The sequence below is a fragment of the Conger conger genome, chromosome 5, assembly GCF_963514075.1.
Source record: "Conger conger chromosome 5, fConCon1.1, whole genome shotgun sequence".
Lineage (NCBI taxonomy): Eukaryota > Metazoa > Chordata > Actinopteri > Anguilliformes > Congridae > Conger > Conger conger.
In genome coordinates, this window is record NC_083764.1 from 41,897,169 (window position 1) to 41,968,067 (window position 70,899).

Here is a 70,899-nt window from a genome sequence, read left to right on the forward strand (position 1 = left end):
AACCTTTTTTTAGTTAGTCAATTTAACAATCTTTTTATCTTTCTTTAGATACCATAATATTTTTCTAATGCTAACTGTTTCTGTACAATCTCTTTATATCTTTCTTTAGAAATTACGCGCAGTCGCGGTCGTAAAGGCGAACGATCGTAAGTTGCATAGGTCATAAGTCGACGACTACCTGTATGTAGTCTTCGCTTGGATAATAGGCAATAGTATACAGAGTTTCAGTGATAGCTTGTCACGAGTGCAATTTGGGCAGCTACACGCGAACAATCTGAATAAGCCCCCACGCCATTGGCTGTGGCAATGAGAACCATTTTTCAACCAATGAGCTTGAATTATACAGCCGTCAACTGTATATTTTGAAACCAGAATTTAGGACAATAAGCAGAGGTCAACATGTCAGCGAGCCCTTATCGATGATAGGAAAGGATTTACTGGTCTTGTCACAATGTTTTAACACAAAAATCTTACCTATTGTCCCTTTAAGTGTAAAAAAAACCCCGAACAAATTTGGCAGCGTTGTAGCCTACAAGACGCTGAAGGAAAATAAGTAATATAATTGCATTTCATTTACATACATGTTACGTTTATGTATTTCATAATAAACGTAACTTTTGACAGAATAAGTAGTGATTAATTTACTCTACATTCCCTTGAACAAATTAACATTTAACGTACATTTCAGATGGTTTATAGCCTGATATCGCTCCGGAAAATAGCAGTGTCAACAATTACCGTTAAGTGAACTCACCACAAGCGCTATAAAGATAACAGCGATCACCGCGACTGAACTGAACTGAGAAAAAAATGGCACAAAAATGGTCAAAAATGCTGTATCCGTGGCCCTTATAGCCCACACATTTCCCTAAACATTTATCAAACACCGTACTTTGCTACTCTTCTGCAATGGAGTTTCTTATAGCATTCTAGCTAGATGAAAATCAAATTTAACATAGCTTCTCGCTCTACATGGAATATTTCTTAAGACTTACAATTTCAGAAAATACCGAAACAAATTCGCCGCTATCAAGAATGCGAATACAAATTTCCAAAGGTTATAAAATCCACTGGGTTGTAGAATGACAAACGAGCTCCGTAAAGTAGGTTTATGATCTGGCCGACGTGAAAACCCTGTATTTATTAAAAAATTAACTTTCCACTGTGACGTTGTCCTACTCACTGAAAATACAGTGACGTGTTCATTTTAACAGAAAACTCCATGTAGAACCCTACCGGACATTGCCTTAATATATTAAGTTATATCAATAACGAAGAATTGTTTTTTAATTCTCCTAAGGAGAATGCAACATTTATTTCTTGCTCTTAACTCTGTCCAGCAGCACTGTTTTTATTCTTTTCTCCCTGTTTTTATTTCGTTTTCAGTGTTTTGTTACTTCCTAGTTGGTTGCTGGGAATGTCATATTCCCACAATCAGTCCTGTCCCACTCGAGGGAAGCACAGTAAATGCAATACGTATTGCTGGCAAATCAGTGTGTTTGTCTGTCTTTTTGGTGACCTCTTGAAGCACATAATAGATCATGGAAATATTGTGAGAAAAAAAGGTTTCTTTGGTTAGTTGATATGTGGAATAACAGTATATATTCCCACATTCAGTGTCGTCCCACTTGAGGGAGGCACAGGGGAAAGGCCCCAACGTGTTTGTCTTGGTCTTGTTTGTTGTTTGGATATATTTCCAAAATCAGTGTTTATTATTTTTACAATGTGTTGTCCTTGTAATTCTTTGTCATTGGCTTAATGTAAAGCACTTTGAGCTACATTTTATGTATGAAAGCTGCTATATAAATAAAGTGTATTATTATTATTATTATTATTATTATTATTATTATTATTATTATTATTATTATTATTATAAAACAGGCCATGTTCGTTAGTTTGATGTTATTTCAATGCAATTTTCTAATCAAACGTAATACGAACAGCTACTTACTGTAGCTCTGGTAGACGTTTTCAGTTACTCTAGAGGGGCGCCATCACGCAAGCTACGATGCACTTGAGGAGAGACATCTCATTTTGGCTTGGCTTGAGTACAGGACAGCCTGGAAGTACATTAGCGACAGGTAAGCCATTAGAAAGCCAAAATAATAATTTACGGTATGATATCTGTGACTTTTCAAAAAAATAAATATTACTATAACTTCAATCATTTGGCTAAGCTAGCAAGCTAGCAAACACTAGTAGCCTAACATTAGTTAATATAAACATGAGAGGGATACTTCTAGCTAAGTCACAAACAAGTGTTTATACATCTCAGTGAATCTAACTATATCGAAGTAGTTTGGTATGTTGTATGATTTGTCTAGCTCATATATGTTGGCCAGTAACAGGAGCAGCATTTAGCCAGCTAAGTTATAGCTGTTATTAGCTAGAGCTAGCTAGATGGCTAACGTTACTTCAATTTGATTCGCCTGCCTGTGTCCAGTATCACGCGAAGGGGGTTAGTGTTACAATCATAGTTACAATCCAGTTATACATATAGTGCAAATGAGAATATAAGAATCAAGGCCCAATAGCGAAACGTCAATTCGCTAGCTAGCTAAGTAGCTAACTTACCAAGCTAGTGACCGTTTTTTCAAATGGGATGAAGTGGAGAGGCGGGAAGAGCGAGGGGTTGCTAGCTAGCTCATATGGTGCCCAGTGCACTGTAGCATTCATTCATAAACTCATGCATCTTTTATGAAAGTAAGGGTTTTACATTCATTCAATTTGTTAATGTTATGTTAATAAAAAATAGTCAAATTGGAATTTTCTTGTGAATGGCCTTAACCTGCCTGATCCATTTGGAGATAAAGCAGATGTTTCAGGAACGACACTTCCGGGATACTGCTCCCTATTACAGTTTTTTATAATCACTTGAAGTCTCAGAAGTCTGTGCGCAATTTTCAAAATCATTGTGCATTCATATCTTTGAAGCAATCTTGCGCTTCCAAACTCATTGGTTCAAATTCCTCATTTATCATGAAATACTGTAGGAACATTTGTTCTGCTCGCCCTCACACAAGATACCTATAGCTTCACTGTTTTGTTGTTTTTGCAACACAGGAAAAAAGACTTTATACATGTTTCCATACGGTTCTTTTTGTGGTTCTAAATAAAGGGAATAGTGGAAAGTTACAATTACAACACATGTTTGTTTCACATTTGCTTTGCTAACAAGCTTTTTTTTTTGGATACCGAGTACCTTACACAGAGCACTGTATGTGGACCAAACTGAATTAGCTACTTTTTGACAAACAATGGCAAAAAAATAATTTCACCAAAAAACGATACATTTCACAGCCCAATTTGCAAATGACTGACAGAAAATAGTGCATCTACTATGATGCCACTTGTTTAGTGGTTTTTAGATCATTGTTCTATGATTGACAAAAAAAATCTTGCTAGAAGAAAACTAGTGCTGGTGTTTTGATAGAATGATTTTGCATGTTTGTAGTGTTTTGGTACTTTTGGTCCATTGTGTGGATGAAATGAACTATTGTGCCAAGCTGCTAAATCCTCAACTGTCCTCCCCCCTGCCCCCACCTCTAAGGCAAGGACCAAGGCCACCTCTCTGAGTGGTACCCTACTTGCTTCTGCCATTCCATTGGCCACTTCCTCCTCTTCTCACTGCTTGATACTCCAGTCTAACATGGATCATCTGTGATGAAGGATGGTGATAAAGATATATTACATCAAATGATAATGTGGTATAATTGATGTTCCAAAGTAATTGGTGTCAATCGATTTCTTTATCAGAAAACATTCATGATCTAAACATGGAATGCTGTCACAGTAACCATTTTCCATAAAACTATGCATTTGTAGTAGTGTTGCAATTTTGTATCATTTTAAGTAGTTGGATGCATTGGTAGTTAGATATGTAGGGACTACAACTTCCACATTCCCACAGGAAAATTCTGCGACGTCCACCACGAATGACGTCTAACTTGGTTCAGCCAATCCCGTAATGGCGGGAGCAATAAACGGTCCCGTATAAGAGCAAGACACGTTCTTGGGATCTCTCTTCTGTCTCTTCTGCTTCTTCTGCCTCTTCTGCTTCTTCTCTTGGACGCACCCTTTTTGGGCATTCGCTTCAGCTCATCTGCTCCGAGACTCGGACAGAGGCTGAATGCTGCACAGCGCACTACCAGGCCTACGGACACACCCAGTTACCTCGCGGTAACTTCGTGGCCTATAGCGAGTGGAAACTGGTGTACGCGGAACGCTACATCAGTTTACTCCTGCAAAGCTCACCATCGAACAACAGCAACAAACTTTTCCACCCGGAAAAAGGACAAGCGAACATCCTTCCAGCAACCGAGTGGACCAGACGATAGCGCGCGGCTAAGACGCCCCAGCCTGCGCATCTCTCCAGGACACGCATTCACAGCACCATCGCGGCTCCTATAAGGACAGCACGTCTTTTGGATCCAATGCGTATGGACTCAGTAAGAGAACAAACATTCAGGCATAGCCAGTGTTTAGTTTAGTCTTAACTGTTTTCGTGAATCTGTGTTTCTATATTTACCATCCAACCATTGTAATGTGTTTGGTTAGCTACATATATATGTACGTGAATTGATTCGCCGTCTTTTGCGCATATATAGAGTAAAACTACGCAAGTAGTCCCTTCTCACAGCTAACTCTAACTCATTACCACACCCAGAACTCTAGCGACACGCGCGCTTGCGCGCGCCACACACACGCACACACACATACCAAACTAAATTTCCTTACTAACTTCCCGTTAGTTTATCTGTTATGTGTTTGTATGTTTGTTTAATAAATATATTTTATTAAACCCCGGTGTCCGTTTTGGAATCGCATAGACATGAGAGCCGAGTTAAAGCAGTCTTTCGAAGAACTTCCAACCTTCAGGTTATCGGTATGTTCAATCATTAATATTGGTTATTTTAATTAATTGAAATACTATATTTGTGGTTGGATATTTCTGATAACAGTAATTTTATGAGACTGATTACTTTTCGCAGTTATACTGCAACACAACGTTTAACTGGCGCCCCGGTTTCGTAGAGAGTAAAATCCCTGCGTTATTTGGCGGCCCGTGCAAGGACCCTACATAATTTGGAGTCCCGTGCGAGGACCCCTACAGATACATTGTAATGAATGAAAATACAGTATTTTCAAATGTAATGTATATATTTAATTTTGAAATGTTAATACATTGGAAGTAAAGTTGTGTGATTGTGAATAAGATTTGGTTTAGGGAACAATTTTTTTTGGTTTATGTATATTGTAGCCAAGCAATTGAAAAAAGTGTTTGGAGTTTTGAAAAATGCATTTTGATTATTTGTTTTGAGTTTTGTGTCTACAGTTTTGAAAAATGACCTTAACGTTCTGTAGCCTAATTAGTGTCAAAGTGATTGAATTGTAAATAGAGCGGCGAAAGCTAAATATCAGCAATCTACGTAGCATTGAAGTCTGGATTCAAAGTGTGTTTTTTACGGATTAACTTACTTTATTTTGGAACATTATCAATTAAAATAAAATAAAAAAATTTAAAAGCCATACTGCTTTTTCATAAAGAACTGGCCTAAATAAAGAAAATATCAGGATATTCATTTAAATTCTCCATTGTATTAAAATTGGGGCAACTTGAGGAACAAACAGTCCTTGCAGGTGAGAGACCCATCATCATCAATCACGCAACTATCTTCAGCACAATGGCTGCAGACCGCACAGGACAGCCACTCTTCTGTTCCCATATGCATGATGAACATCTACAAAATACTGTGTGCATGTGAGAGAGAGAAAAAGCTCACGTATGGCAGTGATGAAGAGAAGAGTGTGAGTGTGTGTGTTTGTGTGTGTACAGAACCTTGTCTACTGACATTATGATTATAAACCTTGAATAACTATGTATTTAACTTGAGGACATCCATGGGACATCCATGCTAAACCTATAGTAAAAGCCCTGTTGAGTAGATTTTCTATCATTCAGATATGATTGAAAGAGGAGCTTTCTATCAAGAGGCTATGATAGAGGAGCTTCAGGTAATGTTCATGCCAACCATCAGAATTGGGAAACAGTGTGAACAAAGTGATTTTGACTGCGGTCAAACTGATATAGGATTAGATGCCATGCATTTATAACTATGGTGAGTGGTCTTTATTTTTTAAATATGAAAAATTCTACAGGTCTGTATCTGTAAAGATAGATGTCATCATGAACACCGGTACGTACCAAGATATTTATATAACAAAACAATGCACCTCCCTTACAAGATTACAAGATTTCCTTTTTGATTTAAAAAATGTTACTTTTGAATGGAATTCACTTATGATTATCTGCTTATATAAGTACACATATAACATTGTAACCCTGTTAATGACTAGGGTTCCATCAGTTAGCAGGGCATGTAAACTCTTCCCTATCTCTTTATAGCTATACCTTTTTTCACCACCAGGAGTCAGGAAGGGGGTGTGCTAGAGACAGGAAGGGGAGGGGCTAAGGAGAACAGAGGAAAAAATGTTTGGTGGAGTGAGAAAAATGGTTTGGGCTAGGGCCTAGTAGGACTGTTGGGGATCACTTTCAAAAACAAGGAAAAGGATTATCTTTGTTTTGTTTTGTTCTTGGTTTTTTTCCTATAGGGCAGGTTTGCTTTATTGGACTGATTGAACCATTGGGAAAAGGAAAGACAAATGCCCATTGGATTTAAAAGACTTTTCTTTTTCTCTGGATTACTGGATTATTACTCTCCTTCTCATTATTAGTAATATCCTTAATGGTTTTAGTCACAGGACAAAGCAACCGTTATAACATAATGAAATATTAAGTGTTTATAGATGTCATGATCTGTGTTTCTCTGTCTCTCTGAGTCCCCACCACCACTCTCACACAAGCCCTCCAGACCAACGCTCTAACAGGCGTCCCTCTGGTTGAAGTAAACACTGTCAGGTCTCCTGTCCATCTCCTGATCTCAGGGAACCACCAGGAAGAGGTCGCCTTTTACGTGCCGAAGTCACCCCTAATTCCACAAATTACAGTATTGGCGACTACAAACTCTTCGCTGTGAAGTTGGCTTTCGAAGAATGGCGCCACCTGCTGGAGGGCACACCTGTTCCGCTCATTGTCTGGTACAACCACCTCAACTTGGAATACCTGAGGTCGGCCAAGAGGCTGAATCCCCACCAGGCCGGTGGTCCCTGTTCTTTAACAGGTTCCACTTCAAGCTCACCTACCAGCTTGGCTCCAAGAACTTCAAGCCTAACACACTGTCCCAGTTGTACTCACCTCAACAGGTGGACAAGGAGCCAGAAACTGGACATCGTCAGCATGGTGGAGGAAGTCCTGAGGATCTGTCCAGCCCCTGACAACATGCCTGCTAACCGTCTGTTTGTGCCAGAGGCTGCCCAGTCCCAGGTCCTGGAGTGGGCTCACTCTTCCCCTCTCACTTGTCACCCTGGGGTCAGCGGCACGCTGACTCTTCTGGGCCACCATTTTTGGTGACCATCCTGCAAACAAGATGCAGCCAAGTTTGACGCCGCCTGTCCCAAGTGTGCTTGGGGACAGGCCAGCAACCAGTGGCCCCAGAGCCTCCTCCAGCTATTATCTGTCCCACGTGTCCCCCAATGGTCAGACTAAGCGTATGAATCAGGAGCTGGAAAAGACGCGGCATTGCCTGGTGGAGAAATCGCCGTCCTCCTCAGTTGACTTGCTCCTGTCAGTGGAGTATGCGCATAATTCGCTCCTCCAGGGACATTCACCTTTCGCCTGCTGCCAGGGCTGCAGGAGTGGAGCTTCTGAAGGTGACTACTCAGAAATGGTGAGAACAGGCGGAGCTTCTAAAGCAAATAATTCGGAAGAAGGATGAGGCAGAGCTTCAGAAGGAGGTGCTTAAAAAGACACAAAATTAGGTGGGGTCATTACAAAGGCAGAAAAAGAGGCGGGGCTCCATCCATCCATCATCTTAACCCGCTTATCCTGAACAGGGTCACAGGGGGGCTGGAGCCTATCCCAGCATACATTGGGCGAAAGGCAGGAATAAACCCTGGACAGGTCGCCAGTCCATCGCAGGGCACACACACCATTCACTCACACACTCATACCTATGGGCAATTTAGACTCTCCAATCAGCCTAACCTGCATGTCTTTGGACTGTGGGAGGAAACCGGAGTACCCGGAGGAAACCCACGCAGACACGGGGAGAACATGCAAACTCCACACAGAGAGGCCCCGGCCGACGGGGATTCGAACCCAGGACCTCCTTGCTGTGAGGCGGCAGTGCTACCCACTGCGCCATCCGTGCCGAGAGGCGGGGCTTAGGGAGATAATTAATCAGGAAAAAGTGACTGAGGTAGAGCTGAGGAAGACCCTGAACAACAGAAAGGACTTGGACTAAAGACGCATTTGATGAGAATGAAGAAGGAAAGCAATGCTAAAAGGAGGAGGAGCTTCAAAAGGAGATGGATAAGAAACTGGCAACAGGAGTGGAGCTTCTGAAGGAGACTACTCAGAAATGGCAAAAACATACAGAGCTTCTAAAGCACATGATTCGGGAGAAGACAGAGGTGGATGCAAAGGCAGAAAAAGGGGCAGAGCTGAAGGAGATGATTAATGAGCAAAAAGAAGCAGAGCTTCAGATGGTGCTTAAAAAGCCACAAAAAGAGGTGAGGCTTGAGAAGGAGGTCATTGCAATGGCAGAAATAAGGGCTGGCCTTATGAAGATGCTGGTTGCAAAACCACACAAAGAGATGCGGCTTAAGGAGATGACTCATGAGAAAAAAGAGGCGGGGCTTAAGAGGATGATGATTTATAAGAAAAACAAGGAGATGGAGGTGATTAAGAAAGCACAAAAAGAGTCAAGGATTCAGATGATGATTAAGGTGTGTATGTACATCAACTAAGAAAATGCAGTTACTAAGGAAGTGACAAAACTGCTTTCAGTGTCACTAATCATCGATGATGATTTTTCAGTTGATGAACTGAATGTGGGTGGCACGGATGGTGCAGTGGGTAGCATTGCGGCCTCACAGCAAGGAGGTCCTGGGTTCGAATCCCCGTCGGCCGGGGCTTCTCTGTGCGGAGTTGGCATGTTCTCCCCGTGTCTGCGTGGGTTTCCTCCGGGTACTCCAGTTTCCTCCCACAGTCCAAAGACATGCAGGTTAGGCTGATTGGAGAGTCTAAATTGCCCATAGGTATGAGTGTGTGAATGAATGGTGTGTGTGCCCTGCGATGGACTGGCGACCTGTCCAGGGTGTATTCCTGCCTTTCGCCCAATGTATGCTGGGATAGGCTCCAGCCCCCCTGCGACCCTGTTCAGGATAAGCGGGTTAAGGTAATGGATGGATGGATGGATGAACTGAATGTAAATTAGTTGTGTCACTGCAGCTCGCCCTGAGTGTGGGGAGCAAAAAGGAGGTGAGCTCCTCCTCTCTACATGTGAAGAACGTCACTCTGCACAAAGACCACAACGGGAACGAGTACATGGTGGAGTTCGACTTCCTGAGCAAAGACGTCATCTGCTCCTACAAGGAAATGCTCGTCATGAAGAGGGTGAGTGGAGGCACCAGGCCGAACGTTTCCTTAATATTTCATCAATGCTGCACTTAGGTTTCTTCACTATGAACAGTGCCTGTTTATGCAGAATGGTTGTCCTGTTGTTCTGTAATCTAGCTCTATAAAAACATTTATTGAATTTCATAGAGAACAAGGAGGCAGGAGACAAATTGTTCGACCTACTGACCGTGAGTCTCCAACCTGATTGTTTCTGTTCAGATAGAAAGTATATAGTTGAATAAATGTGTGTCTGTGTGCCAATAACACTCCCATTTTCTTGCTCCCTGGTTATCAGCTCTCTTATGCCCGGTCTGACGGGCGAAGTGTTTCGAACATACAACACCTCTGTAGCCCTGCAGATGAGCCTGAGAGAACTGAGTATCTGCACCTCTACTCTACTACAACTTCTCTCCAACTACTAATATACCCACCCTCTCGTCCTCCCCCTTTCTCCCTTGAGTACCAGCCACTGAAGCTGAACATTCAGGCCAGTGGCAGAGAGTAGGGTTGGCAGATCACCCTGAGCACTGTAGGGACCACATTTCCCACAATCCCACTGCACAATTCCATGACGTCTAGTTCGATTCAGCCAATCCCGTAATGGCGGGAGCAATAAACTTTTTTCCTGAACCGAACAGCCCACAGGAACAGCCCAGCTCTGTGCATCTGCACAACGGTTCACATTACCATGGGCGCTACTACAAGGACAACGGTTCACATTACCATGGCCGCTACTACAAGGACAACGGTTCACATTACCATGGCCGCTACTACAAGGACAACGGTTCACATTACCATGGCCGCTACTACAAGGACAACGGTTCACATTACCATGGGCGCTACTACAAGGACAACGGTTCACATTACCATGGCCGCTACTACAAGGACAACGGTTCACATTACCATGGCCGCTACTACAAGGACAACGGTTCACATTACCATGGCCGCTACTACAAGGACAACGGTTCACATTACCATGGCCGCTACTACAAGGACAACGGTTCACATTACCATGGCCGCTACTACAAGGACAACGGTTCACATTACCATGGCCGCTACTACAAGGACAACGGTTCACATTACGATGGCCGCTACTACAAGGACAACGGTTCACATTACCATGGCCGCTACTACAAGGACAACGGTTCACATTACCATGGCCGCTACTACAAGGACAACGGTTCACATTACCATCGCCGCTACTACAAGGACAACGGTTCACATTACCATCGCCGGTACTACAAGGACAGCACGTCTTTTGGATCCAGCCATGCGTATGGACTCAGTAAGACTAAACAAGCATTTACAGATATTGTGAATCTGTATTTTTCCATTTGTCTTTGTGTTACCGTTGAATGCATTTTGTTAGCTATGTGTGTATATATATATATATATATATATATATATATATATATATATATTTATATATATATATATATGTGTGTGTGATTTGATTTGCCGTCTTTCGTGTATGTAATTATGGAGTAAAACTATGCAAGTAGTCTCTCTTTCCCCAGCTAACACTCCCACTTTACCTTTCCTTTGTCTAAGGAACACGCGTGCTTGCGTGCGCACACACACGTATCCTAACATACCTTACCCTACTAACCTCTCGTTAGTCCAACCCTATATCTGTTCTGTGTTTGTAAGTTAACCTGGTGTCTGTTTTGGTGTCACATAGACATGACAGCCGAGTTAAAGCAGTCTTTCAAAGAACTTCCAACCTTCAGGTTATCGGTATGTTTAATCATTAATATTGGTTATTTTAAGTATTATTTAAAATACTAAATTTGTGGTTAGTAATTTTATGAGACTGATTACTTTTTGCAGTTATATTGCTACACTACATTAATTGGCGCCCCGGTTTCGTAGAGAGTAAAATCCCTACGTTATTTGGCGGCCCTTGTGAGGACCCTACAGCACCTTCAAAATCAACTACCTGGACCCCTGCATCACCATCGCCTCGTGGGCACGCACACACAAACACACCATACTGGAACTCATCACCATTTTGTTTCGTAATTATTTAAAATCTACAGAGCAAGAGGCTCAATGTGTGGAGTGGGTCTGCTGAATTCTACATGCATGGCTGCTTCTACCTCATATTCTCTTCTCCGGGTGCATGAACATGAATGTGCCCTTGGAGAAAATCTATAGCAAAAGGCAGAGAGTGAAGTTCACCTGGGCTATTGACATGACCAAAGCTGACTTTGAGTTCTGAGTCCCTACTGACCATTTCAACATCCCTGACCCATTTCTTCCCATCCACCACCACAAATGTTTGATTTATGTAATGATTTTACTTGATTTGATTTATGTGATTGTATTTACCTAATCAATATATATGCAATTAATATATAAGACCCTATGAAATCCTATTAAAAAGAATACCCTGAATACTAAAATAATTATACGTAAGTGCTATTATATCCTATGGCATACACATGGCTAATTATAGTAGTGAGGTGGGGACTGGGGGTAGGGATCACACTGTAATTCAAATGAAATGACTGAAGTATAGCTAGCTTGGCAGCATGCTGTATCAATGAAACAGAGTGTAATGGAAGCGAATGTTTCTTTAATGTCTTAATTGAGACGGGTGCGTGGGGGTTGGACCCAAAATGCACGACTCAGAAACAATGGTAATATAAAGACCCCTCAGGGCTTTATTCGGGACGAATCCCAGGGGAGTAGTCAACACAAGCAAAGTCCATACACGTAGATCCAGCCAAACAAAAAGTAAACAAACAAAAAACACGGTGCCGAGGGAAGAGGCAAACTCGTAGTCGGTAGACGTGCAGGGAGGTCCGGTAGCAGGAGAGCTGTCAGCGACGCAGATGAACAGACGGACGGCAGGCAGAGGCGTAGTCGTGGACGAAGCGGGAGTCGAAACCATGAAACAATCAGCGAAGCAAAAGTACAAAAACGGTAGGCGAGGACGGAGTCAAAAAACAAACGATGGTCACAAAACAGAAATCAATAAACAATGGTCGGTAACAGGCTTGGATCGTAACGTGTAATCAATAGTGGTAAATGCTCAAGAGTTGCGTGGTAAACAGAGGCAGACAATTTCGCGAAGAACAGTTGCGCGACTGGGCTATAAATGCGGGTGTAGACAGGTGTAGACAATTAGTTAGAGCGTAGCAAGGAAATGGAAAACAGGTGCGATGGATGACAAGTTTAACAAGGAGATTAGTAATCGTTAGTAATAAACCTATCCTGCCCTAGCATTAGTAAATTAGTAAATGACATGCACGAGAAACGTAAGGTAACATGAACACATGATTAGTCTTGTTAGTTTCTACCCAATCCTGATCTAGCGTTAGTCGTTTTAGTAAATAGACAAATGGAAATAATTAGGGAGTGAATGACAGAACGAGAGAGAGAGAGAGAGAGAGAGAGAAAAGGCGGAACGCAAGGTTTGCGGAAAAACATGTAAAAGTGTATGCATAACAACGACCAGTTAACGTAACAATAAACATGCATCGAAACATAACACAAAGCGAAACTAAGACGATAATCACTCAACATAACCAGGTAATATAATCGTAACGAAACATAACTAGACATGACGAGAAAATAAATCGTAACAAGAAATAAACTAAACAACATGACGAACCTAGACTAACATAATACATGATAAGACACTACGTGACTAAGACAACATGAATAAACATAAAACATGGCGAGACAGACCTGAAACGTGACATTAATGTAATGCCAGCCAAGCTCAGATAGCCAGCCAGCTAGCTGGATGTAACATGGGGCATTACTGGAACAGCTGACATGAGCTTTGGCTGAGTGATTTAATTACTCATACAGAATTAACAGCACGGGAGATGGTTAGGTATGGCACTTTTATCATGAAACATCAAAAGAATAGCTAGCTAGCTAAAAACACTTAATGGATAACTATCTTGCTATATGAAAACAGCCTGCTAGCTAACCATTCAGCTGTATAAATGAAACAAAGTTTGTAGTGAAGGCACACGTCTCTTGCCACCAAGCTAACTTTTTCACATTACATTAATGGCATTTGGCAGATACTCTTATACAGAGTGACGTACAGTTGATTAGACTAAGCAGGAGATTATCCTCCCCTGGAGCAATGCAGGGTTAAGGGCCTTGCTCAAGGGCCCAACGGCTGTGCGGATCTTATTGTGGCTATACCGGGAATCAAACCACCAAACCTGCATGTCCCAGTCATGAACCTTAACCACTACGCTACAGGCCGCCCATCTTTAGTTTTATCAACTGCAGGAGGAGTTACGTCCATAATAAGAATAAGTACCTGCAATAAATAGAAATATACTGTTATTTTTTTAAATAATGAAGACAAGTTGAAAGATAAAACAAACGCTAAGAAATTAACAGATTTTCAGACATAAAATTTCTGACCTTAGATAATGAAATGAAACATATTTTGGGGAAACCTGGAGGAGTTTAGTGTGGAGGCCTATAGCCAGTCAGAATCATCGAGTCATAGTCAAATTCTTCTTCTTCTTTCAACCAGGCATAGCAGCTCACTCTTCAGCCACTTGGGGATAGGGTTTCACTTTGAGAGGCTTGTTGTTGTTGCGCTTGGTCTGGATCAGGGGTCGGCAACCCTGGTCCTGGAGAGCCGCAGGGTGTGCTGGCTTTCGTTGTTACTTGGCATTAATTGATCAATGAAAGCCGTTGATTGCACAGTTAACTCACCTCACCTGGTTTCTTGGGTCTGAATCGGTTGCTTATTTTAAGGTGGAGACGAAAGCCAGCACACCCTGCGGCTCTCCAGGACCATGGTTGCCGACCCCTGGTCTGGATGGTTCAGCAAGTTACCACTGCAGTCAAAATTGGAGTCGTTTTCAGAAGTAATATAACCTGTCTCGCTTTTGCATCAGAGCATAATTTCTGGGCATTATGAAATGATGGCATATCTTCTCTGCAGTAGCAACACTTGAAACTGGAATCACAGTGTACGATGATGGATACACTGAAACTCAACTGATTTGGCCTTTACCCAGTAACCATTTAGATGAATACTTTCCCCCATTTATGTTGAGTTTAAAATACAATTTTAACGCGTTTCATGCATAATCACATATGGAATTTATTTATTTCTATGTTTACTGTTGCTGTCAATTTAACAAAGCTCTTTGAAGTTTTTAACAACTATCTCTTGAATTATTCCATTATAGCGACGTAAATAAATATATCTAAAATAATTGCCTCTGGCTGTGTCAGCTCACCTCCACGCACTTTAAATATTTAACAATCATTTTTGTATCTGCTTGCACAGGTAACGTTCGGTGCAGTTACATCCCCGTTCCCTTGACAACGGAACGCAGGCTTTTCTGTTTTCGTTCAAATTTTGTGACGTCAGCACATTAGTTCCCAGGGTACCGTGCGCTACTGGAGATAACATTCTTGGGGTCCACCATATTGGAAGAGTCGGAAGGAAAAACCTGGAATATTTGCAAAATATTTTGTCGCAACATAGTCAAAATTCTTGTAACACCAACATCGGAATAGCTAACGTTGCAAGCAAATTATGTGCCTGAAATAAAGCCAATTACTTTCGTGATCAACTCACCCCTGTCGAGGAGGTAAGCAGCTTGCTAACTTGCTAGCTAAATTAGCTAGCTATTCAGCTACACTGGTCTAGGGTCGCCAGCCTCAGCTATTTGAAATAGCATTGTTACCTTGATAGCTAGCTAACGTTTACACTCTAGTTAGAAATGTGCATGTTATGATACTCTCTAACCGTCTTGTCCTCTGTCATTCATATCGGTTTGCGCACTGTGTAAGCATAAAGTATATTCCTTTCATTGTGTGAACTAAGTGGAATCAAAAGACTAAAGTTGGATTGTTCTAGACAGCTAGCTAACTGTTAACGTTAGCTGCCGTAGCTAGCCTGCTTGTTGTAGCCTAATGAAATGTGGGCAACAATCTGCTAACTCTGACTGGCAGATTTTAATAATTGGACCAACTTGTTTCATCTTCCTTGCTCATTCATAGATAGCTAGTTTATTAACTGCTGAATTAGCGAATTAACATTAAGCTAGCTAGTTAGATGACACCGCACACGACACAAATGAACACACGCCTATCGTGATTTTTTTTGTCTGAAGCAAGGCAGCATTTACTGCACTGGGAAGGCACTCCCAATGAATTTGTATTAGAATTGGTGAGATGTCCTCACGAAACATTACGTTGAATTTCAAGATGCAATATACAAATGCTGGGCACTAATTCTAGCTAGCTACGTTTGATCTACGCTTATCCTGAAATTAGTTTGATTTTGTTAATAATAGTAATCAATTTAGACGCGAAATATTATTTTGGATATATTGGCTACCTTTTCCTTGTAGGTAACTTATCTGTTGGGTTATGTGACAATGGAAAGCACGTCAGATTGCCATATTTACTTTTAACTTTGGACCAGCATACCAATTAATTTCTTGACCGTCCTTATGCTGAAAGGGAAGGCATGCAAAGGTCTCTATAGACAGCTGTCCTCTGACAGGATTATTTTCCGGGAATTCTTCGGATTATAATAATGCACATTTCCGGGATACATCTTTTATTTTTTTTTTGAATAAAAATTTTCTTCCAGGATATTGGATACGTTGCTCCTGCTATTTCAAATGCACATTTAATGACTTTCGTGCTGTATGACATGTACAAGAAATGAGCTTAACTTTGCCGTAATAATCCGGAGTAATTCTAATACAAAGATTAAGAAATCGTGCAACTCTTTAAGACGCAGGCCCAAAGTTTTTCTTCTTCCATTTAACCGTTTTAACACTGAACGCAATAAAACTAACGGTTCTATTTGTATAAACTATTTTACGATACCCTTGTTCAGCAACAACGGTTCCTTATTTTTTAACGTGTGATGGCAAAACAAGCATGGGGGGGACCTCAACTTCTATGCACTTTCGAACTTCTCAGAGGACACGAATCAGGCAGAATTGGTATTCTTTTCACGGCAATCCAGAATAGGTTTTAATTACAAAAAAATTCCAAAGGCTAAGAAACATCAATAAGAAAAAAATGTAATATAACACTCCGACTACTTTTGGTCATGTAGGTGTAAAGAGCCCCTCCTCCTTTTAATGCAAAAGGAGGAGCCTAAATTTTGCATACTCTTGGCTACTTGTTAATTTAACAATTTCAAATCAATTATCTATTCATGTCTTTGTAAGGGGGGCCACCGTTCCACCCTAGTAGGGAGTAGGTGCATCTTAACTCTAGTCCAAACTAAATCAGCTGGTGGAAGGGGTTTACATTTTAAATTTAAGCTATGGCGTAACTGGATTTACATTCAAAATAGCATACCTTTTAACTTGTGTTATACTGGTGCAGCAGGCTGCAATAGTTTAGACTAGCTTTGGCAGTCATCGAGAATTCAGAGAACCATACTTACATCTGTAGTTCTGTTATTGTCTGAGATGATGTGCATGAGAATTATTACAATTCCAAATTGGAAGACCATTTCCCAAGCTTTATAGAATTTTACAAAGGTATAATGTGTAACTTATGAAAATGAATCAGTCAATAGTTGGTTTGATCTCTATCACAAGAAACAAAAGTAGAAGAAATGTGAATTGACATGAGGCGAGTTTTGTATAAAGCTAAGCTCGGAATTAATTCTTCATGAGCATATTTTAGACACCTGGCTTTATTGCAGGTATAAAGATTATTTTTTGCGCTGTTGTATTTCACTTCACCAAGCTTCAAACGTTTTTGACTTGGAGCACGGTCTGGAAGTCTGGAATGCAGCATGGATGAAGAAAAAACACTGAAAAAATGTATGACCCTTTATTTTGTCTTTTCCATTTGTGTGCAGACAGTGAGCGCTGGTGGGCCTTTGCCTGTTTTGCAGTCTTTTTCTTACCACACCACACCAAACCATGGACCAGGACTATGAACGCCGGCTGCTGAGGCAGATCAACATCCAGAATGAGAATGCCAGCCCTATCGTGAGTCTCAGGCACTCCTGCACCATGCCAGCACATATGTGTCTCCATTTGGGTTTCTGTGTCCTATTTGGTATTTAACTCTTATTCTTAAAATGCCATATATCCTTTGTTTGTTAATGCTGTTCTATATTATATATTTAAATGGTTGGCTTTTATATAGCACCTTTATCCAAATATTTGATTTTATTGTACCGGATAACAAACCTGCACCAAAAGGGCAAACCAACTCAACTCACTGTTGATCAATTTCTTAAGTTAAAGAGATAGGTGGCACAAGAATAAAGCTCTCAGTTTAATTAATTGGCTTGGGTATACAATTTTCATTCATCAGTGTCCGCTCTCAATGGCATCTTGAAGATTCAAGGCTTTCAAGTACTAAGTTCAGAACAATTAATTGTGCACATAAAGCCTCTAAATGGTTAATTGTTGCTGCTCAGTGCATTCATATTTATCAGTTTGGATATTTATTTCAGAGGAAGTTGAGAGGTTGTTCTGGTTTCAGTAGCCTTCAATTCTTTTTTTGGTTTGACATAGTAGTTCAGAGCGTGGAATCCTTGGAGGTCTCAGTGTTATGAAATCACCTTGAGTGATCTCAAGGTCTGAAGGAAACTTGAGTTAACTCCAAAATGAAACTGGCTCTTTAGCTTTGGGCTGTAATGGTGGAAGCAAACTTGTCTAAACCATTCATTGTAATATGGCCTTCCTCTGTCCACATGAAAATGCAGTTCTGTCATTGGGAAAATAATAAACTTGCATGGTCATTTGTGCCACTGTCTGTCAGAGAAGGTATCTGGGTTTAAACAGCTTGTTCTTTTCTACTATTGTTCCTTCGACTGTCTTTTCCTCGACCCCCCCCTGCAGAAAGTAACAGAGGTAATGAGGGCTTTGACTCCCAGCAGCTCCCCCTTGTCTTCCCCAAGCAAGCACGGTGACCGGTTCATCCCGTCCCGGGCTGGGGCCAACTGGAGCATTAACTTCCACCGGATCAACGTGAGATCACACCCCTAATTTTTGTCTTTCTGCACAGCAAGTGTGCTTTACCCATTTAACTCTTGAATGTTTTTGAAAAGGACTAAATTATCTTTGACAAAATTAAGTTGCCAGGTGTTCTTTATGGCCGTAGAAACTGACCGTACCCCAGAATCGGCATTGTGCTCAAATTTGTCAGTTTCACACACAATGAGGTTGATTTTGTATTTCTTTATTGGTGGTCTGCAAAACTTTTCACAGAGTAGAATTTATATGGTTTCCTGAATTTTGGGGATCTTGCCTTCAATGCTCTATCCGATTAATCATAACTAATCAACGTGTGCCTGAAAATATCTATCTACATTATAAATTGCTTGTTTTTAGGAGAACGAGAAGTCACCCAGTCAAAACCGAAAGACAAAGGATGCTACATCTGACACTAACAAAGGTAACCAAGTATAGCTTACCGTTTAACAACCAAAAACCTCAGCCCAAAGCGTAAAGGGATGGGTCTCTGGAGTTTTGGATATAATTTAAGTTTTACAGTTTTTTGTGAAATGGCCCAGTTTTTGTGTGTGAAGATGGGTATTTTTAGATGCCTGCAAAAGTTCTTGGCATTTTAAACACATATTTAAACACGTGATGATGACTAGCTAGCTGTAACCATAAAGACTGTCCATCAACTCAAATGATAATTTCAATCAAGCCTGATAGATTCTACCTAGCATCAAGAATTATGCCAGGTAGAATCATGCATTGTTTTTTATTCTTGTATGTATTATTAACTGGGTTTAACTCGGTCAAGCATTTTGACTGCGGAAGTGAAGTTTTTGGGCGCCGCCATGTTGTATGGTTCGAAGCCAAAGTCTGCAGGTTGCTGTAGGGAAATGGAGATCCCTTATATGGGCATGAAGTCTGAGTGCGGCTTGTCTAATATATATTACTATACTGTCCTAATAATACAATAACCTCACAAATCGGCACATTGGGAGACATTAGACGGAGAAAAAACACAGATTGGAACTACATTGTCTTGTGGGGAAAAACAAGTGACTTTGTATTTTGACCATATCGGTACCATTGACTTGTATTGAAAGGGGTGGCTGGAACGCCTGTGCTGAAGCCAACCACACTGGCATAGTGTGAGCAAGGTTTCTCAACGAGACCAGGAATTGTGCGTCAAAAACAAAGCCAAATGTTTGCCGGTCGGTTTTCACATGCTGACTTGAGGTTATGCGTTTTGCCCTTATTCCCCCAGCAGATGGGCTGGCATATTCTGCCTTGCTGAAGAACGAGCTCCTGGGTGCCGGCATTGAGAAGGTCCAGGACCCGCAGACAGAGGACCGTCGACTACAGCCCTCCACCCCTGAGCGGAGGAGCCTCTTTAGTGTCGGTGCTTTCATTCTGTTTCTTACTTACTGTCTTGAGCGTAGGTGTTTGTTCTGATGGTAACATTATGTGCGTCAGTCTGCCGTAATGGTGAGGGAATTGGGCTTGCTAGATTCCCAGGTGGAACACAGCCATTTTATCCTTGAGTTAGATACTTAATCAGAATTGCTTTAGTACAGTGGTCCTCACTCCTGGTCCTGGAGAGCTGCAGGGTGTGTTGGCTTTTGTTGTTACTCAGCTATTAATTGAGCTATTAAAAGCAGTTCACCTCACCTGGTTTCTTGGGTCTGAATTGGTTGCTGATTTTAAGGCAAAAACAAAAACGCACCCTGCGGCTCTCCAGGACCAGGACTGAGGACCGCTGCTTGAGTATATAGCCATATCCAGCTGTATAAATGGATTGTGTGTAAAAAAATAAAAATAATAAAAAATGCATAGGAATGCATGTCCTGCATTAGTGTCTGCTAAACACTCAGGTATACAAGTTCATTATTATTACTCTGGACATATGGGCAAGTTTTCTTTTGCTGTCTTGAGCAGGAGTTTATCCTTGAGTATTTGGGTTTATTATTACAGTCTGGGTATATGAGTTTATTTTTATTACTTTAATATTTCAATTGATGAATTGAGTTGTCCTAGTTCAGCATTTGCTCATATTTGATAGTTGCTGTTCTTGTGTACAGTACTCCCTAAGTGCAAAGCGGTCCACACCAGATGATGGTAATAGCGTCTCTCCCTACTCCTTGTCACCTGTCAGCAGCAAGAGGTACATGATGTTTTTGTCCTTTTTCATATTTCATATTTTTACTTTTATTGTTTTCTAATAAGGCTGTAGAGTCAATTAAAAAATACTGTTTTAAGATGCATTATAATGTTAATACTGGTGTGGCACAACTATTTCTATTTTCAGAATGTTGATGCAGGAATTGCAAAGATTCACATAGAGATATCCTATCTTTTGAAATTATTGGTTTTGTATGGAAAATACATATTTTTTTAAATGGACAATCAGTTTGAAGGCATTACTCTGTTGCATTGGTCCATGCTGTCCATCAGTTTGACGGCCTTGCCTTTATTTCATTGCCCCCGCCTTGCAGTCAGAAGCTGTTGCGGTCACCCCGGAAACCAACACGGAAAATCTCCAAGATTCCCTTCAAAGTGCTGGACGCCCCCGAGCTGCAGGATGACTTCTACTTGAACCTGGTGGACTGGTCCTCCCTGAACGTGTTGAGCGTGGGCCTGGGCACCTGCGTCTATCTGTGGAGTGCCTGCACCAGCCAGGTGCGTGTGCACGTGTTATTTTATCCAGATGAGTCTTGTGAATCACCTGAATAAAATGATTCGCGTTCTGGATGCCCATGAGAACGATTCACATTCTGTTTGCCCATGACAAGTATAGAGCGGATTCATTTCCGATTAGGAATCCGTTGGGGATTCCAATTCGGAATCAGTCGTGGTTTGCTGTGAAATTAAGTTTCATATGGGTGGTGCCAGGCTGAGAAAAAAAAGTGAAGTTAATCGCCTTTATGCCACATCCAGTGGTTCTCAAAAGATTGGAAAAGATACATTTGCAATGCATTAATGCATTTCTTTGCAGGTGACACGGCTGTGTGATCTGTCAGTGGAAGGGGACTCGGTCACCTCAGTGGGCTGGTCAGAAAGGGTGGGTCTCGCCTTCATCGTGTGCGTGTGGGTGTGAGAGCAGTGAAATTGTATTTAAAAATGTGTGTATGTGCGCAGCAAAATTGCAGTGTGTGTGGGCGCAGCTGCTTGACTGTTGGTGTTGCAGGGTAATCTGGTTGCTGTGGGCACACATAAGGGCTTTGTGCAGATCTGGGACGCAGCCGCTGGTAAGAAGCTTTCCACATTGGAGGGACACACGGCGAGAGTGGGTGAGTTACTCAGTGGTGTGCCTGCTCTCATCTGCCAGTTTCATTTCACACATTTAAAACAAGTTGTCCCTTTTGGATCATACATTTTAAACGAGCGAGAATACATTTCATGCATAGATAATGCGCATTATACTGAGAAAGTTTGTATCCCTTTGTATTAAATTGAATTCTGTGAAATTTCTGCACAAGTGGCAACAAACAACAAAACTCCAGTTTCAAAATCAAGATTTTATTATACAACGTTAAAATAGTACAAGTTCTGCGTGTGAGATTTTAAGCTGGACAATTTATGCTGACACCTTTTGCTTCTACAGTGCCCGTTTTTCAAAGCTGAGTATGAAACTGCTTAATGTAATGGCTTTATTACGGGTTTTCTTTATGTTAAATCAATGACAAAATATGGAATAATTCTGAAAAAGAAGCAATTTGGAAAACACTGAAACCGTTTTTGTTACCCTTCATGGATACCAAATTACTGTTCTGCAATAAAATAAAATATTTGGCTTGTGCTTTTGGTCAAGCTGAAATAATTTCTGCCATGACCAAGTAAACTGTTACTATGAGCATAAAGCTTACCAAAGCGGGCATTATCTAAAAATGCCAAGTTTCTCAGATTACATTATCAAGTGTAATTGTAGTGATATAATGATCTCAAACAACAAAATCCAATAAAAACAAATTTCAAATTTGTGATCATAATGAGGTGTGACATAATAGGTATTCTGGAGTGTATAGTCTTTTCCCCTCTCGTCTTTGTGATTGAATATGACAAAATGAAGCGTTTAGGTTTGGGTATTGACTGTCGGTTCCTCCCTGTGCAGGTGCGCTCGCGTGGAACGCGGACCAGCTTTCCTCTGGGAGCCGGGATCGCATGATTCTGCAGCGGGACATCCGAACGCCGCCCCTGCAGTCAGAGCGTCGGCTCCAGGGGCACCGGCAGGAGGTGTGCGGCCTCAAGTGGAGCACAGACCACCAGCTGCTGGCTTCTGGAGGCAACGACAACAAGGTACTGCCGCCCTTTTGCCTCCCCCGTTCAACATCACTGTGTGGCCCCTTTGAGTCAATGTAATTGTGTCCCCTTTGAGTCAATGTAATTGTGTCCCCTTTGAGTCAATGTAATTGTGGCCCCTTTGAGTCAATGTAATTGTGGCCCCTTTGAGTCAATGTAATTGTGGCCCCTTTGATTCAATGTAATTGTGGCCCCTTTGAGTCAATGTAATTGTGGCCCCTTTGAGTCAATGTAATTGTGGCCCCTTTCAGTCAATGTAATTGTGGCCCCTTTCAGTCAATGTAATTGTGTCCCCTTTCAGTCAATGTAATTGTGACCCCTTTCAGTCAATGTAATTGTGGCCCCTTTCAGTCAATGTAATTGTGGCCCCTTTCAGTCAGTGTAATTGTGGCTCCTTTGATTCAGTGTAATTGTGGCTCCTTTGATTCAGTGTAATTGTGCCCCTTTGATTCAATGTAATTGTGTCCCTTTGATTCAATGTAATTGTGGCTCCTTTGATTCAATGTAATTGTGACCCCTTTCACACACATCAGTTTGGGACCCTTTCACAGTGCCGTGTGGCCCATTTCATTCACATCGCTGTATTCCTCCTTGGCCCCATTCACATGACTGTGCGCCTCCTCGCTGCTATGTGGCCCCTTTCATATGGCCAAGTGGCCCATCTCGTATCATACTGCGGCTTTTAAGACGGACAAGACGCGGATGTTTATCGCGTGCATTCAGATACGACTTAAACAGGCTTTTCTCTCTCGTCGCAGCTCCTGGTGTGGAACCACTCGAGCGTGCTTCCCGTGCAGCAGTACACAGAGCACCTGGCCGCAGTAAAAGCCATCGCCTGGTCCCCCCACCAGCACGGCTTGCTAGCCTCCGGCGGGGGCACGGCCGACCGCTGCATCCGCTTCTGGAACACGCTGACGGGCCAGCCTCTGCAGTGCACCGACACCGGCTCCCAGGTCTGCAACCTGGCCTGGTCCAAACACACCAACGAGCTGGTATGTAAACCTGTCCTAATACATTACATTACATTACATTATTGGCATTTGGCAGACGCTCTTATCCAGAGCGACGTACAACAAAGTGCATACCCATAACCAGGGATAAGTTCGCTGAAAGACCCTAGAGGTAAGTACAATTTCAACTGCTACCTGTACAACAAAGGTAAGGACAAGGGCCATTTTTTTTTTTTTTTTTTTTTTTTTGAACAACAAAGAATAACAAAAGTTATTTAGCTGATGTTTTATGCTTTATGCAATCGAATGATTTTAATATAGATGCTTTTTATTTATTTATTTTTCATTGAAAATATTCCAGCTCTGATTTTTAAACTAATATGTAGGTGTTGATGTCAGACCTGGGTCAAATATGTAATTGTTTTGGATTCAAATACTTTTCTGTGCTTGATTGATGATGCCCGGTGCAATTGAGCCAACCAAGAGGACCAGAAGGCGGGGTTCGCACTTTTTGAGAGGTTCCAATACAATCCAATCCAATAAGGGCAGCCTGTAGCGTAGTGGTTACGGTAAAAGGAATGGGACACGCAAGGTCGGTGGTTCTAATCCCGGTGTAGCCACAATAAGATCCACACAGGTGTTGGGCCCTTGAGCAAGGCCCTTAACCCTGCATTGCTCCAGGGGAGGATTGTCTCCTGCTTAGTCTAATCAACTGTACGTCGCTCTGGATAAGAGCGTCTGCCAAATGCCAATAATGTAATGTAATACCAATACACCAGACAAGCGTATTTGACCCAGGACTGGTTAGTGTCTGATGGCTGTGTCCCCCTCCCAGGTCAGTACTCATGGCTACTCCCAAAACCAGATCCTAGTATGGAAATATCCCTCCCTAACACAAGTGGCCAAACTGACAGGGCACTCCTACAGAGTCCTCTACTTGGTATGTACTTGGTCCCCACCTCCTACACTTCAACTACCCCCACGACTACACCAGTCATGTGCTTGGATATTTTAAAGCTAGGCATTCAGTGGATCATTCAAAGGTGTAGTGAACTGAAGCCATGGTCATAACATTTATCAGAGAAGGAAATAAGGTCCTAGGTTTGAAAATGTTCAATAAGAGCAGTATGTCTTGCGAAGCATTATGAATCACACTTCTGTCGCCATTTCTTTCTTATCTGGAGTTAATGTCATCACAACCATACATCACACATTGTAAAAATAAGTCCATCTACTCTTAGAAGCTTAAGAAGCTTTGTAACTGTTTACCACCTCTGTGGACAATCCTCAGTTGCAGTGAACAGTTTGTCCTCCTGACTCTTGTATGTAAATACACGTTTCAGTGCCAGCTCTCAGTTGTAGTGAACTGAATGTCCTCCTGACTCTTGTATGTAAATACACATTTCAGTGGGCAGCACTCAGTTGTAGTGAACTCTTTTCTGTCTGTTTTCCATGTAGGCCATGTCACCAGACGGGGAGGCCATCGTTACCGGTGCTGGAGATGAGACTCTGCGATTCTGGAATGTGTTCAGCAAAACGCGGTCAACTAAGGTACAGCTACCATAGGGGTTGAAAATACACACTCATGTACAGAAATGTATGTACTTGTATGTACATACTTGTATGTACAGTGAGTTAAGGACGTCGGTCTGGAAATGATCAGGTTTAATTATCCTTTTGGCACCAAATGAGTTGTTCCACACAATTCAGACCTTTTAATATTTTTCATGCATTTGTGATACAATGAGTATTGCTGTACAAACCTGATTTGAGAATTTGTTTTCTGAACTGACTTAACATTTTAAAGACTGGTGTCTTGTTTATACATTGCTATTTTTGACCTAAAATGAATTACTTGCTTTTTCAATTACATTACTGAGTGAACATGCTTCCTTTCCAGGAATCTGTATCGGTTCTCAACCTGTTTACTAGAATACGGTAATGTTGAGGTGCTATCCGGGGAAGAGGAGTTATGGACTTCAACAAGGGAAACGGTGGCTTCATCATTCAATGCACATCTCAACCTGCAAGTTCCTTATTCCCAACACTGCCTTCTGACAAAGAGGAGCACATAAAGTGAAGACATTCTTCCTCCTTCTGTTTGTTTACAAAGGGACTTGGTTTTTGGGATCTGCCAAATACAGATTTAAAGTTGTTTTTTTTGTTTTGTTTTTTTCTTCTTCAACTGTACAGTTCTTGTTTTTTTGTTTTTTTTGTGTGTGTGTGTGTGTGTGTGTGCACGCGTGTGTGTGTGTGTATGTCTAAGCGCTGTCTTTTGTACCAGTTGTTTGTGTTAACAGCCTTAAAGTTAAAACCAATGACATAACCATAGGACTTGAAAACACATGGGCACCATTTTAATTTTCTGCAGTTGTAATTTATTTACCAGATAAAATATTTTTAAGTTGTTAAATGAGGCAAATTTGAAGAATAATGATAATCAGGAGTGGAACTTACAGCAAAGCAAAATAGTTGTTTTTAAATTACAGTCGTACTGTAAAATGTAATTTCCACTATCAGGTGGTCCTTTGCTACAAAGGACTTGATCCAAATCACTTAGTCAATGAAAAAAAATCCGTCTTCATTTTTCGAGGTACTTGTTTCCAGTTTAGTAACTATCTAAGTTTTACTTATTCATAGGAAGACCCAATTTGGTTAATACTTAACAGACAGGATGATGTTTATGTCTACATTGCATTGTTTTTTTTTTTTTGTGGTCATTTGAATCTTTAAAAAAAACAAAAAAAAAAACAGTCGGTAATGCTTTTCCTCCAGATCAGTCAGTTTCAGTTCCATCATGCATGTTACATTTGGCAACATACAGCTTTGTAGTTTAAAAGGGAAGTTTAAAGGGAAACATTCAATTTTTTTGTTGAACTGCAAAATTCTGTAGGAAATAATTTTACTTCATACTTAGGTTTTTTTAATTGTGATGGTATTAATGTGGCAATATATTATTTCTACCACCCTGTACAATCTGACATGAATAGAACAAATAAATCCATGTAGCTTTCTAGCAGTTGATACATTGAAGCAAATTAAGCAAAAGGCGAAGTAATTATCAAGAATGAAAACTGACCGTTTTCCCCAATGTAACTTACAGAAATATTTTCTATTCAAGTCCCATTATTAAACCTAGTTGGGTATTTTATTTTAGTTCAGGTCATATTTCCCATGGCACTTCTATAATATCTCATTTCAAATTACAAAGCAGGATGTGTGGAAGAAAGATTTTGACTTTCCCTACTTAAAAACGTAAAAACGTTCAGGATGCCTGTTTTATATTCTCGAGTAGCTCATTTTTTGTTTGTGGAGGTTTGAATGTACTTTCTGTACCACTAGAGTGAATGGTATTTATTTGACTTGTGCAACGATATTATTAGTGATGTGAGTTAAACTTTATACAAGCAGAATGTGGATCACCTGTTTGTGTCCCAAGGTTTTATAGTCATTTGTTTTATTTTCTTCTGAGATCATAACTGCCAACTTGAAAAGCTTAAAGAATGTAAAAAAACGAAATCAAAGAATTTATTTACTGAAGAATTTAAATAAATTCAGATTTATGGCCCATGGTTGTAGTGACTTATGTGTATTATGTTTCAACATTATTTTTGCATCGTATGCCTCCCCCTGACCTTCAGTTCGGTTGCGCTGTAGGGCGGCCTGTAGCGTAGTGGTTAAGGTACATGACTGGGACATGCAAGGCCGGTGATTCTAATCCCGGTGTAGCCACAATACAATCTGAACAGCCGTTGGGCCCTTGAGCAAGCCCCTTAACCCTGCATTGCTCCAGGGGAGGACTGCTTAGTCTAATCACCTGTACGTCGCTCTGGATAAGAGCATCTGCCAAATGCCAATAATGTAATGTAATGTAATTTTCTTTCTAGTGATGAAAGAGATACTGGATTTCAGTATTTCAGCGCTGGGCACGTGAGGGGGTGTCCCATGAGCCGGAAAGTGCATACTCCTTAACTCCACTACCACCCTCCTCCACTCCATGCCCCGGAAACTGATGTTAGTTGGCTCCCTTCCTCCACTGTCCCATTTTCAAAGTAGACAAACAAAAGGGCTTAAACTCTGCCTTCCTCCACTTGTATTGTACAACAATGTATATGTTTTTTTTGTTTTTTTGTGGCTCATACCCTACAAACAAATGTAGTTTCAGGCGATTGATTTGTATCATTTTCCAACTCTAACTGCATAAGGACAGCATTTGAGCCCTGTTCGGGTTATTTTAGCCAAAACACTTCCACAAAAACATTATAATCTCTCTAGCCCCCCGAGGGGGAAAGTTTGGGAGAGTTTCCATAGGAAATGAATGAAGCGGTCAGTTACAAGTCTTTAAATGAGCACAAAAATCCTAGTTATTTTCTAAATGCCAGAAAGCTTCTGCATGCCTTACTGCACAGAAAACCGGTCTAAAACCCTGATTTGCACTTTTATTTAATTGCCAAGAGGCCCATGGCTAATGACAGCTAATGGCATTAGCCTATAAAATGAAAAATGTGAACACTGCGTAGTTAGACTAACTAGTTAATCTACTTTTCATGGTTATGGATCATAATGTAGTTGATGTGGGATTGCATTAGATCGAAGACCATGGTCAACCATCTAGTGCTGGTAGATTGGCTGAGCTATTTCAAAACATAGCTTCAGCTGGTCAAACCAGGTTGAACTGGGAGCTGGTCTGAACTGGTCAACCAGCTACCAGCCGTTTCAAACCCTACCTAGAGCTGTTTTTTCAGCTGGGGGTAACCGTGAGAAGATAACATTTTCATTCTTGATTATCCACTCCTCTTAGTAATGATTTTACATCCAAAAGAGTTAGGATACAACCAGTTAGGATATATAAGTAATCATGAGGCCACAACATTTAGTACCTGATTTTGTTGTAAAGTACCTTGTTGTAAAAACTGGTCCTTGGGATTTTTCAGCTCACTGACTCATGCTAGCTTGAATGTGAGGAAGGAATACGCAGTTTATTTCAATGATGTTATTTCCATTCCCTATGTTGTTACATACTGGAACAGCTTCGTAAATGATCTTAATAATCTGGAAAAGTATTTGGAATTTACCCTTTAAGTATTTATTGACTAATAAAATGAGGGAAGTCTCCTTTAAAATTATACACAGATATTACCCAGCAAATCACTATCTTGTAAAGTTGAAAAAGGATATCAATATGAATTGTTAATTTTGTGAAGTGCTCCCAGAAACCCTTCTTCATTGGTTTTGGCATTGTACTCATACCAAAAGACTATGGAAGGACTGAAGTACATTTATTATTGACAATATTGACTCTGGATTTCACACTATGCCTAGAAAATGTTTTGTTTGGTTTCAATAAAAGTAAAGGAAATAAAATCTAATAATATTATGTTATTAACCTAATCATTATCTTAGCTAAATTTCATATCCACAAATCCACATTTTATAACTCTAAACCCTTATTTAAAATTTTAGAAATTGAAACCAGACAATACATGAAAACGATCTTCTCCTCGAATAACAAGAAGGCTATCAAAACTTTTTCTTGCCTTTGCTACTCAATGTAATAGAAAATGATTGATGAATGTCACTTGAATATGCTCTGTATTCAATATTACTTAATAAAAAAACATGTAAACATATACAGTATCACCCCATTTGTGAGCATATTAATAACTAGTCAAAATGTTGTTGGAAGTTAAATAATGACGATTGGGCACTTAAGTTAACTTATTGGTTGAAGACGTGAATGATTCGCAGAGAAAGAGACTTCAATACCCAGGAGCTTTTGGTGCAACCCGGAAGCGGGTTGTTTTCGGAGGTGCGGCGGGAAGTTGGAAACTGAACGAATGTGTCAGCAGCAAGTGTCCACTTTTGGAAACAAAGAATTTGGTAAATGTCATTGATGTCATTATGAGGTTAATGCGCATTCCGTGGTAACTTGTTAGCAAAACCTATTTGCAGCGAAACGAAGCTATCCAGCCTGCTTGTAATATGTTAACGTTAGTACAGCGAGGAACTTAACAAGAAACGTTAGCTAGCTTTAAACTAACAATTGAAATATGCGACCGTTAGCTACATGGTCATTTTGAATTTGTCCAACGGCAATTTTATCGTAATTACTGCGTACCTTGTGAATTTGCTATGCAGCTTTGATTTGATAAAGAGCTACGTTTCATACCAGTCCGATAGTTTTTTGTTTTCGTGTGGCGTGCAGTGGCAACATGAGCGACAGGAGTCTTCCACAGCAGTTACAGCGGTGGGCAATAGAAGAGTTTAATTTACAACCACAACACCTTCCTCATGACAGCTATTTCAAAACGTAAGTGTCTATTCCCCCCTCTACTCCCCTGTCGTTGTCACCGGTAAAATGGTACTGTAACTTTAGATAACTTGAGATAGCTAACTTGCTTGCTTTGAAAATACCGATAGCCAAGTTACAATAAAACGTGTCCCAGCGTTTAGTGTTCCAAGGCGTTTTTAACTTCGCTTAGTTCATTCATCTGGCTGAATGCTGACATTTTCGTTATAAGTTTGTGTCTTGGACAGGGAGCCTCTATATGGAAATATATAACCCAGCATGTTTACCATCAGAGGTGAGTAGACATTTCAACCACTTTTTACGTTTTGATTTTTATAAAGGTATCTGTCTGTGTTATCCCCATGTTTTGTATCCTTTTTTGTAAATCCCATCCTTCTCGTAAGCGTGTTGGATAAGCCTATATCCCTTTCTCTCTTTTCCAGGAACGTGAAAGTAATGCGTGGGAACCTGCAATGGTATCCTTTTCATCAATTTCATTTTTTATGAGAATTGCTGGCGTTCCTAACGACATACGCTATTCATGACAAAACTCTCCATGCAATATTGACACCTTCAGACCTGCATTTTTTCCAGCCATGGAAAATAAATTCTTACTCATTTTCGATGTAGAAATTAAACTCAAACAAAAATTGATTTCACAACTTTGATGTACTGCAGCCATGCTGCACTTTGGTGTGATGTAACTTTTTCAATTGTCAACCAGATGGCCCATACTTTTTTAGTAGTCCCCATCTAATCAGAAGGCTGTTCTGTAAGTCACTGTAAATTGTAGGACTCAGTATGCGCACAACACATTGATGAAAGTCAGATTGATTCATACCTTGTGGTTACCCTTGACAGCATAATCCCTCAGGTTCAAGATGCTGCAGGATAAGGAGGTAAGACTGCCTGTGCCCAGTCATCTGTGCTTGCCTCAGTTTTAGATGGTACATGTTTGGTGGATGCTGGTGGTATGTGTTTGTGGATATAGCACCAGGTGTAATGTGTTTGTGGATGCTGTACGACAGTGGCTTCAGAAAGTATTCAGACCCATTCACTTTTTGCACAGTTTATTGTGTTATAGATTACATTTATAATTAATACAAATTTAAATTTTGCCCATCAATCTACACTCAATATTCAGGGTTTTAAAGACAAAGTGAAAACACTTCATTTAAAAACTGAAATCTCTCATTTACATAAGTATTCAGACCCTTTGCTATGGCACAAGTTGTGGTCAGGTGCATCCTGAATGCTTAAATTATCCTTGATATGTGCATAGAACTTGATTGGAGTCCACCTGTGGCAAATTGAATTGATTGGACATAGTTTAGAAAGGCACACTTATTTATGACAGGTCCCACAATCCACACTGCATGTCAGGACAAAGCCTTGAATTAATAAAATTGTGGCAAGGCATAGATCAGGGCATGGGTATACAAGCTTTGAGTGTTCCCTGGAGCATAGTGGCCTCAATAATTGTGAAATGGAAGAAGTTTGGAACCACCAGGACTCTTCCTAGGGTTGGCCGTCCAGCCAAACTGAGTACCTTGGCAAGAAGGGCCTTGGTCAGGGAGGTGACCAAGAACCCAACGGTCACTCTAACAGATTCGGAAGTCCTCTGCAGAGATGGGAGAATCTTCTGTAAGGATGACCATCTCAGCAGCACTCCATCAATCAGGCCTTTATATTAGAGTGGCTAGATGAGGAAAAAGATTCTCTGGTCTGATGTGACAAAAACTTTACTCTTTGGGCACAACTCCAAGTACTAGGTGTGCAAAGCTTGTAGAGACTTCCCCAAGAAGACTGAAAGCTGTAATTGCTGCCAAAGGGGCTTCTACAAAGTACTGAGTTATGTGCTTGATTACCATAGACATTTCTTAGCAATAAATACAGTATGTGTCTTAATTTTAACTCTACCTGTTATACATTTATTTCTAGTACTTCTATAATTATCATTATTATTTGGAGCGTTAGAGATTACTTTCTGATCAGACTTCAGTTTTATACACGTCATGTAGGGCCAGCTAGTCTAACTATGCAAAGCATATAAGGTTTTTGCAAATGCAATACATAACACTCTTTCACTATACAAAATAAAATAATCACGGATTATGGTCTAATAGTTTTTACTAATAGCGTCTTTTTGAAAACATAGAAAATATTTTCATAATGCATTTTGAAAGATTGTGTACGAGCCCCCAAATAATCTTGTGGCACTGTTTAAATGTGGCGGAAACACTGGTATGTGTTTGTGTGGACATGGTACTAGGTGGTATGTGTTTGTGTGGATGCAGTACTCGGTGGTATGTGTTCGTTTGTGGACGCAGTACTAGGTGGTATGTTTTTTTGTGGATGTGGCACTGGGTGGTAAATTTTAAAATGCATTGAAATGACTGAATAATAAAAACATGCACATTTGTTTTATTGTTGCCTAAAGACAACTGGCAAGTGTCACATTCAGCCATCATATTACTCCTTTAAAAAACAGTATTTTGGGCAGAAAAATACATCGAGTTATATGGGCAGCTTGTCCTCCAACATAGCAGATGAGTCAATGTCACATGGTTTGTGATGTTTATTAAGAACAATCCCTATCTTCGAACTGTGTGCGAAGATGTACATTTGCTCTATGGCTGTGGTTTAATTTGGATAATGCACTTTTTGCATTTCACTTCGTCATTCAGTTTCTCAAAGAGGTTTTTCGTATAACTTTTATATTGCCATGTCATCCATGCTGCGCACACTCTCGTAATGTAGTGTAGGTCATGTAAATATCCACCAGGGCCGAGTATTTAAAAACTTTAGTTCAGAATTATCCGGTATTATTATTTTCAGATAGGATCAATTTGACCCGGATACGACCTCATCAAGATTACAGAATCTAGGATTGCAGTCTTCATCTGTCAAAATAATGCAACTTTTCATTAAGACAAACATTTTTGGAAAATGTGTAATTCAGTTAGCATATTAGTCCTATTCATTTGCAGTAGTACGCATACAAAGTCAGTCTAATGTCAAAATGCAATGTCTCACTGAATAATACAAATGATTAAAAACACCAAAGCCAATGAAAAAATAATAACTTCCAAACACAACTTTTGAGAGCATAATGCTTTTATTGATCAATCAACCAAAGTTAAAATAATGGCTCATTACATGTGTGTCTGACTGTCCAACAGGTCCATCTGGATTCTGGCATTGCATTTCTGATGAATAACTATAATGTTTTTGTTTTTGCACCTACCCTATAGGCATGTATCCCACAGGGTCCCTTCATCAACCTTGAATCCAATCCAATCCACCCTTTCAGTGGGATCAAGATTATCCAGATTTTCTCTAACAAACCTATCCTAATCTCCGCCTTAGAATTTTGATACCCAAAACCAACATCTAGGTAGGATTGGATGACAAAATCCGTATCCCAATTCTTAGGATCAGGATCACAGCTTCTACTTTTGAAATACCCAATTTTGAGATTTAATCCTATCCGATTACTGAAATCCTATCCAAAAAGTTTTTGAAATACTGGGCACTGCTAACCATTTGCGGATTGTATAAAAAAAAAGAAGAAGAAAGAAACATTAAAAAAAGGGAACTCGGCATGCTATTACAATGTTTTAGATGTGCGTGACTAGTGACAGATTCTAACTCACCCTTAGTATGGACGTGATACTGGGTGGTACAGTGAGCACCATAATTAATCGACAGTGACACATTTTGTTATTTTGGTTCTGTACTCTTGCCATTTGAAAGAATACAATGACACTGAGGTTGGAGTACAGGCTGTAATCTTTCATTTGAGGGTATTTTCATCCATATCGGAAATTGGGGGGGTCAGTACATAGAGTAAAGTTATCATTTTTTATATTTGGTCACATATCCTTTGCATACAATGACTGCTTGAAGTCTGTGATGCATGGACATGGTGATGCTCTGCCTGGCCTGTACAGCAGCCATCTTCAGTTCTTGGGGGACTTTTTTGCCTTCAGTCTCCTCTTCAGCATGTAAAATGCATGTTCAATTGGATTCAGATGTTTCATGGATGAGGTGGTATGCTTTGGATCATGGCCACTTCCTTTTTTCTCCACACTTTCCTCTTTCCATCACTCTGGTATATCTTTGTCTCATCTGTCCGCAAGACTTTGTTCCAGAACTCCCGGGGCTCTTTTAGGTGCTTTTTAGCAAACTAATCTTCAGGTTTATCAGTGGTTTGCATCTTGTAGTGTACCCTCTGTAGTCCTGCTGGTGTACTCTTTTATGGATGACACATTTACTCCTGCATCTAGGAGGGTGTTTTTTTATCTGTTATCTGTCAGGGGGGTTTTCTTCGCCTAAAGGCCCGGACACACCAAACCGATGGTCGGCCGCGGAGCACCGACAAAGATCGCCTCGCGTCGATACGCGTCGTTAATGTTGGCTGTGCCGAACGCACCGCAACGACGGTCCGCCGACGGCCGAGTTGCACGTACGTTCTGCGCCTGCGTGAGAGGTAATAACTCTCCACACCAGGAGAGTTGGAAACCGGAAGACCGGGGAATGCGTTTGCATTGCGTTGGACCTAGAAGCAGCCATTGTCTCGCTCACAACAAACAGTTTGCAGCAATTTCCTTGTTCTCTCGCTATTTAGTAATACTAATCGAAAATTATGTCTGGTAGTGATAGTAACTTGTCTGTGTCCTCTTGACTTCCTCGTTTTCTTGCTTTCGTCGCTTCCGTTTCTCTTCTCGTGCACTGATTCGCTAGCTGGACAGCCAATCAGAGAGCTCTCTCTCATCGACGGCTCCGGGGGCTCCGACGTCGGAGCCCTCCAAAACACGTCGGCGTGCGGGACACACCGGAAAGACTCGGCCGACAGGGCGCCACCGACGTCCGACGGCCGACCGTCGGTTTGGTGTGTCCAGGCCTTTAGAGAGTATTCTCTGGTCATCGACTACAGGTCTTTTTGAGTTCACCAGTTATTTTTTTCTTGTTTCTGATTAGAAATAGATTTTCATTTCTGAGCCTCATGACGGCCAGCTTAATTTGGATTGACAGTGCTGTCTTCCTCATGTCATACCCCAACAACAATCTCCAAAGGCAATTGTAATGTCTAGAATCAAGACTAGACATCAACAACTGTCTTCTGCATTCATTAACAACACCAATAATACACCTCCCTAACAAAATGCTGTGTGAAGCCATTCAACAAATACAACAAATACTTGCAGTTCCTTAAAGCTGACAGTGTGCACTTCAACTTCATTGTCATTGTATCATTTAAAACTCAAAGTGCTAGAGTACGGAACCAATGAATGCGGTACTTGGTGTTATGTGTTTGCGTGGGTGCTGTACTGGGTGGTATGTGGTTGTGTGGATATTGTACCAGGTGATATGTGGTTGTGTGGGTGCAGTTCTATATGATATCTGATTGTGCGGATGTTGTACTAGGTGATATGTGGGTGCTTGGAAGTGGTACTAGATGATATGTGCTTGTGTGGACTCAATACTAAGTGCTATGTTCTCTTGTTCCTGCAGGTTGAGTGTGCACAAGGGCAAAGTGAGGCAGCCAGGCGGCAGGAGCTTCAGAGGGAGATTGAGGAGCTGAACGCAGAGCTGGATCAGTTGAACTGTCAGATCAGTGCGGCTGAGACACAACTGGCTGCTGATGGTGAGCTCCAGAAAAGCAGCTTTCAGAAAATAATCTTCCTCCAATTGATGACATGCAGGATCATATGTCTTGGGATAATGTGGTGATTGTGTGTGTGTGGATTGTGAGACCCCCTTGTGTGTGCTCTTCCAGAGCAGCTTGTGTGTTGTCTTCTTGCTGAGCAATGATGTTACCGAGCAACTGTTGTGTGATGTTAGATGGCTGCTGTATCCTCCACTGCCAGAACCTGCAGGTTCTTTCTGTATAATATACGCCGTATCCGTCATCTCCTGACTGAGAAAGCCACCCAGCTCCTAGTCCAGGCGCTCGTCATTTCCCGCCTGGATTACTGCAACTCCCTCCTAGCCGGTCTCCCAGCGTGTGCCATCAAGCCCCTCCAGCTGGTCCAGAATGCTGCAGCCCGCCTGATCACCAGTCAGCCCAGGTCGGCTCATGTCACCCCGCTTCTCATTGGCCTCCACTGGCTTCCTATTGCCGCCGTATCCGTTTCAAGGCCCTAGTGTTGGCATTTCAGGCTGCTAAGGGGACTGCCCCACCTTACATACAATCCCTGATCACTCCCTACTCCCCAGCTAGACCACTCCGGTCTGCCAGCTCTGGTCGCCTTACGGTTCCCTCTCTACGTGCACCTGGCGGTCGAGCTGCACGTTCACGCCTGTTTTCCGTTCTGGTTCCTCAGTGGTGGAATGACTTGCCTACCACTGTCAGAACAGCAGAATCCCTCCCCCTATTTCGACGCAGACTCAAAACCCACCTTTTCAAACTCTACCTTAGTCCTCCCTCCTGATTTCCCCTGCCCCTCCTTTCTGATATCCCTATCCTTGTCTAACCCCCCCCCCAAAATACAGAGCGGTCGGTGTGTGTGTGCGCTCATACAGAGCGGTCAGTGTGTGTGCGCTCATACAGAGCGGTCAGTGTGTGTGCGCTCACACAGAGCGGTCGGTGTGTGCGCTCACACAGAGCGGTCGGTGTGTGTGTGTGCTTACACAGAGCAGTCGGTGTGTGTGTGTGCTCACTCAGAGCGGTCGGTGTGTGTGTGTGCGCTCATACAGAGCGGTCGGTGTGTGTTTGCGCTCACACAGAGCAGTTGGTGTGTGTGTGTGCTCACACAGAGCGGTCGGTGTGTGTGTGCGCTCATACAGAGCGGTCGGTGTGTGTGTGTGCGCTCATACAGAGCGGTCGGTGTGTGTGTGCGCGCTCATACAGAGCGGTCGGTGTGTGTGCGCTCATACAGAGCGGTCGGTGTGTGTGTGCGATCACACAGAGCGGTTGGTGTGTGTGTGTGTGTGTGTGTGTGTGTGTGCGTGCGTGCGTGCGTGCTCACAGAGCGGTCGGTGTGTGTGTGTGTGTGTGTGTGTGTGTGTGCGCGCGCGCGCTCTCACAGAGCGGTCGGTGTGTGCGCGCTCTCACAGAGCGGTCGCTGAGCGGGAGCTGGTCTGAGGATGAGGAGAGCCGGCAGAGGAGTGTGCTGTTGCGGGCCTTCCGGCAGCGCTGCTCAGAGGAGAGGCTCTCTCTGTCCCAGCACGGCCGCAGGATCTACAGCCACTGCCAGGCCCTGGGCCAGCTCTGCAGGTCAGAGCCCTTCCCTCTTACGCTCTCTGCCCGGCAACTGCACGTCTCTTCTGCCTGCATGTGCTTGCGTGTTTGGAGCTGGTCAATATACCGCAACAATATAAAAGCTTTATTTTATAGCCCATTAATGAGCTAGAATTTACTGGGTAAATACCAGGTACTTATTAGGTAATTGATTTTAGAGTTAAGTGCTATGAACTGGGCTGTAAAATGTATTTACGCATGGTAATACTGACTTTGTTTAGTAGTACTTACCCCTGAAACCAAAGTAGTTATGTAATAATTAGACAAGTACTTGTGTAACGAGATAATTAACAGGCTGTAAAATTAAGCGTTGGTCTTTTTTTTTTCTTTTTCTTTAATTATACCTTATGCTGTAGTAAACATCCAAACTTCAGAGGCTGCCTGAAAAACCAGCCGAAAAACATCACCACTGTTTTCTATTTGGTGTTCATGAGATGAGCAGTCAGCAGCCACTAGATGAGTGCCATTTCACACAGCCTCTGAAGATTGTTTAATAGCACAGCAGGTGTACTTTAAGAAAAAAGACTGAAAGAAAGGTTATACACCACATGATGCCGATGGTTATTGCATTTGGTTGTGGTATATTGCTCAGGCCTAGTTCTCTACATGCCTTGGTCTGCTTTGCAGGAAAGCGGAGGTGGAGTTGGTGTTTGGTAGTGAGCCTAATGACGCCAGCGACTCTCTGGGCCCCTCTGGTCCAGAGCCACAGGTCCTAGTAAGTACCTGACCAGACCTGGGTCAAATATGTCATTGTTTTGGATTCAATTGTGACCCGGATTCAAATACTTTTCTGTAAATGGTTGGCATTTATAGAGCGCCTTTATCCAAAGCACTGTTCAATTGATGCTTCTCATTCACCCGTTCACTCACACACCAACGGGGATTGGCTGCCACGCAAGGCACCAACCAGCTCATCAGGAGCAATAGGGGGGATAGGTGTCTCGCTCAGTGACACTTTGGCGTACCCAGGGCGGGATCGAACCGGCATCCCTCCAGATGCCAGACGACTGCTCTTACCTCCTGAGCTAATGTTGCCCCATGTCTGTGCTCTTGATCTTGCCTGGTGTATTTGCACCTGCAAGCAGGAGCAGATGGGCGGGGTTTACACGGTTGGAATCATTTCATTTGTTACAATACATCAGGTAAGCTTGAAAAGTATTTTAATCCAAAGCCAATACTATTTGAACCTAGGTCTGAGTCTCATACATTTCTACACTTTACTGAGCTTGTCTGGTGTATTGGAACCTATGAAATACTCTCACAGTGCAAACCCTGCCCTCTGGTTTTCTTGGTTGGCTCGGTTGCACTAGGCAAGATCAGTCAAAAAAAGTATTTGAATCTAAAACCGTTATGTATTCTACCCAGGTCTGTACCCTACCTGTATAGACATACCTGCATCTGCCACCTAGCACACCTTATTATTTGTATTATTTAACAAACAAATCCCATTGTTTCTACTGTGGGTAGATGACCCTGTGGTAAGAACCTCTCTATTTCCCTCTCTCTATACCTCCATCCATCCCTCCCTCCTTTTCTTCTCAGCGTGAGGTGAGAGAGCTGTGCGAAGAGAGGCTGCTTTTCTTCCAGTCTCTGCAGCAGAGTGAGCTGAAGGGCGTGCACACCGCAGGAAAACAGTGAGTACAATGCTCTGCTCAGTGAGTATATTGCTCTGCGATATACTACGTAATAACGCTCATAATAATGTGACTCATTCTCTGTCACCTATGTTTGTGTTTCTCTTTGTCCCCAGCTTATCCCGTGAGCAGAGGGGAGTTGTGTTTCACCACTGGCTCAGTGCCGTGGAGGTAGGATAACTGGGAGAGGGTATTCAGCACGCAGCACATGTTCAGGGTTTTTGTGCTTCAGAGTGGTTAAGCCTTGAGAACAAAGTCTTTGGATTATTTAGTATTTTTAAGCAATTTAAATCACTGGACTTGAAACGCAAACTACACATTGCTAGCCAAGAATGCTATATTTTTGCTTGCTAGGTGAAGATGGTTCCTGGCAAGTGTATGTATAAATAAATTAATATAGCAAAAATACTACTTTTAGAGTTGTTAACTTGTGGCAATTTTCTTTTTTTTTTAGTAATGTTAATGTTAATGTCAAAGACAAAGCAGTATAGCTAATCAGGCCAATTCACACTGTCTTTCGCCCTGGTGTGTGTGTGTGCGTGCGTGCTTGCGTGCGTGTGTGTGTGTGTGTGTGCGTGCCCTTAGCCCTCTACTACAAAAAGCCTGAGATGTGAACCAAAAAAAACAAATGTGTAGGGCACATAGGCCACACAGTTCATTGCCAGCGGAGGCTAGGTCTTGCCATGCCATAAATCACTATGTCAGTGAGGGGACATTGAAAGGTGAGCAGCTGTCTGCAGGCTTAAAGCAGCTTCAGTTTTTGAATGTATTATTATTAAATTGGCAGTTCACCCAAAAATAAAATTAGTTACTATATATCCTCCCAAATAGTCCTGTAAAGACCACAAATTTTCTAGATTTCAATACTTGTTAGATGCAGTTAATGGACCTCTTTAGACCACTCCTTTTCTGGAAATCAAGTTGTTTTTTCAAGCTTGTGTCTGGAAAAGGGGCGAATAAGCGGTCAATTGGTCAGTTACTATATATTGGACAAATATTAATAATCATGTATAGGCCCATATACGTACATACTGTAGGCTATATGTCTGCTCCTCCGCTTTTAATGAGAGTAACATACAGTAGGCCTATATGAATGAGATCATATCATCAATACTTTACAATACACTTTATTGCTGAATTTCTAAAGCATGCAAAATAAGTAGATTGCCTCTAACTTTAATGGCAAAATAGCCAATAGTACACTTCTCTAAGATTGTTAAATCTTAGATCTGTGCTGATGCCTTGATGGAGAGTAGGCTGATGCTAGTGTTAGAGCTGATCAATTTAATGTTGTGTCTTTTGAGGCTTTCAGCAAATTGACCATTTTACTTAAAACATTTTTTTTTTTTTGATGAATATATAAATGCCACAGTTTCTCGTGAACATCAAGATCTCAAATGCACATTTTAATCCAGAACCATTTCTTCTATTACCGGGATCACTACCTGTGCCCGCGTTCTGCCGAAGTGTTCATGTCGTCTTTGTAGTCTGACATCGCAGGCGAAAGGGAGTTCTTGTTACAGTTTTGCGAACTAAAGTTCACAGCTGGCTAATGTACACTCTGATGTTTAGATGTGCAAGCCAAGCGCAGTTAACAGCTGGCTAAAACACTGATCAAAACAATTGACACTTTGCCCCAGAATACTGATGCTTTTTTTGGAAGTGCTGGACATTTAAAAACGAGTCGCGGCAAACAAACAGTTGAAAGTGCAGTCTTTTAATTTGAGCGTTTTTACATCTATATTGGAAGAACGGTGTAGGAATTCTTGCCTCCCTCTCTCCTTGAATGCCCCTCCATCTTCCGTCTCTCTCCCTCCAGGACGTGATCCGCTCTCACCCTCCCAGCCATGTTCTGTCTGCGCTGCAGCACCAGGCCTCCAGGCTGCAGGGCTCGTTGCAGGAGAATATCTCCACTCTGGACGTGGAGCAAGAGTTGGCTGCTCTCCGGTAAATTCACTCTGTTTCTTTGCCCTGTATATTTAGCTAGCGGGCCCTCAGTGACTTTGGGAAGCAAAAAGTATGCAATGACTGAAAATGGGTTTTGGTTCCTAGGTGCGACAAGTCCCATTTTCACTGAAATAAAAAAGTTTAACCTAATGGAAACTTTTTCACACCTAAATGATTACCAGAAGGCTGCTAAAAGTAGGCTTTGGTACAGACAGTCTTGCATAGACCATTCCCTCAGCCCTAAAAGGTTAAAATGGACAGGCTTAATTCTTTAAAACTTTCCATCATGCTCTCTGGTGATAACTTAATCTATATCTACATTACATTACATTAATGGCATTTGGCAGACGCTCTTATCCAGAGCGACGTACAGTTGATTAGACTAAGCAGGAGACAATCCTCCCCTGGAGCAATGCAGGGTTAAGGGCCTTGCTCAAGGGCCCAACGGCTGTGCGGATCTTATTGTGGCTACACCGGGATTAGAACCACCGACCTTGCGTGTCCCAGTAATTTACCTTAACCACTACGCTACAGGCCACCCTGCATTAGTGTTTCCATGGAAATGTATCAAATTCATTTTAAGATGTTTACTTTTTTCAATTTGCAATGAACCAGATTTCGTTATGAGAACAAACACCTTCAGGACATCTCCAGGGAAGAGGAGGAACTGCCTTCGGTCAAATCACTTTTACAGGTACTGGTGTATATACAGTGCAGTCCGTAAGTATTTGGACAGTGACACATTTTTAGTTGTTTTTGCTCAGTACTCCAGCAAACAAACAGTTGAAATCGAATATGTGATCAAAGGTGCAGCCTTTCAGCTTTAATTTGAGGTTTTTACATTGTTGGTTGAACCGTGTAGGAATTATAGCCCTTTTTATACATAGTCCCCAAATAGTTGAAATAAGCATGTAAAGCTGAAAGTCTGCACTTGAATCACATGTTATTTCAACTGTTTGTTTGCAGGAGTACAGAGCGAAAAAACAAATACTTAGGGACTTTACTGTAGATGGTACGTTTTGGCTATGCATTGGAATTAGTGTTTTAGCTCTGTTCCAGTTAGTATGGTTTTTCTATGTACTTAAGAGTGTTGTTGCTCTCTGCTCGTTGGCACAAATGAGTGTGTTTTTGTGGATAAGTAAATGTGGTTAGCGGTGCACTGGAGTCAGATTGTGTTGCGATTGTCTCCGCTTATTTGCGTTAGCTAAAATACACGGACATATGTACGCACAACCGGCGCACTCACTCGTGCACACGGCTAACACGCGTGTTGCACCTGTGTCCGGGAGCAGGCGTTATGTGTGTGCTTGAGTGAGCGCGTTTCTCACTGCAGAACGGCTGGGAGGACGTGGAGCAGTTTCTGGTTCAGCTGGCGCAGACTCAAATCCAGGTCCGACAGCAGCAGGACCAGCTCAGTGCCCACCGGAAGGAAGTACAGCTGGAACTTCTGGAGAACGATGTCCAGATGGAGCCCTTGGCGAGGTATATGGGTTTCATGAAATAACAGGAAGGGATATAAAATCTTACCTTTTTTTGTGATTGCCAAGTAGTGTTTATACACCTGGGATACAATGAAAGCTTACTAAAATACCAGTGTATATTTAAACATTTGCGTAGGCCAAGGAAAATGGTTTCTGTGTTAATTATAAACATTAATTTGTTTATCATTAAACAAAACGTGTTAGACCACAATAGGCCATTCAGCCCAACTTGGCTTGTCTTTTCACAGTGAGGTGGTGAGGTCAAGGCCTGTCACTGGTGTCAAACTCCAGTCCTGGAGAATTTATTTTAGTCATGGATTATCTAGTGTCCACACGCCTTGTTCTCAAGGCCTTAATTGGCTGCTGATTGAATGGAAACCACAAATACCTGCCGGTACTGCAGCCCTCCAGGTCTTGTGTTTAACCACCCTGCTTTACTCAAACCTGTGTCCCTGTCATTTTCGAAGCATAATGCGCAGGGAAGTGGATGTGAATGGCCATTGCCTAGTGAATAGAGACAACATTCACGGTTTGGGACAGGAAGCATTAACGTTCAGTCACGAGAGAGGCCTTGGTGGCTCATAAATACTCTTTTTAGAATAGGGAAAAAAGATAATTATTCATTAAGAGGCACTCGTATTCAATTTCAACGTGATTGTTTCAACCCTTTCGTCAGCTGTGACTGCACCAAGTTTTAAATAGATGTCTTTCTGCAATGTCTGCCTCTCTCTCTCTTTCCATCTCCCTCCCAAATATGCAGGTTTTCAAAGAGTGTATCATTGGCTGCGGTTAATGGAAAATCGTTTGTTGTGTTTATGCAGGGCGGTGTTTGAGCTGGAGCTGCAGTGTGTGATCCGGGCTGCGGTGAGGGACAGTGTGCAGGAACAGTGTGCGCAGCTGGGGGAGCAGGCCAAGGACAGGCAGGAGGCACTGCGCAACCTGCGCAGCCAGTGGCAATGCATCATGGACTTCCGGGAGCTGGTGGTGAGCGAGACATTTACATTTTTACATTTTAGTCATTTGGCAGACGCTTTTAATCCAAAGCGATTTACAAGTGCATGGGTTCTTCCACAAGTTAAAGCAACACATCCATAACTAGAAAAATACACATGAAGTGCTGTTCTAAACATACAGTCATCATAAGTGCAATTGTACTTTTTTACTGTATTTTTTTGGGGGTTAGACAAGAGGGATAGGGATATCGGGGGGGTCTCTGGAGAGTACACACCCCACCCGGTTCCTTCTTAACTACGTTTGTGTGCTCTTGTCAAAAGTGAACTAAGAATTGTGTGAGGAACTTGTAGGAACACATTGCTTTCATTTGGCTACATTAGTCAGGTGATGTAGCTGGCGGCAGTACCTTCACCAGTTTTAAGGTAATTGCTGCAAGAACTAAAAAAATCAGTAAATCTTGTCAATCTCAACAAGTATTTTAGTCTTATATCTAGATTTAGTCTTATTTTTATTCTTTTTGGCTAAATGAGACAAAAATATTGCCAATGAGATGGTTTGACTCATTGCAAGATTTGCCAACAGGTGTCCGGCTGCACTGACTTGAGAGGATTCTTTTTTCACATTTCACAAATGTGTTTTAATCTGTTTTTTTCTGCAGGCTAACAAGCAAGAGCAAATTCGTGGGCTAATTAAGGCCAACTCGAATGCCAAGAGTGAGCTGTCACGCGTTCACAATGAGGTACCCCACACACAGAACCATAAAAAATGAAAACTCATTTGAGCAGAGATTCCACTTTTAACATTGACACTGCTTTCCATCCCGTGGTTTATTCTAGATCTGACTATTATTATGTATATATATCTTTTTAAAAGAGCATTTTGGTTGTTAGACTTGTTTTGATGTTTTCATTTGAATCGGTCCTTTGTCGCTAGTTTCCATTCTGATAATAGCTAAAATGTTTTAATTTGTGTTAAATGTGTGTTAACACAACATTTAAATTTGTACGTGTCTCTGCCATGGTCAATTCTTTTTTTTTAAATTTATTATTAAGTTTAGGCCTGAGTTAAAATGTTTCTAGTAGTAGGCTATACTTGCACAAACGTGAATCCTAGAAAGTGGACCAGGCAGAAAATGAATGGGAACCCCTGCACTACTGCTTAGTTTACCTAAAAACTAGATGGTATCTAGCACCTTATCAAGCCTGGTCGTAAAAACCCCTAGAGTTTCTGCCTCCAGAGTTTCATCCCTTTCTGAACTGGTCACTCCTTCCTCTGCCTCAGATCAGGCAGTACGCAGAGGGGACACTTGGGCCTCAGTGCAGGGCGGTGGTGGATGCAGCATCAGCGCTGCGCAACACCGTGTCTCAGGAGGTCAGACTGATGGGGTCCCTCTCATTGGCTGCCCTCAATCGCAGGGTTATGAAAGGGTACGTAAGAAAATGGCCGGGCGATGGAGAATTAAGGTGTCCTATTAATGGTTCCTTCTGACCCCGTGTTCACGCTACGAGCGACTTGGGTGACTGGTCACTGAAGTGTACTTGGCTGAGGGAGGGGCAAGAGCTTCCCTTTGTTTCCTCGTCGTGATCTCGTGCAGCTACCAATTTTCTGTTGAAGTGAAGAACGGCAATACACAATATAACATTTACGATATAAACTATTGTTTAAGTTCCTGTGGCTGTTCAATGAGACTGATAATTATTATTTACTTTCGCTAGTTAGTGATATATCTTTCTCGGTTGCTATCTTACCAGCTAGCGATCATCTCTCAATAAATAGAGCACTAGCAATAGCCATCCAGTGCTGTATAAAGCTCAGTAGTAGAGTATTGCGGTTGATGTGAAACTTAAGCCATGGACAACTGTTTTTGGCCAGCTTTCATTGTTTAGTTGCACAGTTGCTCATGTTGGTGGCCGTCGCTCAGCGTCATTGAAAAAGAATTCCGGCAGCTGGTTGACGAAATCGCTCATAGTGTGAACACGGTTAGTGTGGTTCAAACTAAACTAAATTATAGCTGTTTGTGGGTTGTTTCTCTGTTCCTTAATGAGCGCTGAACAGGATATTGTTGGTTGGATTCATTTTATTTTTGAATTTTTTGGTGAAGATGTGTCCTCAGTAACCTTATTCCTGAATAAAGCCCTGCTTTCTGTGTGTTTGCCTCAGTGGACAGCGAGTCCCTGCTGAATGGCTGTCCATCTACCGTCTGCGCTCCCCGACCTTCCACAACGTGTGTGAAAGCCTGGCCTTTCCTATGTACCGGGTGAGTGAGCTCACACACTCACAGACAAACTCTCTCTCGCTCTCGCTCTCACTCTCAATCACACACTCACGTATAAACATACATTTAACAATACTTAACATGAAAGACTAGAAACAAACACATTAGAATAAGAACTTACTCATTAAGGCACCTGAGCAGCTGACTGCACACACTGCCTGTCTCTTGCTCACACTCTCTCACTCACACAGACACGTACGCACGCACGTACGAAGGCACGCACGAACGCACACACACACACACACACACACACACACACACACACACACACACACACACACGCACATTCTCTTCCCCACCTCGTCACTTTCACCCTGTGCCCCTTTCAGGCTCCAGAGCAGCTGACTGCGCAGGCCGTGTCCCAGCAGCTGGAGCTGCGTTTCCTGCTGCGGCTGCTGCAGTTGCACTCTCTCTCTCAGACCAGCCTGCAGGGCCAGAGGGCTCTGCTGCCCGCCCCGGACCAGAAGGGTACGAACGGCCACTTCTGGCTTACAATGAGAAAAAAGTCAAAGCTATGGTATAATGTATTATTCTCCAAATAAAAATAACTGTAAAGATCCTTGTAAGAATCACTTCAAAAGGAAATTTAAAATAATTATTCGACCAACACTAGTTCCATGTTCGTTTTCATCTTCGGCATTTCATTCTTATTCTTTATTTTTTATAACGGACGTTTTGGAGTCCTTGCTCAGCTGATCACAATGAAAACAAAGTTATCTGGTCATGTAAGACATCGAAAAGGATAGTTGGCTTGCGTATTGACAATTAAAGCATGCCAAACTATGTCAGATGTACTTGACATTACCACCGCAAGCTTATGCAAATGCAAACTGCGACAGTAACAAAGGTTCAGTCGGGCTAAGCAAAGTTGTTGTGCATGTTACCAAGGGACCAGTGGAAGACGTTAAACACTATGATCCGATACATGATCCCATACATGATCCATCAAGGTTTTTCGTTGCCATCCATGTCATTTTCGTCAAAGCAACTGAACGTCCTGTGGGAGTTACATAGTGGGCCTTTAACAATAAGGACCAAGCTGTTTGTTTTGCTGTACGCCTCTTCAGGCTACCTCTCTGGTCCTTACTGTACTGTTGTGCTGTGCTAGCCCTCTTAGAGAACGTGCAGGAGGTTGAGAAGGAGCTGCTGCAGTCTTTGCTGCCCCGGGTTCAAGAGCTGAGACGGCGCACTTCCCAGGGTCTGCTGTACGGGGCTCAGGCTAAGAACACCATCTCCCACTGGTGAGCATCGCACTCCGGCTCAAACACAAGCCCAGAGCTCTGCAGCATGTACTCATGGTATATTGTCTACTGCCAGACCATTGCACTCGTAGTTATACTTAGTATTTGTATTGCTTAGACTCCTATTGCTTTTGTACTGTTTTTTCTTTTCTTTGCTAAAAAACTAAATCAGAGCTACGAAACCCCATGTTCCTATACCCCACCACTTCTAGGGTTATCGCAATGACACCTGTTGGCCACATGGCCCCAGATAATGTATATTCCTTTTTACGCCCTTTTGCTGCCATTTTTACTAAAACAGCTGTAACTTGTTGTGAATGCTTTATCCGATCATCACGAAACTTGGTGAGAATATGCAATAGTTGCATCTGGGGCAGCATACAAATTTTCATGTCCTTTCACCAATAGGTGGCACTGTAAGAGGAATATAAATAAAAATACTTTCCCAATAAAACCAAAACTTTGCATGCTATGCCTTTCTGTCAGCCCCCAATTGGGGGTACAATGATATTTGGATATTGGAGAAAATATTGTCACCATCAGCCAACCGGCTTTCACTGTGGATATGACACGATTAGCCATGGCTGATGATCATGAATCATGTGTTGACCTCTGACCTAGGGAATACTAAGTCACATTTTGGGACATAGACTGATAATGTTTGTACCATTCATCAGATATGAGTCGTTTCAGCGCGACAGTTTTTACTGCTTTACCGTAATTACTGCTTGCGGTTCATTTATACTGTGTATTCTCTATTAGGCAGAGTGAGATGTCCTTGCCTCTAAATTCTGGCTGCCTCTAAATTCTCTCTCTGGATTTCTCTCTCTCTGTCTCTCTTTTTGTCTTTCTCGTTCTCTCTCTCTGTCTCTCTGCCTTCTTCCTTTCTGCGCAGGTGGGAGCAGCCTGCTCAGTTTGCTCTGCCAGAGTTGCAGAAGGGGGGACTGACTCTGCAGAAGTGGCTGCTGAGATGGCGACTAGCAGCCAAGGCCCTGGAATGAACACAGGACAGCCAGCACACAGAACACTTAAACAGATACATTCCTTCATATCACGTATAGCTCAACAGAAGGCAGATACTGTTTTTAGCTAAGTAAATTTACTTTTGAAGATGCATAGAGAAATTAGACTATTTAAATGTGCGCTTTGCGAAGTAACCCTTGTCCTCTGCATGAAATGTTTTTTTTTCTGATTTTTATTTGAGAATAAGGTCCATTTTGAATGTGTAATAGTAATTTTGGTTTTGATATGCTTTGTACTAAAAGCAACCACTTTATCTACATTGACTCACTAATATGTTTAAATACATTTTTTGTGTGGTGATGAGTTAGCACATTACTGAGAAATGTAAGGCAGCCATTCTGCCATACTATCAAATAAAGTCAAAAAAAAAAAAGAGTACCTATTTTCACTAAAGATAACTTGCATGTAGTTGAGCTAAGAGAGTTTGTGGTGAAATTGTTTAGAAATACTCTATTCGTACAGTCCTTAAGTTCTTGGAAACAACTGGTTAATATGTCTCCCAAATGTTCCCCAAGACAGTCAAATTCAGTTTAGTGAAGTGAAAAAAGGGGGTCTGCCACTGCACCAAAATGCTTCCACTTAATGCTGGATTAGATTCAGTGTTACGCAGTAAAATGTTCAGTGTTAAATCAAGTCTTACAGAGTACATATGGTCCCAAATGGGCCCATAGGTACAACTAGAGTTAAATTAACATGGACATTGTACTCTGTGTAGTGACAGAAGTTGTGACATCGAAAACGTCAATGCATTTGTCAAATCAAATATTCAGAGTGCATGACAATTCAATGTAGCTAAGTAATACACGATCACAAAAAAGCGTTCAGAAGTTGAAGAAATTTGCCACTTGCCAGTGAGTTGAATAGTTGCTGATTGCATCAATCATTTTGTTTCAATGGAGCAATGCAAATTAAATGCCCACCACAGTGTGAAGCCCCAGAATAATTTGAGTTCCCCAACCAAGTTTTTAAAAATCGAACATGGTTTTATGGACTACATCACTGCAGTGTAATTCAATAAACAATTATTTAATCACAGTACAATATTACTAAAATGTCATTTATAATTCTATACTAAAATAATGGAAATAATTTGGCCCTTCAATAGAGCTGTTACAATATTGAAGGAATAAGGAATAAGCAATTTTAGGAATAAGAAAATTCAGAAATGTACATTTTCATCTTTGCACATGTGGCGGTGGTCCCTGTACTGCTCCAGAGGTGCATGAACCATTTCCTGCAACAGAAGAGCACTATCCACTTAGACTACAAATGCTGTGCTATCAACTCCCTACTTCCAAATTCAAATTAACATTTTACAGCCAGCAATTAGAATATATTACACTTTTGGGGTGGGGGCCATTGTTTTGACAAGCCTCAGGAGTATGAAGAGGCCATTTCCAGTAATAGAGCTCAACACAGAAACACTTTTGCATGAATGCTGCAACAACTAAGTATTGTTGCCCTTCAGAATAACTTGCCTTGAAGTGAATTTTGGGAAAAGAAAGGCATGTTTACGCTTGAGACCCAGCAAGTAATTTTTGTCTTGTGCAGGGGACATGAGTCTTTGGTCTTAAGGCCTGGACACACCAAACTGACGGTCGGCCGTCGGACGTCGGTGGCGCCCTGTCGGCCGAGTCTTTCCGGTGTGTCCCGCACGCCGACGTGTTTTGGAGGGCTCCGACGTCGGAGCCCCCGGAGCCGTCGATGAGAGAGAGCTCTCTGATTGGCTGTCCAGCTAGCGAATCAGTGCACGAGAAGAGAAACGGAAGCGACGAAAGCAAGCAAACGAGGAAGTCAAGAGGACACGGACAAGTTACTATCACTACCAGACATAATTTTCGATTAGTATTACTAAATAGCGAGAGAACAAGGAAATTGCTGCAAACTGTTTGTTGTGAGCGAGACAATGGCTGCTTCTAGGTCCAACGCAATGCAAACGCATTCCCCGGTCTTCCGGTTTCCAACTCTCCTGGTGTGGAGAGTTATTACCTCTCACGCAGGCGCAGAACGTACGTGCAACTCGGCCGTCGGCGGGCCGTCGTTGCGGTGTGTTCGGCACAGCCAACATTAACGACGCGTATCGACGCAAGGCGATCTTTGTCGGCGCTCCGCAGCCGACTGTCGGATTGGTGTGTCTGGGCCTTTAGTTTTTTTTTTAACCCCGTTGGGTAATTTATCCTCTACATTTGACCCGTCCTAGTTACTTAGGAGCAGGGGCAGCCACAGTTCTGAGGCCAGTGCTTTGGTCAAGGGCAATGGCAGGAGCACACCTAACCTGACATGCATGTCTTTGAGTGGGTGGGTTTACTCCCAGAATCAAACTGGGCGTGCATAAGTCTGCGTACTGGTTTTTGTTACAACCAATTGCCTTGTTATTATTTGCTGACAGCTCTATGAATTACTGTGGTTCAAGCCTGTACTGGAGCACAGTAAAATCACTAGGATACAGCTGTAGCCAGAACTCATACTCGGATAAGATATGCTCGAGTCAATTAAATAAATAACAGCAGAAGTGAGTGCAAAATCTTGAAACACTGGAGTAAACCCACGCAAAAACCTGGAGAAACTCAACTCCATGCAGAGAGGCTGGATTTGAACCCAGAGCCCCCTTCTCACCAGGTACCAGTGCTGACCACTATGCCATCATGCTGCCCATAAAATAGTATTTCCAATGGGTTTTTATTTATGTCACTGCAACTTATTTCTGCCGCATCTCAGAAGGCTACAGAACTTTAAAATTAATGTTTCTTTGAAGTTGTAATAAATGACCTAACTTTGTATTTCATTACATTCATAACCTTAATATTGTTTCATTTGTAATTAACCACAGAATTTAATATAACACAACTGAAATATTGTTTGTAAACTGGAAACAATGTCAATGAGCCAATTACAACTAGAGCTGCAATGTCTTAGTGTCGAAGGCACCACATCTTAAAGAAATGTGGAGTGATGAAAATATAATGGTAGCATCACAAGTATCTGATCAATCATGACTTATATGAAATGTATCTAGAGGTTAGGTGATTTGTGTCCTTACATTAGGGGGGCAGCCTATAGCCCACATGACTGGGATCCGACATTACTCCAGGGGGAATTTCCCTAATTGCTAATAAACTGCAAGTCGCTTTGGATGAAAGTGTCAGCTAAATAACTAATTATATCATATATTGAACCAGTTTTAAGTGGACTTGGGACATGGGTAAGGGTCGTACAAAGAGCCAAGGTTTGGGTTAGAGCAGCAGCACCGCTATTGCTTCAGCAAAGAGGGCTGCAGAATCACGGACAGCACTGTCCAAATCTCACCTGCTGCCTGCTGCCTCACCAGAGAGAACATGTAACAGCCATTCTATCTCTCGGCAGTCAGATACAGAAATTCTTGATTTTGATTGATGCCACTGTTCGTCTCCGAGTACACCAGTGACTTACATGAAAGACTTACCCTATATTGTTTCGATGTAATGTGTTCATTGTGTTATTTTATTCTTTTGGTTGGTCGTTTTGGAAGTCCTCATATATTTTTTTGTTTGTACATTTTTCAATTGTTGCAATTCATGCTGCTCCACAGATCAATGAGGCTGAAAAAAAATCATACAAAAACTAAACAGACCTTTTAGTTCAAATCTAAAATGCTGTGGACACCAATGATCCATCGCCATATAGCATTCTTTACTTAGTTACTTGATACTATATATAGTAAGAGAGAGAGAAAGTAATTTATGGTTTTAATATTAATGTGAATTAGTATAATACTATAATGATATAGTTGTGCAAACATCTACATTAGTGTCAAATATAGCATATGATATTAATGACTTTGATTGACTGCAATTTCACAGCAGTGACAAAACTTTTATTGTGGTACACAAACTTTTATTGGAGCTACCTTCACTCTACCAGGGCTTGAGTGACTGCAAGAGTATCAACTAGGTGGATATTCTGTTCATGGGAACTAGAAGCCTACTCAGAGAAAGTGGCATTCTGGTTTAATTAGAAATCAATGGGCGGCACGGATGGTGCAGTGGGTAGCACTGCCGCCTTCGAATCCCCGTCGGCCGGGGCCTCTCTGTGCGGAGTTTGCATGTTCTCTCTGTGTCTGCGTAGGTTTCCTCCAGGTACTCCGGTTTCCTCCCACAGTCCGAAGACATGCAGGTTAGGCTGATTGGAGAGTCTAAATTGCCCATAGGTATGAGTGTATGAGTGAATGGTGTGTGTGCCCTGCGATGGACTGGCGACCTGTCCAGGGTGTATTCCTGCCTTTCGCCCAATGTATGCTGGGATAGGCTCCAGCCCCCCTGTGAACCTGTTCAGGATAAGCAGGTTAAGATAATGGATAGAAATCAATGGGATCTTTTCCAACATTGTCTGAAGTTAGGTATTTTCTCAGCCAGCATGTAGCCTAGTGAAAAACGTTGAAAATAACTTTGTTATAAGGCTGATCAATGTTTTATAACATTTTTGTATTACCATAAAATATTGTGCAGGCCTACTTTTTTATATGACCATGTAGGAATAGGTATATATATTTCACAATTTAAAATACGCATAGGAAAGAGAATTTCAGATAAATTATCAGTTTATATAGCTGAGATGATGGCAGTGATTGTTAGTCGCCAATGGGTGGAAAAAATGAGACCTGACAGGGTGCTGTGTATTGATTCTGCAGCAGTTCTTTTTAGCCTACAGACGATGAGCTCAATTAGGGAAGACATAATATATGAAATGTTTTAATGTTTATTTAGAACAAAGAAGAAAGAAGAAAGATCTTTGTGTGGGTCATTGATCTAAAAAGAAAAGAAATAGAGATTAGGGAGAAGAAGTCCAACCGTTCCTTTTCCGGCAGTTCCTCCATGGTTTTTTTCTGGAGATTATGGCTGAGTTTTAACTTTTAGAGAGAATACGAGGAAAAGATTTGAACAGTAGTGCAAATTTAATAAACTCTTACATAGGAAATAAGTATAATGGATTTGTTCAAATATACACAGGCACATCAAAAATATCAATATGGTTGGAGTTTCATTTGTTGTTCCAGAATTTAAAATAGTATAAAAGAAAAGATTAATTGATAATCTTTTGTCTATACAGGGGAGATAATTTTACTGGCTTTGCAGTGGGTGGGGAGGTAAGACCACTCAGAATAATTTTATGTTCAGATTTCAGTGCAGCATTAATGAGTATTAGAAACAACTATTCAGAATGTAGACAATATATGTATTAGAAACATTGCAGACATTATATGGGATTCAAAGGATGGGGTTAATTGTTTGTTTTTTCTATGGGTCCCAGCACACGTGGGAGTAGAAGGCAATGAGGCTGCTGATAAATATGCCAAAAAAGCAACAAATAGATATAGATATGAGGGTAAATTTTAGTCAGGGCAGAAATTAAGAGTTTGATTAAAAAATGAAAAGATGACAAAATCAATAGGATAATGAAAGGACAGGAAGCCAATTTTATAAAATCCAAAAAAGAGTTGGAAAGATGAGAAAGGCAGTAGAAGAGAGGAGACTGTAATTTCAAGATTGAGGTTTGGACATACCGGCCTAAATGATACATTATGTTTAATGAAAAAACACATCAGTGGGAGATGTGATTTCTGCACGCAAAAAGAAACTGTTGAGCATGTAATGGTAACTTGGTAACTTGGTAAATTTTGGTATCCAAAATACAACTTGGAAAGAGAAAATTTGGCCAAAGATTTGAGAGATAAGGGAGTGGAGTGAGATTTGGGAGAAGTGTTGCAGGGAGATTCAGGTGGCGGGTGTTTTTTTTACTCGTGTTTCGGTTCTTAAGAAGAGCGGGGTTGGTGAATAGGATTTATTTATTTATTTATTTATTTCCCTCGGTATTCATGATATGAGGAAATAGAATCCTGATCCACACTCCCTTCCAGTGGGTGGCGGTAAAAAAGTTAGATGCCAATCACCATAAAACTTTACGAAGAAGAAGAAGAAGCTTCCCCCTCATCCCTCAGCCCCCAGTTAACGAGCCAGCTTGATAGCTTGGTACAAGGAGACCAAGATTTCTTTCAACTAGCAAATCTGGGACAGCGGACAATGGCGAAAACCGTGCAGTTCAACAGTTCAACAGTTCAACAGCAACACGTTCAAAAACTGAAGGTAAGAAAAAAGAAAAAGTATTCCATAGTCCAGTGCCATTTTCTGTTTCGATATGAGAAGCCAATAGCTGCGTGATGTGTATCTAGATATTGAGCAATGTTGCAATAGCTTGCAAGCTATGTATCTTATACTTACTCACATTAGTTAGCGTTCTTTTGGATAACATCTGCATAGCTAACGTTACTTCCTTTGTCTCTCTCAGCCAGCTAAGTTGCCTAAATTGTTTTATACGTTTTTGGTAGCTGTTAGTGCCAGAATATTTCGTTGGTATTGTTGAGCTCGTCTTTTCCATTTACTTTGATTATGTAGTTGGTTAACAACTGTAGGGCATTTTACATAAGTGTGCCTCTCTTTAGACCCCCAAAAGGAAACGGACTGTGTTGACCATGTTGACACAGGCTCAGCAAGGTGTGATGAAAAGTGCTCGTCAATACAGGACTATTGCTCCCTTCATTGTGCTGCCTCTGCGCAATTCAGGCACCTCAGTGGAATGCTCCCAGAACTGTATAAACCATGGGTTTTCCACATACAGTGTTTGGTGTCTTTAGATACCTAATGTTGTGGGAAATACTTTGGTGTCATTGGTGGTGTAGTGCACTGGTTGCTGAATAAAGATCTTGAAACACCATTTAGAAATAAACCACAGGTAATGCAAGTTACCTGTGGGTCAGCATCCAGCTGTGCTACAAAGGTTAACCAGGTTTGTTAGACATACCGAGATAACATCAGCAGGACCATTGTTGTTACCGCCGTCTTGTGATTCTTTGTGATGATTTGTTGTTTTCCTGTAAACTCTGGGTATATAGAGGGAAATGTGGAATGGTTCGAGGAGACTCAATAATACGACATCCTGCGCACCATTCGCCTATAGCCATTCACATTGCACCTTTCCACGTAATTATATTTCTGCACTGCACATTATTGAATAAATTGTATTAATTTGAACCTGCATCCTCTTGACTTGCACCACTGCATACTTAGAAGTTTAGAGTCCTAACAGACATAGACAACCTAGGATACCTGCACCCCATAGTCACTTGCCTATACACCAGTGCTGTCACAAGATACGTACTAAGTGTATCATTTGCAGTTCTTTTTGTTGAACTGTTAGAACAGAGGAGCAGTTGAACTTATCTTTTGGAGTCAGATAAACAAGAACAAAATTAAATTAACCCTGCTCCAAATGGTAAAATAAATAAATGGTTGGCATTTATATAGTGCCTTTATCCAAAGCGCTGTACAATTGATGCTTCTCATTCACCCATTCATACACACACTCACACACACACCGATGGCGATTAGCAGCCATGCAAGGCACCAACAGGCTCGTCAGGAGCATTTGGGGGTTCGGTGTCTTGCTCAGGAACACTTTAACACAGCCCGGGCGGGGGATCGAACCGGCAACCCTCCGACTGCCAGATGACTGCTCTTACTGCCTGAGCCATGTTGCCCCTAGTTAGTCTAACCAGTCGCACCTGGATAGACTACATGCGTTTCCGTCACCTCTCAGATACACCGCCTTTTGGTGTATTGAGCACTGTTTATAGGAAGCGGATGTTCCCAGATGGGTACTCGTATTAGCATTTTCGAGAATACAAATCTAGACTAAATCAAGAGTCTGCTGCATTGTCAGATTTGAAATTGAAAATCCCCCGATCAACAACCGCAGTGCACTTCGCGAGCTAGTTGGCTAACTATATATGGTAGTATGGCAGTCTGAAAATGTCATTATTTTCTTTGACTCAGCAGCCCTTTTCGAAATAACTCGACAGCTTTACGGATCGATGAAAATGATCACTAGTCAACAGCACGTCGTTAAATTGTGCAATAGCATTTTCAGTGGGCTTCGTTGGCTCAAGAACTGTTATTTTTGCCGTTCACTGCAATTTCTTTGGCTTTGTGAAACAAAAAAACGGATATGCCTTCGACCATCCATCCTTTTCGACCTCAGGTAGAAGATGCTTTATCGTACCTCGATCAAGTGAAAATACGCTTTGGGAATGACCCTGGGATATACAACAAATTCCTGGACATTTTGAAAGAATTCAAGTCGCAAAGGTTTGTAAATGGGTTCCTATTATTTTCTCTAGCAAAAAAAAGAGGACCGCAGAGTGTACACACCTTTCCTGTAGAAAATACAAATACAAGATACTTGACTATTTAGAAACAGTTCTGAGACTAACCTCTGTAAGGAAACTAAGGATATCCAGTTTGTGTCATTTTAATTCCAAAGTTGCCTTCTCCCCTCTCTGACAGCATTGACTTGCTTGGGGTCATGAATCAAGTATCCCAGCTGTTCCATGGTCATCCGGACCTGGTCATGGGCTTCAATGCCTTTCTGCCCCCTGGATACCGGATAGAGATCCCCAAAAATGGGGTGGTGTCCCTCCAGTCACCACTGTCTGCCCAGGTGAAGCATCTCATCATCCAGTCTCTCACACATTTTGTGCTTTCATTGTTAGAGAAAGGCAGTGGCACTGCTTTAGGATATTGGTATAGGTCATGACCAGACCTGGGTCAAAGCATAAATACATTTCTGAGCTCAATTAATCTTGCCTGTTGCAATGGAGCCAGCCAGGAGGACCGGAAGGCAAGGTTTGCTTTTTTTATTGGGTTCCTGTACACCAGACAAGCTCAGTAAAGCTTAGAAAAGTATTTGAATCTAAAATAATGATGTATTTGGTCTGGTAATGACAGGCACATGTGTCTCCTTTGCCTTATGAGCAGAGAAGCTAAATTTGTTGTTAAAAACACTTTGCTGGTTTCCTGAGCGTATTGGGGAACATATTCTGCAGTGAAGCATTTTGACTGTGTACAAGATGGGCAGCAGTGTGTATAATGGGCAAGGAGCTGGATCTCTAGCTTAAAAGTAGCAGGTTCACTTCCCAGGTGAGACTCAAATTGTTTCAGTGTATATCCAGCTGTACAAACACATACTATGTAAATGAGTGGCTCTGGACAAGAGCATCTGCTAAATGCTAGTAATGTTCAGTAATTGTTTGTTGTTCATGAGGAGCAACCTGTTGCCTAGTGGAAGGTTGGTGATTCAAGCCTTGATAAGACGCACAGCTGTTGGGCCCTTAATCAAGGCCCTTAATCCCACATTGCTCCAGGGGGATTGTCCCCTGCTTAGTCTAATAAACTATGTCACTTTGGATAAATAACAAATTATTTATGTGGCAGGTATTTATGGTTGCCAGGAACATGGCAACCATGGCTGGGTGAGTCTCCGCCTCTCCTCCAGCAGGGGCTGGCTGCACTCAAGGATGAGGCCGTGGCCTCGCTGGACTCCACCCCCTCGTCCTCCGGTGTCCCCGAGCCTCCCAATAGGCTGTCCTTGGCCCTGCCTGGCCAGGATGGACAGCCCGCGCCCCTCCCTTCCTCCTCATCCCTGCTCTGCTCGGAGCCCAGTCTTGTGGAGTTTGTTATAGGCCTGAGCAAAAACTTTTGTATTCACCATAAAATATTATGCAGGCCTACTTTTTTGTAGAATAAATACGTTAAATAAGTAATTATGGTTGTCTCTTGATTTTTTTTTTTCACCTTTGAGAAGAATACAGATAGTCTCACTCACATTACTGCATATTTATTTAATGGATATAGAATTTTAGTTCAAAGTTACGGAATCGAATCTTACTTGAATCGAATCGCCGACTACTGAATCATTAATTGAATCGAATCGCTGTGAAGCCAAAGATTCACACCCCTATAATATATGATTGTTATATTAATATTCCAGCGGAACCTGGGCGTTCAACTGAATATTTTCTTAAATGTCTGGGTATTACTAATTGATCATTTAAAAATATATTTTTTTGTGATAAAATTACTTGTGACAATGCTGGAAAGTTCCCATTTAGTTCCCAATCAGAATACTACTTCCATCTGCATGTTGCACAGAATCTGGCAGCTTGCCTATCTTGCTAGTTCCACCAAGATTGAGCGGAATCATTCGATATTTTTTGGTACTATTGGTTTTCATTTCCCCACTATAATCAAGACTAGTTTAGAACTGAGACAGCAGGTGAATGAACTCTCTGACCAATCAGTGACATTAATCAATTAACCAATATTAAATATCTGTTTATCAGGAAGAAGAAAAAAAAACAACAGTTCTACTGGAATCAAGGACACATTTTCCCTGGCTTAGGTTCACATGAAAATAGATGAAAATGGAAATTAATATGATAGTCATGATGATTACTTTAATGACGTGATTTTATTCCTTCATATTTTGTGCAAAAAAATGTTTTACTATAGCACTGCTGCTCTACACAATTCTTCCTCTTGCATATTTATGAACGAGTTCTGTTGGGGAAGTTACTTCAGTATAGTTGCCATGTTGAATAACTCAATGAATGCTTTCCCACTCATGTAAAATAAATTCACCGATGGACTACAATCTGACTACAATTTAGGGACACCGTTCTGTTTACTTGCATTATTACACGTCATCTTGTCATTTGCTCCACCATCTTTGACAGAACGATGGTGTGTTGGTTGAGCGCAGTCGCGCAGAGGAGTACCTCCTCGAATTCTTAGCGTCTGCGCATTACAATCTCTTGTTTTTTTAGTGTATTTCCGGACGCCAAGTCTGCACAGCTGCCGCCGAATTTAAAGAGACAGGGGAGGTAGTTGTTTAATTTTAATTTTAAACCTTTGTCTTGAACCTCGTTTGCTATTGCTCTTTATGGGATTGATCTACATGTAGCGACAGGATTACTAGCTAGCTCCTAAATGAAAGGATGTTTTTTTTAGACTAAAAGTCACCTCGCACACACTAATTTCCCCTCATCTCTCGGCCCCCAGCTAACGTTAGCTAGCAAGCTGGCTAGCTAGCTTGCTAGCTTGGTACACGGAGACCAAGATTTCTTTCAACTAGCAAATCTGGGACAGCGGACAATGGCGAAAATTCAGGCGCACGGTAACATGAAACAAATAAGCCAAATGCAAGACAAGGCGTACGTCGTGCAGAAACAAGTGCAACAGCAACACTTTCAAAAACTGAAGGTAAGAAACGACTGTAGCGAAGAAAGAAAAGAAAAAAAGTCCTCCATAGTCCAGTGCCATTTTGTGTTTGCGTTTCGATACGAGAAGCCAATAGCTAACGTTAGTAAGATGAGGAAAGAACTGGATGTACCGTACCCAAATGAGCTAGGTAGCTAGTTAACGTTAGCGAAGCTGAATCTGGTTATCCAGTAACGGCTAGTCTTAAACTTGTAAACTTGTCCGCTGTGCTGCGTGATGTGTATCTAGATATTGAGCAAGGTTAACATAGCTAGCAAGCTATGTATCTTATACTTACTAACGTTAGTTAACGTTAGCGTTCTTTTGGATAACATCTGCATAGCTAACGTTACTTACTTTGTCTCTCTTAGCCAGCTAAGTTGCCTAAATTGTTTTATACGTTTTTGGTAGCTGAATGACTATTTCGTTAGCCATTTAGCTACTAGCTGGCTACAGATGTTCGCAGTGTCTTTGGAGGCTTTTGTGTATGTGCATTGCAGTTAGCTATTGGCAGTTGGCTAGCTACACCTCGGGTTAGCTTTTTTCTTTGTTAGTCTAACGTTAGCTATCTTGCAACTAGCTAGCCCATCAGACAGAAACAAGCCGCTAGTTATAACATAGTGGTACCAAAAACAACAAAACAACCTAGTTAACGTTAGTGCCAGAAGCTTTCGTGGGTATTGTTGAGCTCGCCCTTTCCATTTACTTTGATTATTTCTACGCTGTAGTTAGTTGTCTAGCGAGACATCTGCTTTTTGTCTTGTCATGCTTTGATAAACATGAATATTTTGATAGGTTGGTTAACATTATATGTCTATGTAGTTGGCTAACTACCATTGATGCACAGTGTCATTGAGCACTGTTTTCCATGTGTTTACATATGAAGCGGATGTTCCCAGATGGGTACACGTATTAGCATTTTTGAGAATACAAATCTAGACTAAATCAAGAGTCTGCTGCATTGTCAGATTTGAAATTGAAAATGCTTCCCCCGGTCAACAACCGCAGTGCACTTCGCGAGCTAGTTGGCTAACTATATATGGTAGTATGGCAGTCTGAAAATTTCATTATTTTCTTTGACTAAGCAGCCCTTTTCGAAATAACTCGACAGCGTTACGGATCGATGAAAATGATCACTAGTCAACGGCACGTCGTTAAATTGTGCAAAAGCATTTTCAGTGGGCTTCGTAGGCTCATTTTTTATTTTCTTGCATAACAAAAGAATTGTTATTTTTGCCGTTCACTGCAATTTCTTTTGCTTTGTAAAACAAAAAAACGCATATGCCTTTACAGTTACTTTCATCCTTTTCAACCTCAGGTAGAAGATGCTTTATCGTACCTAGATCAGGTGAAAATACGCTTTGGGAATGACCCTGGGATATACAACAAATTCCTGGACATTATGAAAGAATTCAAGTCGCAAAGGTTTGTAAATGGGTTCCTATTCGTTTCTCTAGCAAAAAAAGAGGACTGCAGAGTGTACACACCTTTTCTGTAGACATCTCAAATGCAAGATACTTGACTATTTAGAAACAGTTCTGAGACTACCCTCTGTAAGGAAACTAAGGATATCCAGTTTGTGTCATTTTAATTCCAAAGTTGCCTTCTCCCCTCTCTGACAGCATTGACACGCCTGGGGTCATAAATCGAGTATCCCAGCTGTTCCATGGTCATCCGGACCTGGTCTTGGGCTTCAATGCCTTTCTGCCCCCTGGATACCGGATAGAGATCCCCAAAAATGGGGTGGTGTCCCTCCAGTCACCACTGTCTGCCCAGGTGAAGCATCTCATCATCCAGTCTCTCACACATTTTGTGCTTTCATTGTTAGAGAAAGGCAGTGGCACTGCTTTAGGATATTGGTATAGGTCATGACCAGACCTAGGTCAAAGCATAAATACTTTTCTGAGCTCAATTAATCTTGCCTGTTGCAATGGAGCCAGCCAGGAGGACCGGAAGGCAAGGTTTGCTTTTTTTATTGGGTTCCTGTACACCAGACAAGCTCAGTAAAGCTTAGAAAAGTATTTTAATCTAAAATAATGATGTATTTGGTCTGGTAATGACAGGCACATGTGTCTCCTTTGCCTTATGAGCAGAGAAGCTAAATTTGTTGTTAAAAACACTTGGTTTCCTGAGCGTATTGGGGAACATATTCTGCAGTGAAGCATTTTGACTGTGTACAAGATGGGCAGCAGTGTGTATAATGGGCAAGGAGCTGGATCTCTAGCTTAAAAGTAGCAGGTTCACTTCCCAGGTGAGACTCAAATTGTTGCAGTGTATATCCAGCTGTACAAACACATACTATGTAAATGAGTGGCTCTGGACAATAGCATCTGCTAAATGCTAGTAATGTTAGGTAATTATTTGTTCATGAGGAGCAACCTGTTGCCTAGTGGAAGGTTGGTGGTTCAAGCCCCGATAAGACGCACAGCTGTTGGGCCCTTAATCAAGGCCCTTAATCCCACATTGCTCCAGGGGGATTGTCCCCTGCTTAGTCTAATAAACTATGTCACTTTGGATAAGCTAAATAACAAATTATTTATGTGGCAGGTCTCCCCTGGCCAGGCCAGGAACGTGGCAACTGTTGCTGTGGGCGTGGCTGGGGGAGTCTCCGCCTCTCCTCCAGCAGGGGCCGGCTGCACTCAGGATGAGGCCGTGGCCTCGCTGGACTCCACCCCCTCGTCCTCCGGTGTCCCCGAGCCTCCCAATAGGCTGTCCTTGGCCCTGCCTGGCCAGGATGGACAGCCCGCGCCCCTCCCTTCCTCCTCGTCCCCGCTCTGCTCGGAGCCCAGTCCCGTGGAGTTTGACAGCGCGATCAGCTACGTCAACAAGATCAAAAACCGCTTCCTGGACCATCCAGAGATTTACAGATCCTTCCTGGAGATATTGCACACCTACCAGGTACCCCTTTTTTATTGCTTCTGCTATTGGATCTGAAATGCAGGGCGTGTATATTCCAGATAGAGCAAATCTGAACTGTGGTATGTATTCTAAATGCTGCAAAAGGCTTAGGCACCCTAGATGTTTTAGAATATAAGTATAGATTTCCAAACGTTCTTTTTCCAAAATGTTACAGATATGTTTTTGTATTTCATTAAATAAAATTACGCATTCAGTAAATTACCAGTTTTTAGCTAAAAAAACTTGAGTCTGTTCTTGAGAGCCAGAAGCAAGCGAGACAGCCAAAGTGGCAAGTTCTTCAATATATTTGGTACAATCTACCACCAATTTTCCTGGAAAACTGCAAGACCGTTTACTAAAGAGAATTAATGCAGTTTTAAAGGAAAAGGGTGATCACAATAAGTATTGATTTGATTTAGTTTTTAACCGTTCAATGCTTTTATAATAATTTCTTTAGATTTTTTAGAGACTTTCATTGAATCATCTTTGCTTTACACATTTCAAAAAAATGTGTAATGTGTAAAATATGTGTTCTGGAAAGTGCCAGTTTGAACTGCAGTGTGTGTTCCAGAAAGTGCCAGTTTGAACTGCAGTGTGTGTTCCACAAAGTACCCGTTTGAACTGCAGTGTGTGTTCCTGAAAGTGCCAGTTTGAACTGCAGTGTGTGTTCCAGAAAGAACAACTGGAGATGAAGGAAACGCGGGGTCGTGGAGGAGGGGGTATGACCGAGGACGAGGTCTTCTCTAAGGTGGCGAGCCTTTTCAAGGGCCAGGAGGACCTGCTGGCCGAATTCGGACAGTTTTTACCAGACGCCAAGAGATCACTGGTTTGGACTTCTTTCATTCTTTAAAACCGCTGTCGAGTGTCTATTGTCCTTTAGCATGGCTTCAGGACGATTATGAATTTGTATTTAGCCGTTAAAAAGGATCCTACCAGGGTTTATGAAGATATGTCTTGCATTAAATTCTAGGTTGAAATCCAAAGGAGATGTAGCTTTTGCTGTCAGGCCCCCTCGACTTTGGAACAGTTTCCAGAGAAGTCACATCTTGTCTTAACTCATAATTAAAAACACAATTTTATAGGATTGGTTTTACCTGATTTTATACCTTGGGTTTTTTATTATTGTACCCTGTTTTTTATGCATTTTCTCTTTTAGTTTGTACAGCGCTTTGTAACCAAGTGCTTTTAAATGTGCTATATATATATATATATATATATATATATATATATATATATATATACATATACATATACATATATATATATATATATATATATATATATATATATATATATATACATACATACATACATACATACACGTAAATTACATTTTTTTTTTTTTTTTTTTTTTTTTTTTTTTTCTTCATTAGAATCCCTTCCCTTTGTAATGCACTTATTCTATATCCTGCTGAAATGAGCCCAGTCTGTCTGTTGTATTACAGTTCACGGGCAGTTCACTAACGGGGAAAGACCACCTGAAGAAGATGGAAGATGATGACTTGGCCAAACAGAGCAAGAAGAGGTCTAGGCCTATGCTGCTGCCTCACATGACCCCACTTCTGAAGGTTTCTGCTTCCAAATGCTTTTCTTGGCTGAGTAACTTCTACGTGGTTTGATATGGTGCTTTCTCTGGGTCTCACCCAGAAGTTGTTTCTTCAGAAGAGGCCACTATAATGAGGACCTGTGTCCTCGTCAGTCTTGTGCATGTTCTCACTTGAGCCGGTCAAGAGGAAGTTTGAAGTTTGAATTTTGCAGTACATAGTAAATGGACTGCATTTATATAGCACTTTTATCCAAAGCGCTTTGTTATTAATGCCTCTCATTCACCCATTCACACACCAATGGTAAAAGGCTGCCAATCACCTTGTTGGGAGCAATTGGGGGTTAGGTGTCTTGCTCAGGGACACTTTGACAGTCACCTGTGCTTACCTCCTTAGCTAATGCTTTTATGTAAATGTGTGTTTGTGGTGTAGTGCCTAGCTACTTATTTATCTATATTCAGATTCCGTAATGCGGTGGCTCTGAAACTCTGCCCTCCTTCAAACAGCCAACCTTTTGCTCAGTTCAGTTATTTCATAATTAAAAGAAACAAACAAAAAAAAAAATGTGGGTTTGCCTTGTCATCATTTAGGCTATTTTTGTGACCATTTCCACACTTTCATCAATTTGGAATCTATTGATTCACCTCCGTCCTTTTTCATTTGTTTTACCTTGTTTTACTCTTTGTGTATGTCATTGTTAGTCCGTTATTTGCTATTTTTGATATAATGTGGTTAAGGGGCTGAATAATCCCTGAAAACATGAAAAGTGAATCTAAGCAATATTAACAGCTTGTTAAAATTCTGGGATTGCAAGTGTAGCTGGAACAAAAAAACTAGCAAACACAGGCGTCCCCCAGGACTGAACTTGTGAATCCCTGCCCTGATGAATAGGTTGCAGTTGTCCATAATGTATGTTTCTTTGGACATTAAAGTACCCACAAGTGCCCAACATCACCTGTGTGCATAAAATTGACCAAAGTAAGTGTTCCCATGGAACATAATCCTTTTAATGTGAGGAAAAGATTGTCAACACTGGTTTCTTGTTCAAAAAATATTTCAAAACTTTATATATCAGCTGCTCCCAGATCAAATAACTCCAGGTAATTTCTTTTAGCTCAATGGCAGTGTAAATTCAATCATTCATCTACACGACTGGGTGGCTTCAATGCTGTAGACTAGTGAAAAGTGCTCTTTCAGAGTTCAAGTTTTAATGTTAATACAAAATATATATATATATATATATACATACATGTGTGTGTGTGTTAGCTTGAGTTGCTAGTTTGCGGCTTGATCTATTTATAGTCCACTTAAAAAGTATTGGAACCGCAAGGCCAATTCTTTTGTTTTTGCAGTACACTGAATACATTTGTGGTTGTGATGAAAGCTCACAAGCTTTATTTCCTGGTATTTAACACCTAGATGTGTTAAACTACGTAGAACATGGCACCTTTGGTATCAGACCACCCAATTTCTTTCTTGCTTGCAATAGCTGCATCAGGCCTGTGACCCATTCGCATCACCAAACTGTTGCATTCTTATTTTGCGATGCTTTTCCAGGCTTTTACCTCAGCTTTTCAGTTGTTTGTTTCATGTTTTTTTTTTTCTTCAATCTCCTCTTCAGGAGGTGAAATGCCTGGTTAATTTGGTTAAGGTCTGGTGGTTGACTTGACCAGTCTAAAACCTTCCACTTTTTCTCCCTAATGAAGTCCTTTGTTGTATTGGCGGTGTGGTTTTGGTCATTGTCTTGCTGCATGATGAAGTTCCTTCCAAATAGTTTGGACGCCTTTCATGTTGGCTGACCAAATGTTTTTGTAGACTTCTGAATTCATCCTGCTGCTACCATCATGAGTTACATCATCAATAAAGATCAGTGAGCCCACTTCAGAAGCAGCCATGCAGCCCCAAGGCATGACACTTCCCCCAGCATGCTTAACAGATGACCTTGTATGTTTTGGATCAGGAGCAGATCCCTTCTTTCTCCACACTTTGGCCTTTCCATCAGTTTGGTAGAGGTTAATCTTGCTCACACCAGTCCATAAAACCTTCTGTGGCTCATCTCTGTACAAGTTGTAATCTCGCCTTCTGATTATTCTTCAACAACATCTTCGAACATTTGATTGAGATACCTTCACTGCTGCCCTGTGCAGTTCTTTTGTGATGTCACTGACTGATGTTTTGGGGTTTTTTCTTCACAGCTCTCACAATGTTTGTCATCAACTGCTGTTGTTTTCCTTGCTCAGTAGCCAGTGGTTTCTTTCTTTTTCAGGACTTTTCAAGTTGTTTTACTATCCCCAATGCTTGTGCAATGGCTCTGATTGATTTCCCCTCTTTTCTAAGCTTCAAAATGGCTTGCTCTTCTCTCAGACAGCTCTCAGGTCTTCATATTAGTTCACGTTTTCAAACACAAATGCAGTCGTCACAGGCAAAATCCAAGGCTAAAACCAAGAGTAGACATTCAGAATTATTTATTGTTTAACCAATCAATGTAACAGGACACATCTAGGAAACAAGAAACATCTGTCAGTCACATGTTCCAATACTTTTGCTAACCTAAACATTGGGTGGTCTGCTACAAAAGGCGATATGTTTGAAGTTATCTAGATAAATACAGAATAATAAATAAAAAAATTACATTTGGATCTGTCAACTTTTGACCACAAACTCAATTGTCTTCAGTGTATAGCAAAATCAAAGGAATTGACCTTGCTGTTCAAATACTTTTGGAGCGGACTATGAAAATGGTACTTTATAGCACAATTTAATACATTGCTGGTAGATTTTAAATGAATAGTTTTTGTTTATTCATTTTGTGTCAGTTTAGAAGCTGTTCTTCTGTTAAAATGCCCTGTTAGTTTTTCTGTTAACATAATTTCAACATTCTGAAAGGTTCAGAACAGCAAGAGGAATGTATTCTTGTTTCTGTCATTGTGTTTTCTTACAGGAATGTTGTCCTAACTTCTATTTTTCTTTTTTTTAGAAAAAAATGAAGCTGTCATGTTCCAAAGACCAGTCCTTTGCTTCTGTCGGAAAGCATGGAGTTTTACGGGAGTTCACATTTTTTGACAAGGTATAGAAGAAATGTTTAAAGTCAAATTGGGCAATTTCATGTCATGTCTGTGAAATAGACTGACACATCAAAAGACCATTGTGATGTTCAGTCATTGGCGTCCCGTCTTTTCCTCAGGTTCGGCGTTTATTCAAGAGCCAGGAGGTTTATGAGAACTTCCTGCGCTGCATTGCCCTCTTCAACCAGGAAGTGGTGTCGGGCGCAGAGCTGCTGCAGCTGGTCACGCCATTCCTGGGGTGAGTTTGAAGCTGCAAAGACTGGAGAGCTCACTTAATTGAATAGAATAACTTTATTTTTCATAGGAGGAAACGACTAAATTGGGTTTAAGGAAAGTACTGATGTAGAGAACAGAACGTTATTGTCCACAGAAGTGTAGCTTGGAGAGGCCAAGCACATCTTCAAATGACACTTGAATTTTTTATTTGATTTTTTACATTTTTAGGAAGTTTCCAGAGCTGTACACCCAGTTCAAGTCATTTCTTGGGGACAAAGAGCTCTCTCACTCTTTATCTGGGCTGTCGGACCGCTACATGGAGGGTGCAGGTCGGGAGATCGATTACGCCTCATGCAAGCGTCTGGGCTCCAGCTACAGGGCACTGCCCAAGACCTACCAGCAGCCCAAATGTAGTGGACGCACTGCCATCTGCAAGGAGGTATGCTTTATAAATGCAGTTTGCACTTCAGAGCCACCCTATCACTGTAGTCTGCACTGCAGAGCCACACTTTATCACTGTAGTCTGCACTGCAGAGCCACCCTATCACTGTAGTCTGCACTGCAGAGCCACTCTTCATCACTGTAGTCTGCACTGCAGAGCCGCACTTCATCACTGTAGTCTGCACTGCAGAGCCACCCTATCACTGTAGTCTGCACTGCAGAGCCACCCTATCACTGTAGTCTGCACTGTAGAGCCACACTTAATCACTGTAGTCTGCACTGTAGAGCCACACTTAATCACTGTAGTCTGCACTGCAGAGCCACACTTTATCACTGTAGTCTGCACTGCAGAGCCACCCTATCACTGTAGTCTGCACTGTAGAGCCACTCTTCATCACTGTAGTCTGCACTGTAGAGCCACACTTAATCACTGTAGTCTGCACTGCAGAGCCACACTTTATCACTGTAGTCTGCACTGCAGAGCCACACTTCATCACTGTAGTCTGCACTGCAGAGCCACACTTCATCACTGTAGTCTGCACTGTAGTGCCACACTTTATCACTAGTCTGCACTGTAGTGCCACCCTATCACTGTAGTCTGCACTGTAGAGCCACACTTTATCACTGTAGTCTGCACTGCAGAGCCACACTTCATCACTGTAGTCTGCACTGCAGAGCCACACTTCATCACTGTAGTCTGCACTGTAGTGCCACCCTATCACTGTAGTCTGCACTGCAGAGCCACACTTTATCACTAGTCTGCACTGTAGAGCCACACTATCACTGTAGTCTGCACTGTAGTGCCACCCTATCACTGTAGTCTGCACTGCAGAGCCACACTTTATCACTGTAGTCTGCACTGTAGAGCCACACTATCACTGTAGTCTGCACTGTAGAGCCACACTTTATCACTGTAGTTTGCACTGTAGAGCCACCCTATCACTGTAGTCTGCACTGCAGAGCCACCCTATCACTGTAGTCTGCACTGCAGAGCCACACTTTATCACTGTAGTCTGCACTGTAGAGCCACACTTTATCACTGTAGTCTGCACTGTAGAGCCACCCTATCACTGTAGTCTGCACTGCAGAGCCACACTTTATCACTGTAGTCTGCACTGCAGAGCCACACTTTATCACTGTAGTCTGCACTGCAGAGCCACACTTTATCACTGTAGTCTGCACTGTAGAGCCACCCTATCACTGTAGTCTGCACTGTAGAGCCACACTTCATCACTGTAGTCTGCACTGTAGAGCCACACTTCATCACTGTAGTCTGCACTGTAGAGCCACCCTTTGGGACCTATTTTTTGGCCGGTGTCTGGCATGTTGCAAGTTGGCATGCTGTTGATTTAGAATTTCTCGAGTGGGAATTTCTAATTTCAGGACACAGTGCACCAAATTGGGAGGAGAGCCACTGCTCAGGGTGTGTGAGTCGAGTGCAAGCAGCTCATTGCCATTTTCGTGTAGCTTATTGCAAGTTTTGGTCAGACAGGTCTGCATTTCGTACTTACCACCTGCTCAACCCAGGTCTAAGGCGTGACCCGCAGCCCAGTCTGATTTATTTCTAATTTCTGGGCTTTCACATGCAATGTGTGATCAATGCATGATCAGCCAACTCAAAATCCAATTAACAGTTTTCATGGATAGTATGTTCAGTTTGTCTTTGACATACATCCCACAAGCAGGAAAATGCATCGGTAACATTGTATTTGTTGTTATAATGTATGTAATGTATAAATACTGCTTTTTTTGAATTTCTTTTTAAAAAAATAATATTTTCATTTTACATTTACATTTTAGTGATTTGGCTGAAGCTTTTAATCTTACAAGTGCACAGGTTCTTCCACAGGTTAAAGCATCAAATCCATATCTATTACAAAAATATTTATACCTGTTTTGAATTTTTTGTGGCTGTTCTCACTGACTGTGATCGCTTTTGTACGCCATTTTATTCTTTTTCTTTCTTACACCCGTCTGCAATGAGAAGAATAGCATAATGCAACTTGAGCAGTCTTTTTATTTTAATTACATTACAGTAATTAAAATGATAGCTACAATAGCGCTTACTGGCCCGAATTACAGAGACTGCATTTGTAAACTCTGTTTGACTGGTGTGATATTTTGCAACAATTTCTCATGCATAATAAGTAATATGTTATAAATGTAATATCACTGTTTGTGAAGACATAGTTTGTGCCTCGATCTCCCCTAATTAACACAGGGCATGTTGAGACATGGGGATTTTTTGTAGTTGTATTTGTGCAGGAATGATGGCTTGTATTATAGCAACACACTTCTCATGTGTGAGTGGCATGACGCTGTGAAATCTTTCTTTAACCAAAGTATTTTTTTAATTAATTATTTTATTTTATTTTATTATATCAAAGTATTTTTCTATTAACTGATTGTGTGAACGTTGTATATTCCAAGTAGACTCTCACTGCTGTCTGCACTACAGAGCCACCCTTTATCACTGCAGTGTGCACTACAGCCCCATACTATCACTGTATTCTGCACCACAGAGCCATGCACCACAGAGCCAATACTTTAGTCTCTTTTTCTTTGGTATGTGCATTATTAAAGCTGCGTGTCTTACCCTTTTTTTCTCTCTCACTCACATTCTCCTCTCCTGCTGTTTGCGGGTGCGTGCGCATTTGAAGGTGCTGAACGACACGTGGGTGTCGTTTCCGTCATGGTCCGAGGACTCCACCTTCGTCAGCTCCAAGAAGACGCCGTACGAGGAACAGCTACACCGCTGCGAGGACGAGAGGTTCGAGGTAACGTCAGCCGAGTTTCCACCTGCCTCATAATCACATAAACCAGTGACGAGCAGTGCGCCATCTGTCCTCAACAATGAGGTTTTTCAGGTAAGCCTCAGTCATACTTTGTCAAATGACAGGCTGCATCTCAAGCGGCAGTGTTTTAAGATGGGAAGGCATCGAGTGCCTTCGCATTAACCTTATGCTTCTTACTTTCGTTAAATTGAGGGCAGTTGAAAACAGCGGCGGAGTTCGCACTGAATTGTAATAGAGCTTGTCTATGAAAGTATACAGCGAGCCCGGTATTTTGTTGTAGTTATATTTTTGAAAAAATATTTTACTTAACACACTGAAATAACGTATATATCGTGTTTTAAGCTTTCCATGAACTAGGCAGCTAAATTGCTTGTAATTAAGCATCACATAATCACGTTATTTTGACGTCTTCCTGCCTTCAAAGTGCGTCTCATTACGTGCTACACTGGTGCTGCCTCAGCACCTCCGAAGTTGCTTTTGAAGGACAGTGGACTAATCGGGTAGCGAGGCATCAAGGCAACTGCCTTCGGTTTGAGATGCAGCCGTAATTTCAACACGAAAAAAGGGTCCTATGACACTTTCCTCAATGTCGCACTCCTCTAGAATTTTGTTTTTGCAAACTCCTTACTTGTGCTGCAGTCTATGTGATTGGACAACAAGTTTGGCATTTCATTACCATAGAAACAAGAGATCCCTCCCTTTAGGGCTTTGCTGGAGTATAAAAGGCAAGCGTTGTGCGACACCTTTTTATTTTTTTTGTGACGCTTGTCAAAAGTGTCGCGTGATGAAGTATAAATAGGGCTTTACTGTTGAACATCTTGTTTCAGGAGCTTGTGTCATGGAACAGCTCGAGGGCCTTGCTACTGCTGCTTTTTTGACCCTGTGTGTGCTCTTAATGCTCCATCTCCTCTGCCTAAGACACAGTGCAATACTGCGGCTCATCTCCTCCTGACTGATTCCGTGTTTCTATCGCAGTCACCCCAGATCTGGGTTCAAATCCTGCATTTGCATTTGATTAAGCTTTGGAA

General features: G+C 41.7%; 4 protein-coding genes across 7 annotated transcripts in view; all 4 read left to right on the forward strand.

The window, feature by feature from the left end:
* The first annotated feature begins 14,919 nt into the window (after positions 1-14,919).
* LOC133129284 (fizzy-related protein homolog) lies at positions 14,920-27,264 on the forward strand. Of its 2 annotated transcripts, none has more exons than XM_061243253.1 (14): positions 14,920-15,108; positions 17,355-17,487; positions 18,349-18,477; positions 18,841-18,904; positions 19,715-19,845; positions 20,529-20,611; positions 20,943-21,126; positions 21,443-21,508; positions 21,635-21,737; positions 22,559-22,743; positions 23,505-23,738; positions 24,532-24,636; positions 25,155-25,247; positions 25,597-27,264. In XM_061243253.1, the coding sequence occupies exons 2-14, from the start codon at positions 17,419-17,421 to the stop codon at positions 25,636-25,638; spliced, it is 1,488 nt and encodes a 495-aa protein (XP_061099237.1). In that variant the 5' UTR covers positions 14,920-15,108; positions 17,355-17,418; the 3' UTR covers positions 25,639-27,264. The 2 variants fall into 2 exon arrangements, with proteins under 2 accessions (XP_061099237.1, XP_061099238.1); XM_061243254.1 differs by having other exon boundaries at positions 19,718-19,845.
* Positions 27,265-29,460: 2,196 nt separating this feature from the next.
* haus5 (HAUS augmin-like complex, subunit 5) lies at positions 29,461-48,172 on the forward strand. 2 transcript variants are annotated; one of them, XM_061242681.1, is made up of 20 exons: positions 29,461-29,576; positions 29,902-30,006; positions 30,218-30,280; positions 30,429-30,461; positions 30,860-30,884; positions 35,503-35,635; positions 37,048-37,207; positions 37,859-37,946; positions 38,774-38,865; positions 38,982-39,036; positions 40,685-40,812; positions 41,428-41,506; positions 42,146-42,294; positions 43,115-43,277; positions 43,906-43,986; positions 44,529-44,674; positions 45,408-45,504; positions 45,852-45,990; positions 46,631-46,763; positions 47,659-48,171. In XM_061242681.1, exons 2-20 carry the CDS (start codon positions 29,909-29,911, stop codon positions 47,762-47,764), a joined length of 1,968 nt encoding a protein of 655 aa, XP_061098665.1. In that variant the 5' UTR covers positions 29,461-29,576; positions 29,902-29,908; the 3' UTR covers positions 47,765-48,171. The 2 variants fall into 2 exon arrangements, with proteins under 2 accessions (XP_061098665.1, XP_061098664.1); XM_061242680.1 differs by having other exon boundaries at positions 29,482-29,576; positions 29,877-30,006; positions 47,659-48,172.
* A 5,559-nt stretch (positions 48,173-53,731) lies between these two features.
* On the forward strand, positions 53,732-57,417 carry LOC133128359 (paired amphipathic helix protein Sin3b-like). The gene is made up of 4 exons (XM_061241786.1): positions 53,732-53,905; positions 55,857-55,963; positions 56,162-56,315; positions 57,089-57,417. Exons 1-4 carry the CDS (start codon positions 53,843-53,845, stop codon positions 57,128-57,130), a joined length of 366 nt encoding a protein of 121 aa, XP_061097770.1. The 5' UTR covers positions 53,732-53,842; the 3' UTR covers positions 57,131-57,417.
* A 982-nt stretch (positions 57,418-58,399) lies between these two features.
* Positions 58,400-70,899, forward strand: part of sin3b (SIN3 transcription regulator family member B) — a 27,146-nt gene continuing 14,646 nt past the window's right edge. Inside the window, exons 1-11 of one of the 2 annotated variants that reach the window (XM_061241785.1) lie at positions 58,400-58,536; positions 58,715-58,915; positions 60,231-60,337; positions 60,535-60,688; positions 61,460-61,810; positions 62,484-62,636; positions 63,256-63,378; positions 66,332-66,421; positions 66,539-66,657; positions 66,864-67,074; positions 69,737-69,853. In XM_061241785.1, the coding sequence (XP_061097769.1) occupies positions 58,808-58,915; positions 60,231-60,337; positions 60,535-60,688; positions 61,460-61,810; positions 62,484-62,636; positions 63,256-63,378; positions 66,332-66,421; positions 66,539-66,657; positions 66,864-67,074; positions 69,737-69,853 (1,533 nt within the window). In that variant the 5' untranslated portion in view covers positions 58,400-58,536; positions 58,715-58,807. Of the gene's footprint in view, positions 58,916-60,230; positions 60,338-60,534; positions 60,689-61,459; positions 61,811-62,483; positions 62,637-63,255; positions 63,379-66,331; positions 66,422-66,538; positions 66,658-66,863; positions 67,075-69,736; positions 69,854-70,899 lie in introns of both variants that reach the window. The other variant, XM_061241784.1, reaches the window with a different exon arrangement.

What these genes read in the sequence shown, in the direction of transcription:
- LOC133129284 (XM_061243253.1), top strand. Translation starts at nt 17,419, where the DNA reads ATGGACCAGGACTATGAACGCCGGCTGCTGAGGCAGATCAACATCCAG. An exon ending in GGGACACACGGCGAGAGTGG is followed by an intron (nt 21,738 to 22,558) that starts GTGAGTTACTCA and finishes CTCCCTGTGCAG; the next exon opens with GTGCGCTCGCGTGGAACGCG. An exon ending in GCAAAACGCGGTCAACTAAG is followed by an intron (nt 25,248 to 25,596) that starts GTACAGCTACCA and finishes CTTCCTTTCCAG; the next exon opens with GAATCTGTATCGGTTCTCAA.
- haus5 (XM_061242680.1), top strand. Translation starts at nt 29,534, where the DNA reads ATGTGTCAGCAGCAAGTGTCCACTTTTGGAAACAAAGAATTTG. An exon ending in AGATGCTGCAGGATAAGGAG is followed by an intron (nt 30,885 to 35,502) that starts GTAAGACTGCCT and finishes TTGTTCCTGCAG; the next exon opens with GTTGAGTGTGCACAAGGGCA. An exon ending in CAAGAGTTGGCTGCTCTCCG is followed by an intron (nt 40,813 to 41,427) that starts GTAAATTCACTC and finishes GCAATGAACCAG; the next exon opens with ATTTCGTTATGAGAACAAAC.
- LOC133128359 (XM_061241786.1), top strand. Translation starts at nt 53,843, where the DNA reads ATGGCGAAAACCGTGCAGTTCAACAGTTCAACAGTTCAACAGCAACAC. An exon ending in AAAGAATTCAAGTCGCAAAG is followed by an intron (nt 55,964 to 56,161) that starts GTTTGTAAATGG and finishes CCTCTCTGACAG; the next exon opens with CATTGACTTGCTTGGGGTCA. An exon ending in AGTCACCACTGTCTGCCCAG is followed by an intron (nt 56,316 to 57,088) that starts GTGAAGCATCTC and finishes TTTATGTGGCAG; the next exon opens with GTATTTATGGTTGCCAGGAA.